Source organism: Heterocephalus glaber, unplaced genomic scaffold, assembly GCF_053883595.1.
Source record: "Heterocephalus glaber isolate CG9 unplaced genomic scaffold, H.glaber_assembly_v1.0 deba00001465, whole genome shotgun sequence".
Taxonomy (NCBI): domain Eukaryota; kingdom Metazoa; phylum Chordata; class Mammalia; order Rodentia; family Bathyergidae; genus Heterocephalus; species Heterocephalus glaber.
This window is the reverse complement of record NW_028258312.1, coordinates 17,703,229-17,775,317: the sequence shown is the minus strand read 5'-3', so window position 1 is coordinate 17,775,317 and position 72,089 is coordinate 17,703,229. Positions and strand designations below refer to the sequence as shown.

Genomic DNA, 72,089 nt, shown 5'->3' with positions numbered 1-72,089 from the left:
GAAGGAAATACTATAAAGTTGGTAACTATAACATAAGGCTTGGTATAAATTAAAAATATGCAGACATGATCAGTATATTAGATTTCTAAGCCTACCATACCAAATTACTACCAAGTGAACAGAATATAAAACAATATTAATATATACTGTCCTGGCTCTTGAAGCTAGAAGTCTAAAATTAAGGCCTTAGCAGTACCACATTCCCTCTGAAGGCTCTAGAAGATGCTTCCTTGCAGTGTATAAAGAACCCAAGTGTTCTTGGTTTTGTAGCAACATAGCTCCAACTTCTGCTTCTGTGGTCATATGGCTTTCTTTCTTATGGGTCTCTGTGTCTAAGTCTCCTTATCCTTCTTCTTACACCACAGATCATTATCCAGTACGGCTTCATCTTACCTGATAACATCTGTAAGATCCCTATTTTTAAATAAGGTTATGTGTTCACAGGAAGCAAAGGTTGAAATTGGAGCATATGTGTTTTTAAGGACACACTCCAGTCACTGTCCTTGTGGATCTTAAAACTGAGAGTGAAGCCATAGATGAGTAAACAGGAAATGACAACTAGATGATAATTTGTTTTCACAGGGAAAGAATGCTGTGAGAAAAACTAAAAGGAGTACTTAATAAGATTGCCTAAGAAGCTAGAATTTTACTCAAGGGAAAATAGAAGTCTGACAATAAATCATATCAGAAAATAAGAAATAGGGGGTAAACAGGTTGTCAGGTACAACTGCTCCAGAAAGTCATTGAGAACTCAGATTTTCTTGTCTTCCATTGTGGTTGTTGTTCTTGTAGCCATAGAATGTCTGCTTCAACATCAGACTTGGGTCTGCATTATAGTGAGAAAGAGAAAAGAGACTTGTAAACAGTCTGGCTTTACATGCAGAAACTGACAGTGTCTTAGATGTCCCACCTGGTTGACTTCTACTTGCAGTTCATAAGACTGAGTTGCACTTACAGATTTGGAGACTCAGGAGGTGCATATTACTGAGTGGGCATTAAAAAGTCTCTAAAAAGTTGAAGTGTTATTAGTAAAGCAGTGAAAGAAGAGGGAATTTGGATACACAACTAGCCAATTCCAAGACAGACACTGTCTGCATGATTGTGATGACAAAACTGGGACTCAGATGGTAAGAGTCATCCTGGTACAGAGACTGGGAGAGAAGACTTCCAGAGAACAAAGCAGGAAGATTCAAAGATAAGAAAGAGCCATGTAAGAAATTATGACTTTCCATATGTCTGAGTTACAGTGTGTGAGGTGGGGAAGAAAATAGAGAGGAAACTATAAAAGGCTCCATAAACTGTATATATTGCTTACTGCTTTTTTGGTATACAATATATCCCACTGAGAAGTCACAGTTCAGAGTTTTCTGCCTCAATTGTTAACAGATTTTTACTTACAACCTAGCTAATAATTGTTCACAGAAATCCCCCAAATTTTGGAAAACCCAAAATATCTTCTGAAATTGTTTTTTGGCATCTCTGACAGATGCACGTGCATTTCCTCATCGTAACAGGTTGCTCTACTACATGTAACTATCTCCAGTGATCTAGGTTTTGTTCTTTTTTTTTTTTTATTTTTTTCCCTTAAATTCTTTTATTGGTACATTTTAGGTATACAATACATTTACATTCTCATTGGGAACTTGTACCTTTACATGATATATCTTGGTTCTTATTTTTTCCCCCTTCCCCTGCCCTCTCTTCACCCCCTCCAACCCTCCCTATTTACAAAGACTTTGTTTCCATTTTTTCATTTTCTCATAATTTTTCCTTTCCCTTCTTTCCTTTCCCCTACCCCTCCCACTTCCTCTACCCCTTTGGACCTTTTCTTCCTATTTCACAGTATGAATTATTCATTTTAATAATTTTAATCCTTATTTACACTTTCAGTTTCTCACACCAGAGAAGCTATTCGGTATTTACACATGTGTGTCCTATTTATTTCACTTAAGAGTATGACCTCGATATGCATCCATTTAGCTATAAATGTCTCTAGTTTGTCATTATTTACGGCTGAGTAGTATTTCATTTTATTAAAAAACCACATCTTTTTTATCCAGTTACCATTTGATGGGCGCTTGGGCTGTTTCCAAGCTTTAGAAAACTGTGCCGCTATAAACATGGGTGCACATATATCACAATAAATGGTGTTGGAAAAACTGGATTTCAACCTGCCAAAGATTAAAACTAGACCCATATCTATCACCATACACTAAACTAAAATGGAAGTTGATTAAAGATCTAAATATTAAAACAGAAACACTAAACTTGCTGGGAGATAAGTTAGGTAGAACTCTGAAAACATCGGCATAGGAAAAGACTTTATGGACAAAACCTCAGTAGCACCGAAACTAGCATAAAGAATCAACAACTGGGATCTCATCTTATTAAAAAGCTTCTGCACTGAAAGAGAAACCACCAACAGAGCTAAGAGGCAACCTACAATGTGGGAAAAAAAATTTAGCAGCTGTACCTTACACAAAGGACTACTATCTAGAATATATAAAGAACTGAAAAAAACAGACCTCCCAAAATTCAAAGACCCAATTCAAAAATGGGCACCTGAAATGAACAGACATTTCTCAGACAAAGAAGTAAAAGCAGCAAATAAACATATGAAAAAAAGTTCAACATCACTGCTCATTCGAGAGATGCAGATGAAAACAACACTGAGATTCCACCTCACCCCAGAAAGAATGGCTGCTATCAAGAAATCAACCAATAACAAATGTTGGTGGGGGTGTGGGGAGAAAAGAACCCTTCTTCACTGTTGGTGGGAGTGCAGACTGGTGCAACCACTGTGGAAATCCGTATGGAAATACCTCAAACAACTAGGATTGGAGGTCCCATTTGACCCAGCTATTCCTCTGCCAGGTATCTTCCCAAAGGTTTTATTCTTCTTAAAGCCCTAAAACCCCTAAGATGCGGCTCAAATACCCTGCACCTACTAAGGCTTTATTAATACAGTATTTTATTAAATTAAATTAAATAACTGCTGGAGACATAGTGTATTTAGGGTTAAAACTATAAAAATAGTCATGTGTAAGCATTTTTCTGACCATATCTGAAATTTGCAGTTTTTCACAATTCGCAGATCCTCTAAGAACATAACCCTCGCAAATTTGAGGGGTCCACTGTAATTAGAAACAAACTTCGGCTGTTTTAAGCAGAAAACATAAATATTAAAATGTTCTTGGTCAGTTCACAGGATTTTCTAGGACTGAAAGACCACATAAGGCTGTACTGCCAGGAGCAAGGGGCAGATTCTACTGCAGAACTGTTGCCACAGGCTGCACTGCCTCCAAGGCCAAGCACTGACCTGACTTGCACTGTCATCACGCGGGTCTGAGGAGTCCCTGAGGCTCAAATAAGGAAGCTAACTTATTCTTTTGAAGAATAAGTTTGCAAGTTCACTGACTCTTGTTGCAGGGAATTTTCAGAACATGTCACTAAGAGGCCTGGGAAGGGTTTGTTAGGTAGAGATTTTAAGACACACTCAAGAGTGAAGTGTATGCACTCAAAGAAATGAGATGCAGTAAGTTTGGAACTAGGAATCAGTCTATGTGTTTTTGGTGTTAGGGTCGGGGAGTGTCTGTGGAATCTGATAACCTAGAGACTTGGTCCTGGTCTGGTGGGTGGGGGAGGATGGCCCACCCATAATAAGATAATCTTTATGTGTTTTGGTTGCTGGCCTAACTTATAGGTGAAAAGATGATCTGTGCTGGAAATCTATGGTCTTGGTTGGGTGGGTAGGGGAGGAAGGCCCAACCACAGTAAGATGGTGGTCCTAAGTACTGGAGAAAACATTGTCTATTCACAGGTGAAAAAGGACCATTCTCAAGTAGAAAAGGGAATGACCAAGCCCTTTTGCAGGCTTCTTGTGTTCTGGGAGAGGAGAAAACAATAAAAATAAACTGGGCCTATGACCTGAAGCTGCAGTTGTCATTTTTTAAATTATAATTTTCCTTATCTCCTTTCTGCCTAGTTTTTATTCCTTCTATCCTACCTCACTCGTACCAAGAAGCTTCTTCAGACCTGGTAAGAAGCTTCAGATCCTAGGCAGCCAGAGATGATCACAATGGCAGGTTCAGTCTGAGGACAAAGGGTGTGGAGGGAAGCCTTTGATTTGGAAAGTGTTATGGTTTATATATGGTTTATATACCCGGTACCTTCAAAGCCTCATGTGCTCATAGGTGGGGTTTTGGGGAGATGATTGGGTCATGAGAGCACAATACTCATCAATAGATTAATCCTTAATGAGCTTATAGCTAATTATGATGTTGGTAGGTAAACCCTGGTCAGAGGAGGTAGGTCACTGGGGGTATGGCCTGGAAGGGTTTATATTCTCATCCACTCTCCATGTCCTGTCACCATGCCAAGAACTGTTTCTCCTGTGCCATGCTGCCCTGCCTTGGAGCCAGTAGACTATGGACTGAAACCTCTATAATCTTTTAGCCAAAATAAACCTCTGCTTCTTTAATTTGTGGGTGTCAGATATTGTATTGTTTCTCAGCAACAAACCAAGTAACTAAGACAGAAAGATAGTGTTATGGTTTCAATGTAATTGCCAAAACTCAGGTTGAAATTTAATTCTCATTTTAAGTCATTAGGATGTGACCTTAAGAGGTGATCATCATGAATAAACTGTTCATAGATTAATGGGTGATGGGTTACCTAAAGTGCTTCTTTTACAAAAGCCAGTTTGTCTCTGTCTCTTCTACTATACCCCAAATTCCCATGTCATGATCCGAGTCGTGTCTAGACACTGCAGAGTCCCTACCAGGCAGTATAAAGGCTCTCATACATGTGACCCTTTGACCTTGGGCTTAGTCTCCAGAAATGAGAGAAATAAATTTAATTTCTTTATAGATTATCCAGTCTTAAGTATTCTGGTTTGGTAGATGCATTTGGTTATAAGGTGTGGTAGCTAATTGTGATGTCAACTTGAATAAGAAAGGCCAGCAGATTGGTTTCGCACAGTACAGATGTGTCTGGATGATGTGCTCACTGGGGACAGAAGACCCACTCTGGGTGTGGATGGCACCAACCAATCAGTTTGTAGACTGAATGGGGTGAAAAAGAAAAGAAGAAGGAAGTCTCATTTCTGTTTCTAGCTCCTACCTTTGCTATAACCTTTGGACATCTGTCTCCAGGCTTCCACTGTAAAGCCTTCAGCTTCCTGACACAGCTTTGGACAGGACTCTACAGTAAGCTTGAGGTCTTCAACTTTTGACAAGATCCTTTGGATCTTCAGGGTACAGATGGCCCTTTTGCATTCTTTCACACCTGATTCTGCAGGCAGCCATTGTAATGCTACCTTGTAAATCCTTATTGTATAAATCTTATTATAATCTGTTCCTCTAGTGAACCCTGACATTCCTGGGGAGCACCTTTGAATAAGGAGATAATAGTAGCATTGAGACAAAAACTGTCCTTTGGGTTATACTCAACTGACTGGGGGAGTAAGACAGATAATTATAATATTTAGCCTTTCTGGGATGAACTTTAAAAATAAATTAATAAAGCTATTGTTGAATGAGAAGGGAAGGCAGGGTGTGTTCTCTTGGGCTTTGGCTGGTACCACTGGTCCAAAGCAGAAAGCATATAACCTAGACCAGGTGGTCAGTACTCAGTCGTCTGTCTTTGTGCTGAGAGTGAGGCTGGAGTACAGGCTGGCCAGGGACAGTTCTGTCAGAGTGTCCCTGTGCATCTTTCTGGGGAGGAATGAAGCACCAGAATGAGTGTGCTCTGGGTGCACACAGCTGGGATCTGGCTTCCCTGCTTCTCCTGTGGTAACATCCTCATCTAGAAGGAATTAATAAGGATTTATTGCCATGGCACTTTCCTCCCTGTGTACCTGAGGAACTGAAGTCTGTAAATCCCACTATGAAGTCTCTAAATCCCATTGAGATTAAGTCTCAGCTCTGGTTTCAGAGAGACATAAATAATAAAAATCTCTGGATAGTCCCATTTTTATCTTACATCAAATCATGAGGAAGTAACCTGGGTGTTGGCTTTTTATCAGTGTTCATACCCAGCAGTGTTTCCTATCAAATAGCAATAGCAAACTGAAGAGCAGGTCAGATGGTCTGGCTGCCCCCAGTGTGGCCCCACAGAAGAGCCCCCATGTTAAAACATTGCAGGAAGGTTGGGTTCCCCTGCTAAGCACACAGACTTCTTTGGTAAATTCACTCTGCCCATGTGTGATAAGCAGGGGACTTGGAAGTTCCTATAAACTTCAGTGAAGACTTAGGGATTGACAAAAGTTTGAGGAAGGAAAAAGAGATTGAAAATGATGGGCCAATGTCTGGGACCATGCCTCTAAGGGTAGGTGGCAGCTCATCCTTTTGAACTGCCAGACTGAGCTGGTTGCAAGAGTCAATAGAGCAGGGGAAAAAATAGACCAGCTACACAACAGAAAGAGGTGAGAAGGCCATGGACAGCAAGAGGAGCCAAGACTCCACTTGTGCTGCTACAGGGGCACAGTTTCCCTTTATGTACTAGAGTTCTATTGACCCCTCTTGAGCAGTAAAAGGGACTTGCCCCAAAGAGGCCATTTAAGGCCCTATGGATTTACCATCACACATTAAGAAGACATAATTTAAATTATAAGAAACAGGATCCAGAAATGAGTGTGGACAATAGCAGCGTGGCTGCGGAGGTCCCAGCCAGGGTCCTGCCCAGATACCAGCAGCTTGGGCCCACAGGACCCAGACAAAGGCCCAACAGTGCAGGGATCCAAAAGGCAACCATTCTGAACCCAGGAAATGGTGCAGTGATGAGCAGCAAAGAGAAGGCCTCTCTGAGGCTTGCTGAGAATTGAAGCCCACTGGGCTAGCAAAGAGTCACATCAACAAAGGCATAGCAGACTGCATCTGTTGAAATGAGAAGAAATGTAAACAAGACTCAAAACCAGACTTCCAGATCACCTAAGGAAACCCCAAGGGGCAACCAGATGGAACAATCTGATACTCAACCACCTGGACTTCTTGAACTGCCAATGAAAGAGAATCTGGAAAAAATGAAAACAGAAATAATTTCTCAGATAAAAACAGAGATTGTGTCCATAGTGTAAGACATGATTAATAACTCTAGAGCAGGCACAGATTAAAAAAAAATAGAGGAGCTGGGGAACATGATAGAATCCCAGCATAGGAAAAACATAGAATCCATAAAACAGATGCGAATAAATATCCAGGAGATTAAAAACTCCATTGAGGATGGGGATTTACCTCAATGGTGAAACCACCTGCCTCACAAGCACAAGGTCCCAAGTTCAATCCCCTGGTACCAAAAAGACCCCCAAAAACTCCATTGAAAGTTTACACAGCAGAATGAGCCAATGTGAGAATTACAGAATATCAGATATAGAAGACAGGATTGTGATTAGTGACCAGAGAAAGATTTCTTAAAAATAGCAAAGAACCATGAGAAATCAATCCAGCACTTGCTAGATGATGCAAAGAACAATATAAGACTGATCAGAGTCAATGAAGAAACAGGAGAGAGTGTAGATTACATTAAAAAAAACTGTTCACAGAAGTAATGGCAGAAAACTTACCAAGCAGGGGAAAAGAACATGACATACAGATAAGTGAGGTATATAAGACTCCAATTAGCTATGATAAAAAAAAAAAAACTACACCTAAGCATATAATAGTTAAGAGTCCAGCAACCTGACTAGGGATTTAGCTCAGTGGTTCCTCTGCCTGACTCGAAAGTCCAAGGTGCAGAGTTTGATCCCTAGTACCAAAAAAAAAAAAAAAAGATTCCAGAAACCTAACAGAAAAACAAAATTCTACAAGCAGTTAGAGAAAAGAAATAAATCACATATAAAGAATGCCCTTCAGAATCATAGCAGACTTCTCAAACAAACCCTCAAGGGAAGAAGAGCTTAGAATGACATATTTCAAGGCCTAAAGAAAAATAACCTACAACCCAGATTGATGTACCCTGAAAAAACTACCTTTCAAAGAGAAAAGGTCATGACAAGGGATAAGTCAATATATATTAGGTATAAACATCAATATTAATGGTCTCAATTCACCAGTCAAAAGAAATAGACTGGCAGAATGGGTCAAGAAGCAAGATCCAAAAATATGCTGCATACAAGAAACACACTTAATTCAAAAAGAAATTCATAGACTGAAAGTTAAAGGGTGGAAAACAATACTCCATGTGACAAGAACCCCCCAAAAAGCAGGAGTAGCTATCCTCTTGGCAGAACAAGTGGATTTCAAACCAACACTGATTAAGAGGGACAAAGAAGGACACTACATCCTTGTAAAGAGAATGAACCAAGAGGAAGAGATAACAATCATAAATATATATGCACCAAATACTAGTGTACCCAACTATATAAAACAAATACTAACGGACATGAAAAATCAAATAAGCACTAATACAAGAGTAGTGGGGGTCCTCAATACCCCACTGTCACAAATAGATAGATCAACTAGACAAAAAATAAACAAAGAAAAACTAGAACTCAATCAAACTCTTGAACAAATGGACTTAACTGATGTTTACAGAGTGTTCCAGCCCACAAAATCAGAGTACACATCCTTTTCAGCTGCACATGGACTGTTCTCCAAAATAGATCACATACTTGCTCATAGAACATGTTTACATAAGTGCAAAGGAATTGAAGTTATCCCTTGTATATTATCAGACCATAGCGCTATGAAATTAGCAAAAGAAAGGGCAAGAATTTCATAAACACATGGAAATTGAACAACACACTTCTGAATAACCAATGGGTCACAGAGGAAATTAAAGAAGAAATCAGACAGTGTCTATAATTAAATGACAATGCCAATACAACATACTGGAATCTATGGAAAACAAAGAAATCAGTCTTACAAGGGAAATTCATAGCAGTGAATACTCATATTAGGAAAACAGAGTGAGCTAGAATAAATAACATAATGCTGACCCTCAAGCTTCTAGAAAAAGAAGAGCAGAACAAACCCAAAGCTCATACAAGGGTGGAAATTGAAGGATCAGAGCAAAAATCAATGCAATGGAGACTAAGAGAATGACATAAAAAAAATCAATGAAGCCAAGAGTTGGTTCTTTGAAAGAATAAACAAAATTAACAAACCCTTAGCCAACCTTATCAGAAAAAGGAAAGAAAAGGCCCAAATCCATGCATTTAGGAATGAAAAGGATGAAATTACAACAGACCCAGCAGAAATCCAGAGGATCATCAATACCTACTTTGAGAACCTATATGCCAATAAGATGGAAAACACAGAAGAAATGGACAGTTTTCTAGATACATATGAATTAGCAAAGTTGAATGAAGAAGACCTAAAAATTCTAAACAACCCAATATCAATCAATGAAATTGAAAACGTAATTAAAAACTTAGCAACTAAGAAAAGTCTGGGTCCTGACGGCTTCACTGCAGAATTCTACAAGACATTTAGAGAGGAGCTACTGCCACTACTGTTTAAACTCCTCAGTGAAATTGAAAGGGAAGCAAACTCCTGAATTCATTCCTGGGAGCAAAGAATCACCTAGATTCCAAGAGCAGAAAAAGACCCAACCAAAAAAGAGAAGTATAGGCCAATCTCATTAATGAACATAGTTGCAAAAATCTTCAGTAAGATACTGTCAAAAAGAATGCAGAAGATCATATTCCCTGACCAAGTGGGAATCATCCCAGGGATGCAGGGATCCTTCAACATATGCAAATCAATAAATGTAATACACTGTATCAATAGAGCTAAGGACAAAAGCCATATGATCATCTCAATAGATGGAGAAAAAGCGTTTGACAAAATCCAACATGCATTCCTGATAAAAACCCTACAGAAAATTGGAATAGATGGTCTCTATCTCAAACTGATAAAAGCCATCTATGAAAAACCAACAGCCAATATCTTACTAAATGGTCAAAAACTGAAATCCATGCTAAAATCAGGTACAAGACAAGGATGTCTACTATCACCACTCAATATAGTTTTGGAAACATTAGCCACAGCAATTAGACAAGAGAAAGAAAAGGAATAAAGATATGAAACGAAGTTAAATTTTCACTATTTGCAGATGGCATGATACTCTATATAGAAGACCCCAAAAACTTCACCAAAAATCTTCTAGACCTAATAACCAAATTCAGTTGTGTAGCAGGACACAAGGTCAACACAATCAAAAAAAATCAATAGCCTTCCTGTACACAAATGGCAGACTCACTGAGAGGGGAACTGTAGAAACAACTTCTTTCACAATGGCATTCAAAAAAATGAAACAACTAGGAATCAACCTAACAAAAGAAATCAAAGACCTCTACTCTGACAATTATAGCACTCTGAAAAAAAGTGATTGAAGAGGTTATCAAAAAATAGAAAGACATTCCTTGCTCCTGGGTAGAAAGAATCAATATAGAGAAAATGGGCATACTTCCAAAACTGCTATATAGATTCAAGGCAATCCCAATTAAAATTCCAATAGCATACTTCACAGACCTTGAGAAAACAATCCAAAAATTAATTTGGAACCAGATGAGACCCAGAATAGCAAAAGCAATTCTAGGTAACAGAGACATGGAAGGGGTTATCACAATCCCCAACTTGAAACTATACTACAAAGCTACTGTGATTAAAAAAAAAAAAAAGCATGATACTGGCAAAGAAACAGACCTGAGGACCAGTGGAACAGATTAGAAGATGCAGTAACAACTCTGGACACACTCAGCCACCCCATCTTCGACAAAGGAGCCAAACATCCTTACTGGAGGAAAGATAGCCTCTTTAATAAATGGTGCTGGAAAAATTGAGTTTCAACTTGCCAAAGTTTAAAACTAGACCTATATCTCTCACTATGCACTAAACTAAGATTGAAATGGATTAAAGATCTAAATATTAAAACAGAAACACTAAACCAGCTGAAGAGAGGTTAGGTAGAACTCTTGAACACATTGGTGTAGGAAAAGATTTCATGAACAAAACCTCAGTTGCATGTGAACTAGCACAAACAATCAACAAGTGGGATCTCTTCTTATTAAAAACCTTCTGCACAGCAAGAGAAACCACCAGCAGTGTGAAGAGACAACCCAAAAAGCAAGAGAAAATTTTCATATGTAGGGTTTTCTAATTATTTTTGCATGGCCTCAAATCCCCCCTCACTAAGGCTTGTTTGCATGAATTTAGTATTTATTGACAACATTAACTTGAAAAAGCATCATGCTTCTGTTGATGCCAAGTTCACTACTTATCAGCTCCCCTAGTAATACTACTAACATGATACTGGGAATTATCCAGGAAAATATTTAGCCAGAACTGTGGTGACGAAGTACTTTTGAACAGTGAGGACAGAATAGGATCACTCTACCTCCTCATTTCTTACCCTGTGATTTTGAACCCAAACACATGAAACATTTACATACATAAACTCCAAAGAAAATCATATACACAGTTTGAAAATACCCAGTTATTTGGCCAACCCCTTCTTGATGCTCAGCCGGAGTGGGTGGCCATCTGAGTATCCCTTGCAATAATCCTCACACTCTTGCCAAAATATTTTAACTCTCAGTAGAAAAAAAGATAATTATGAAATATGAGAACATTCCTCATATTCATATTCTCTCTCTGTCTCTCTCTCTCAATATAAGGTGACAGCTCTTGTCTTGATGTATTAGGAAATACTTTTAATATGTACTGATATGAATGGCTGAAAGAAATGGCTATTCCCAGTCCTTTTTAAGTTCTAAGATCTCAGCTGAACATCAATTCTCTATTTCTTCCAGAGTTGTTGATCTAACAATGGTAGATCAATATACCAAAAATCTACAAGTTTTCAGTCTTAGCAAGCCCAAAATACTTTTCACTGCATTTCATAAGGAAAAGATGAATCAAATCTGCTCATAGTTTACATCCTTTGATGTAGGTAGGGTGTTTCTTTTACCAGTTTAATGAAATTTGATCAGGAAATATATGGGTGGACAACGAGCATGGTGTGGAGGCACACATCTATAATCTCAGTTGCTTGGGAGGCTGAGGCAGCAGAATCACAAGTTCAAGTCCTGCCTGAGCATTTAGTGATTTAGAACTAGCCTCAAAAAAATAAAAAATTTTAAAAAGGGCTGGGGATGTAGCTCAATGTGAAAGCTGTGGGCTTAATCCTTATGTTGTGGTCTGGATTTGCAATGTCTCCCTGAGGTAGGATAGAAGAAATAAAACTAGGTAGAAAAGAGACCAGGAAATTGAGAATTTAAAATTGTACTTTTAAAGAAAAATTGCAGCTTCAGAACGCAAGCTGAGTTTATTTACTCCCCAAATGGCAAACCTGGGCAAGTCTGTCCCAGCTGCACATGGATCTGCTATTTGCTTTTGACCTGCAAATTGCCTTTTCCTTCAGCTTCCTCCATCCCAGAAAGCAGCTGAAGTGTGGACAGCATGTCTAATCAAAGCTCCACTTCAAACCCTTGTGGCTGGCTTGCAGTGTAACCAGGCAGACAGTGAGAATACATATCTGAGATCACCCATGCTGATAACAGCCTTTAAATGTGAGCCACACCCCAACTGTATCTTGTCTCAATTCTTTGAGCACCTGCACTCCACTCTTGAGTGTGTCCTATATTTTTCCTATAGTAAGTCCTTCTCAAGCTTTTTTTACGGATGTGTCCTGAAAATTCTTTTTCTGCGATGGGCATCAGTGAACCTGCATACTTATTTTTTAAAGGGGTGGGTTAAGTTCCTTAATTCAGCCTCTGGAACCCTCAGGCCCAGCTGGTGACACCCCCAAAGCCTCAATAAGCACAGAGGCGGGGCTTGTGGAAGATGATTACATCTTGGGAGAACTACAGCTGACTTGCTGCTAGGAGGTGGGGCCTGTTTAGAGGCAGGGGGGCGGGGGACGGGGGGGGGCATGAGCAGGAAGGGCACATTTCCCTTCCAGTTCCTCCTTTCTCTGTCTGCTTCCTGGCCACCATGTGGTGAGCAACTTTCCTCAGCAGCAGGCCCTTCCACTAGGCCATTTCTGCCTTGAAGCTGGCCAACTATGCAAGGACTGAGACTTTTGGAACTTTCAGCCAAAATAAACCTCCCCTCCTTTAAATTGCAGGTGTTGGGTATTGTTTTTCAGTGATAAGAAAATAACAAGGACACCCCAGGACTGAAAAACAAACCCAAAAGAGGGGAAGTAGTTCAATGTAGAGCACTAGCATGCATGAAGCTTTGTGTTCAATATTCAGTGCAGGATAAAAAAAAGAGCTAGAGATGGGTAGAGAGAAATAAAAACAGAGAATTAGGCACAAAAAGGATGTTCATTCTTTGTGTGTAGCCCACTCATTTATTCTTTTTTGTTTTCCTAATTGGTCCATCAACCTAGGTTAACTACCGCCTTTGTTAAGCTTTCCTAACAAAATAGTTACTTCTTAGGCTAATTCGGCAACCACTTTCACAATTTGTTTTTGTAGGTATTATTTTCAGCAATTACTCTTACAAAGTCACCATTCTATTTTAACTCATTTTGATTCAACATCCAGTCATGGTGTCCAGGGCTCCTGGGTCAGTGGCACAGGTCACCTCTGCTCTCAGTGCCGTACCTGGGCTATTTTATGAGTTGTTAACACAAAAATCTGCACACTCCTTTCTTCCTGGTCATCATTATCCTATCATTTCTTTTGCAGATGAGAATAATTATTTGTTTCTCATCAATTTGACTCAATTATCCAGGTTACAAGTGCCAGGTTGGAACATATAATCAAGGATTCTAAAATGAAGATCAAGGGCATCAGAAAAGATCAGAAAGTGGGGGCAGGGGTAGAAAGGATTGCTGATTTTCCTCATCAAGCAAACCTTGGTAAGGAGACACCTCCTTATATGGAGGCTGGGAGATGATAACCAGTCCAGAAATAAGAGACACAAAACTCACAGTACCCACAGACACGAGCCAAATGTTCAGATACCTATTTTCATGGCCCTCCTTTGCCCCAATAATTTGAGCATTTAATCAGAGATGTAACTATATTTTCCATATAATTTATTACTTAAGGCAAATATCGCTCTTCTTAATAAAATTGATTCATTAATATTTTCTAAAAGTTCACATTCTTATGATTTGTAATTTGCTTTATCAAAACCTAACACTAATCACCAGGTGTCTTTATCTTGAAATAAGTGAGTATATTATCAATAATAAAAATATTTAATTTTTGCTGTTTAAACCTAAGATAATTAGAAGAAATACATTTTATGCTTCATTTTACCTGACAGCAAAGTCTTTTTGTTTGTTTGTTTTTGTGGTACTGGAGATTAAATCCATGGGGCACCAAGCTACACCCTCAGCACCCTCAACCTCAAGCATTTTTTAAAATTTTGAGAAAGAGTCTCACTGAGTTGCTGCTGTCCTCGAATTTATAATCTTCCTGCCTCAGCAGCCAGGGTAGCTGGAATTACAGGTGTGCACCACCATGCCTGTCTACATTCATGTATCCTGAATATTCCACATTGAGGTAATGCACATTTGATCCACAGTGTACACTGGCCAATTTGTAGGTTTCAGATATAAAACAAAAATTGTGTGATTATTTGCTTTGAATCTTCTTATCTCAGTTCATTCATAGCTTTCTGAGGTATCACTTTTTTGGAAAGTCAAGAATCTTTACTGTTGGTGAAGTAAATCTTCCTACCTTTTTACTCTTTGAGCTTCATTGTTTTACTATTAATTATTTAACTATTTACAAGGGGTGTTTAATATACCTACACAGTCTTTAGTAAACCACATTAAGACAGATTAACATGGTGTAAAAAACAATAGTCTATTTTGTTTCCAACACTATATACCTTTACTAGGATTTATCTCATGAAAGGTACTTATGCTCACCTAGTACTTACCATAAGTTCTGAGCCTAATGATGATACTGGTGCATAGGAAGCCTTTATATCCTCCAGAAATGATAAAATGAGAGCTATCATTGGAGTCAAAACTCACCTCAGCCAGTGAATTTCTACATGATCATAGATTAGCCTGTCTCTTCCCTATTAAATAGGGAGAGAAAGGCTGCTTCACATCAATCGAACACATAAAGTGATGCACAATTGACGACAGGAATAAAGGAAGTGAGAAGTGAAATAAGGTGATAATTGGGGGTAACTGATGGAGGAAATCAGTAGTAGAAATCAAAGGAGTAGGATGTGAGGACTTAGGGGTAGCCACACAATGTAGGATAGGGGCCGGCAGACTGCAAACCAGGTCTCCAAGTCAGCCAGGAGGAGGGAGCATTAAAAGCCACGTGCCTTCCTTGTACCGTCTCCTCCCAGATGACGTGAAGACTCTTCTATTGGTATGTAATTGTTATGGTTCAGATCTAAAATGTACTCTAGTCTCATGTGTTCAGAGGTGGAGCTTTTGGGAGGTGATTGGATCTAACTTCATAAGTGGATTAATTAATGAGATTATAATATCATGGCATTATTGGGAAGTAATGGAAACTCAGGAGGTGAGGCCTAGTTGAAGGGAGTGTGATGGGAAAGTAAACCTGGGGACTATATCTAGTCCCTGACCCCTTCATCTTTGGCTCTTTCTCTCACCCTCTGCTTCCTTGATGCCATGAAGTAAGCAGCTTTCCTGTACCATGTTCTTCTACCATGATATTTCTGCCTTCCACAGGCCTAAAAGCGATGGAACCAGCTAGTTATGGTCTGAACCTTTTGAAACCATGAGCTTCAATGAATCTTTCTTTAAATTGTTTTTCTCAGATATTTGGTCACAGTGAGGAAAAGCTGACTAATATAGTAGCCCATTGAAAGCTCAGAGGTTAATGTTGACAGAAGGACTCAACACTGGTGGCTGCTTCTGGATTTGATTATTTGATTAAATTTAATGGACAGTTTACTTGGGAACAGTAGTTCAACAAGGCTCTTTAAAAGTAGAAGTATGCATAGTGAGGGCCTTCTTAGAGAACATTGCTTTGAAGATAGCCTTTGAAATATATTCAATCATTTAAAAATTTAATTAGTGAATATGTTATAGTTAGAGTGTGTCCCATAAATTTCATGTGTTACAAACTTACTCCCCAGTGCAACAGTGTGAAGAGGCTGGACTCTTTAGGGCTGATTAAATCATAAGGACTCTGCCCTCATGAATGGACTAGAGCCATTATTATAAGAATGGGTTCCTTATAAAAGGTTAAGAAAGGGATAAGTTTGGCTTTTATTTATCTGTGAGCTTCTCTGTCTCTCTTTCTCTCTCATGCTCTCTTGGCCCTTTACCTCATGCCATAGGATGACATAGAGAGAAGATCCTTACCAAACTCTAGCACCTTAATACTAGACTTTCCTGGCTCCAGGTAGTGAGAAATAAATTTATTTCTTTATAAATTACCCAGTACATGTCCATGCAAAACATATTAAGAGAGAGAAGTGGACTGGTTGCTATGATAAATATCTGAAAATATGGAAGTTGCTTTGGAACTTTAATAAAGTTTAGAACAATTTGGAGGAACAGGCTAGGAAAAAATCTAGATTGTTATGAATGGACCATTTAGGGTAAGGGCTCAAATAGAAAGAACTATAGAGAAAATCTTCAACTTCTTAGAGATTACTTAAGTAGTCATAATCAGAAAGTTGGTAGAAATATAGATGTTAAAAGACATTCTGATGAGGTCTTACAACTGAGGCGTTAGGTATTAGAAACTAAAGTAAATGCCATCCTTGTTACTCAGTTGTAAAGAACTTGATGGAATTAGATCCATTTTCCAGGACTGTGCAGAAGGCAGAACTTCAGACTAATAAACTAAGATATTGGCAGAAGAAATATCTAAGCACAAAAGCATTCAGTGTGCTCTACGACTTATTTTTTAACCCATTTACAGCAAAGTAAGAGAAGAGATAAATTATTTAAAGATGAAATTTATAATTAAATAGAAGCACAGTGGAAAAATTTGGAAAACTTGCAGGCTGGCCTTGTAAAGATTGAAAAAATATCTTTACGAGAGCAAACAAGGGTGTAGCTAAGCAACCATGTACTAAAGCACAGAGAAAAAGGAAAGGTTCCATGCATCAGGGCAATGGGACAATGATCCTGAAAAAATTTCAGAGACTGAGATGAGTTAGGACCTTGAAGGCAAGGTTTCCAGGAAGAGCAGCACCAGTGGAACCTGTGCATTCACTGGCCTGCACTTCCTCAAGTCTCTTTCTCTGTACTACAGTGAGGAGCTCCTCAGTCACCCTCTTATTGGGTCATTTGGACTCAAGTTCAGCTCCTGCTGCCTCCCTGGAGGGCACAAGCTGTAAACCTTGGGAGTGTCCATGTGGTTCTGAGGCTGTTGATACACAGAATTCGGGAGCTGTGGGGCCATTGCTGTCTCCACCTAAATTTAAAGGGTGTCACAGACTGCCTAGGGGCTCAAGCAGAGATTTGTCATCAGGACAGAGCCACCTCAGAGAGTCCCAGTAGGGCTATGTATACAGTGACAGCTCCTGAGACCCCAGAGCTATACGGGTACTAGCTTGTGACTTCAGCCTTCAAGCAACAAGCATGAGACTTCAACCCCAAAGAGCTTCCCAGGGGACTGAGCCTAGCAAATCCCTAAAAGTGGGGCCCCCTGTGGCATTGGGACACTAACTCCCACCCTAGTGGGCCCACAATGCAGGACCAGGAGTTGAAGGAAATTATTCTGGTGCCATAAGATTTAACACTATTTTCCATGTTTTGGACTTATTTGGGACTAGTCACCCCTTTGTTCTTTTCTGTTTCTGCCTTTTTGAATAAAAATGGCTACTACACTATTGTCTTTTGGAATAGATAATAGATAAGTCATACAGGTTAAGGCTGGCGGGAAATTTGCCTCAGGATTAATCATGCTTCAAGTCTTACTTCTGATTTAGATAAGTTTCTGAACTTTGGGTTCTTCAGTTGATGCTGGAACAAATTAAGAGGTTCCTGAGATGGAATACATGTATTTTGCATGTCAGAAGGACATCAATCTAGGGAGCAGATGTGAATTTTGTGATTTGAATGTATCCTCCAATGTACATGTGATAGAAACTTAACTACTGATGCACCAGTGTGGAGAGGTGGAACTTTTAAAAGGTGATGAACTGATGAATGCCAATATCATGGGAGTGCATTAGTTATCCTGAGAATAGGTTCTTGACTAAAGGATGATTTGCCTCCTACTACTCTCATGCTTTCTTGCCTTTCGACCTTTTCCTGTGGGATGATAGAGCTAAAACACTCTCAGCAGATGTCAGCACTTTGATAGTAGACTTCTTAGCCTCCATAATTGTGAGAAATACATTCCTTTTCATTATAAATTACCCAATGTATACTGTTCTCTTACAATTCAAAATGGACTAAGATAATCTACAAGTTTCCCAGAATCTTTAAAGTATAAATATGCTCCCTGCCTTTGTGGCCTGATAGTCTATTGAAGGGGAGGAGAATTCTCATAAATTATGAAAAGGAAAATACAGCATAGGCCTAAGGAAAGAGTAATAGTTTACCAGGATGGAAAGAGCACTCCAGGCAGCAGAAGCAGTACATGCAGATCTTTCAAGCTGAGGGAAATAGAGCTCTTTGTGGAAATAAGGGGTTCTCATTTTATCAAGAGAATAGGCTGGAAAAGGAAAAAAAATCATCAAAACAAGTAAGTGATTTAAAGTCATGTTACAGAGTTTACATTCTAGCTGATGAGCTACAGGAAACATTAAGGGTTTTAGTGGGGTCAGAATCACAGAAGGAATTTGCAGTAAAGAAAGATGATTCTGCTTGTAGGTTGGAGCACAGGTTGCAGCAAAGAAGGGCAGGTGTTAGAGCAATTTGGAAGTACTGGTAGGGGAATTCCACTATGATAGTGGAAATGAAATGGGGGAAAAGGAATTACATACAGAAATTTCAGTATAGAAGAGTGAAAATTGAAATATAATCACTTTTGAATCATTGTAGATAAAGAATATATGAAGAGTATGTTTCCAGGGCTGGGATTGGGAGAGAGAAGATGAATTTGGTTCTGGACAAGTTATCTCTTTAGTCCTTGCAACATATCTAAATAGATTTCTTGTAGGTCATATCAATGAGTCTAGTACTCCAGTGAATAGGCTGAACTGGAGATATAGAAATGGAAATTATTGACATTTAATAGGAATTGAAGTTGTGGGTGGAACATTAAATCACTCAGAGAAAGTGAGAAGAAAACCTAGGAATAAATCAGAGCAACAACTAGATGCAAGAAATAGGATTTTATGAAGATGAAGAGTGGTTGAAGAGATAGGAGGGAAACCAGATATTGTGGTCTTAACAGAAACCAAAAGCAAGAGGTATCTTAGAAAGGACAGTATATTAGTTAGCTCTTTGTTGTTTGACCAAATACTGAAGAAAAACAACTTAAAGGAGGAAAGTCTTATTTTGGATCATAATTTGAAAGGATTCAGTCCACTGGTTAACCAGCTCCAAAGCAGAAACATCATGGTGGAAAGGCATGGCAGGAAAAAGCTCTCCACTCCATGGCAGCCAGGAAGCAGAGGAAGAAGAAGTAGAGAAGGGGCATTCCCATAAGAGGGCCACCACAGTGATCTACTTCCTCCAGCCAGACTCCATGTCAGCATATTCAGCAGTGAACTCACTGATGGATTAATCTATTGATGATCTATTTATCATCCCACAGTCCCTCCTCTGAACACATGAACCTTCTGGGGGACAGTTTTGATCCAAACTATAACAGAAAGTTGATACACACTGTCAAGTTCTGAAGAGCAGTGATCAGTGGCCATCTGAAAACAGCTTCAGTGAAATTGAACAGGTATAAGCCAAACTGGAGAGCAAATTTGAGATAATGGTAAGTTAATAGCAGTAGAGGAAATAACTCGAGAATTTTAACCATGAGAAGGAAGAAATAATTAGAGCAGTAGGTAAAGGGGAGCCAGATCTAATCACAAACAGCTACTCAAAGAGCAAGATTGCCACTAAAGTTGAAGTCACTGGAGCTAATGGATATCTCTCATGGTCTTCTCAGGAGGAAGGCTTACAACTACATTGGCATGTGGAGAGAAAAGCACAACTCAGACAGAAAGGAATGTGTACGCAAGAAGTAGTTCAGGGATGTTGGGATCGTTCTCAACGTTTTTACAAACAGAAAAAATACAAGTGCACTTCTCTGTCTGTCTCTCCCTCTTCCTTCTTCTCCTTTTCTACCTCCAATTCTTTTCCTCTCATATATTTTAAGGAGATTCTCTATTCTAACAAAAAAGGAACTTTGTATCTGAAGAAAAAACCCACTAACAGTCTCTAGCCAGAGCACTGTCCTATATTCACAAAAGTATACAATGATACCTCAGTTATCAAACTTACTTCATTCCAAATTCATTTTCAAACACTGAAAAGTTTGAGAACTGGATGTATTTTTCCATAAGAAATAATGGAAAACCAAATAACCGATTCTGAGACCCCACAACTACACTTGTACATTCCTTTTTCCAAGACTTAAACAAATTTCACAGTGATTTCTTTTTTTAACTGTATTGTAGTTCTCATAGTTTTCTTCTTAGCTTTATTGGTGGTATCACTAACTTTCTTTGGAGCCATGGTTACAATATTTTATGCAAATAAAGCAAAAGAAAACCACAATGATGAATGTTTTAACCCACTCACACAAGCACTATATATTGTCTACACAAGAGCAGGGCTTGGACTGTGTGTTCAGCAAGAACACAAGGGACATGTGATTCATTCTCAGCCAATGCAGGTTTTTTTCAAGTCAGATTTTAGGTTTGACTATTGAGCAAAGTTTCACACATCCAGCAGATTTTTATCAAAATTTGTTGTTCAAGTAGTGAAAAGCTCGATCTTAGAGTCATTCGACAACTGAGGTATCATTGTAATATCATTCTTTATCTATCACATTTGGCACAACATTTGTCTTTACTTAATAAATCACACTTATTGTAAATCTACAAAAAACAAATAGCCATGTAACAGGTTTTCTGAAATAAGAGCAGGGTTGGTTTTTTTTTGAACCCTTAAAAATCAGTTTTGAGAAGATTTTCTAGTATTTCAAATACTTTGATATCTAACTTGTAATACAAAAAATCCAATTTAAAAATTCATTTTGCCCACTCACTTAGTCTGAGAGCCAGGTTGAGCTGAATCATCTGGGAAGCTAGGTTGTTGCTTGCATGCTGTTCAATTAGAAAGAGATGTATCATAAGTGGGAATGTTTGTCCTCATTTACAAAGCAGCAATATTTCAGCCTAGTCATAGCCATAACATTTCATGAGCAGTCTTTAACATTATTTCTCTCCGGGAACAAAGCACTTTTTCTCTTGAGGTTTGTCTAAGATATTTGGTTTCAAATTGGACTCACACAATTTTGTCCTCTGGAGAATGCATACAAAGGTGAATAAGTACAAAAATGCTTTTGGAAACTTCCAGTGGAGACATGTCCTTTCTGCAAGTCACAAAAAGGATTTCAGCTAGAGATGTGAAATGACTAATGACAACACTCCACTGGTTCAAAATCACCTACTCGTTCTGAAGGGGAAGAAATGAAATATGATATTAATAAAAAGTAAAAATTATAATCACCGTGGATCTGCACAACACTAAATATCCCTTGACAACTGTGAGAAAACTCGTGAGTAATTATCAAGGCTCATTTAAAATTAAACGTGGCCTTGTGCCCCCGCCCACTCTTGTGCAGGCATGGCTATGAAAGAGACTTATGATGCCTTTGTGCAGATTGCTGCCGTTATTTGGCTGGCCACTCTTAGGATATAATCTTTTTCCACTGCGATTTAATTAAAACAGTGAAAGATCTGACCTTTGCTGAAGATTTTCTTATCCAAAGGACTAAAAATATCCCCTGGAAGCAGTCTATCAATATGATCTTTCAAATACAATGCTGATAGCCCTAGAGAAGAAGAGAAAGGAAATGAGACACAACAGAATCTACAAAGGTGATTAGCACATAGTTAGTTGTCATAAAACCATAGTCATAAGGTTGTTTACAAGGAGGATGCAAATGTAAGCCACCTAATTACATAAAGCAATGGATGAAAGTCCCCCATCTAGTATCCAGCATATAAAAAGTATGATCAATCAGAACTTCGCAATTTCCCTTCCCTCTTCCAGGAATTATTTTTGTGTCTCTTCTGGTTTAGATGCCATTTAAAGGCCTTAATACCTGATTTGTGGAGATCCACAGGAGGATTTCCTGTCCTTGTGCCCCTATAAATCTATGCAATCTGTAGCAAAAGAGTTTGACGAAGAAGGCGCTTCTCTTTATTGATGAAAACAGAGGCTCACTACGTGCTCTGTTCTGATAAGCTGAAGTGTTCCTGTCCAGCAGTAGGATAAATGCCTTTTATCTTCCTGCTATGATAGGAGAGAAAGTTTCCGCCTTTTTACTGCATAAACATAGGCTTCTAGTCTGAAATACGATCTGATGGATAGAGAATGCAAGTAGCTTAAGGAGAAATGGAGCCCATGATGAGGACGAAGTCCTGCTAATTCTGCCAATAATCTTATAGGGAATAGTTAAAAAATTCCACATTTGAAGAGATCAGATAGACCTGGGGTCAACTCCTTCACTATTTCCTAGTTATCACTGCTTAGGAAATACACAAATCACTTCTGACTTGGTTTATAAATGAGAATAATATGATTTTGCAAACTTTTCAAGATAATAGAGATAAATATAGCATATCACCTGACACATACTTTTGTTAAATAGTAAGTAGAAGTTATTATCAATAGTCAAGAATGTTAAACCAGCCTTTGTGGGTCAAATTAAGAAGCTACAAACTCTCCCAACAAAATATAAACTCAAGATTCCACTGGCCAAACTGATTCTGTTGACTGACTGAATCAAACAGTAAGCACAGTTTAGTCAATACAGTATGGTTAGTTCACTAAATTAGCACTAATTTCAAATTTTATTCAACTCATTCACAGTACACATATGTATTTTCAGTTCTTGCTGTGCTTTTTTTTTCTTTTTTTTTCTTGCTGTGCTTTAACAAATGTTATAACTGTCTGAGTTTTAACTAGTGCCCCACAGTGCCCAGACCAGTTGAACACTGGAAAAACTGAGATCAAACAAAGACGAGCAAAGGCAAAGAAAAACTATATTTTATTCATCCTTTTCTATAGAGATGATCCTCAAAGTCCTTAACAACCAGTATGGAATAAGCATCAACCAAGAAGAAGGGATGTTGACTATAGACAAATGAAATGGCAGCCAAGTGAGAGTGGATGCTAGGTGGGTATCAGTCCTGCACTTCTCTACAATGCCTACCATTGAACTTTGCAATAATATGTTCTATTAATATTATTTAAATGAATCATACCATATTAACCTGGCCATCTCAAAAAAATGAAGTTAGGAAAAAATTGAATAATTAGCAACTTAAAGATTTATAAAACAATTATTTTTTCTTCCTATGAGCTTTTCAGTTTTTGTGTATGAGCTTGAGTACATGTTGTCTGGGTTAATTATAGTCTTTCATTATTTATATCTTGACATTTGGGATGCTTAAAGTGACAGATATTTTAATGATTAATAATTATAATCCATTTGTAACTTGACTCATTCGAAAAAAGCTCTATCTTTATAGTGTATAAGGAGCTTTATAGGAATTCCTGTGGCAATCCTTCAAAACTGAAAAGATAGGTTCAGAGAGGTCAAGTGAATTTTCAAAATCAGAGAACTAGTGAAGTGCAGAGTGAAGCCTTCTGCCTAAAGCATGTAGTTTCAAGTCCAGTGTTATATTCCCGCCACACCATGCAGCCTCTTAGCGTCCTGTAAATCCACACTAGGCTTTATCTATGGCAGATGCAAGTCTTACTAACAAGCAGTTTTCCATGGTGTTCCTTGTGCTCTAAGCTTCAGCACCTAGGACAGCGCCTGCATGGTCAATGTCAGTCAGTAGGTGTGATTATGAGTGTGATTGTGGGACTCCCGTCAGTATTTTTATATTTCCACAACTTTATCATTCTGAGGACAGCACTAAATTCCTCTAATCCTCCCTCCTCTTCTCTCTTGTGCCTGATTACTATGGCCAATGATGGCCTCACCACCAGAACTGCTGTTTTCCCAACACAGTCCAGTTGTCACTTTTAAGCACACCTTCAGCCCAGCTAATGATTTCATATGGATAAGTCAGGGAGTTATGAGAAAAGTGATAGCATCACAATTTTAATTGTTATTAAACACATACATTTTGCCCTTTTACATCTGTTTTTAAACCAAATACAGACTTTAATAATTATACTCAGCAGAGGCATCTGGAAGATGTTTTGATACTAGTTGAAAGCAGACACCAGATGGGTTAGTCAATCTGGAACAGACGGTAAGTTGGCATTAATTAATTATAAGCCTGGACCTTTCCACCATTCATGATTCTCAGTGTCTATGAATAAATTCACCATTTTTGGTTTATTTCAGTTTTCTAAATTCATCTTTCTAAACTGTGTGGTTTTAGGAGGAAAAAGCAGGGAGGAACTTTTCTCTTTGATTGAAGAATATTTTGAGCCCTCCAGATACTCTAGGGTTGAAAAATGAACTCTGGTGACTTCATGATATTATTAGTAAAGCCGTGAGACTCATCATTGTTATAATCACCACAGACTTAGGATTTCTCTACTTCTATTCTGACAATTAGTGCTACCCTCTTCCCACTGTCTTCCTCCTCTGTTCTGTACTGGCAGTGACATTACTTGTGGGAACTTCACCCAAAGGACAACAGTCAAATGCAGCAAAGCATACTTTTACAAAAAGATGCACACATGTCTATAATCAAATGCAGAGCTCTCTGGAAGGGAAAGGTTGAGGTGAGCCAATGAGAGCTAAATTAGGAGCAAGACTTCTTCTAATTCATACCCTGACATCTTGGATGAAGTGCATGGAGGAAAGAAATTGAGAGAAGGAAAAAGTAAGTTTTTTGGTTCCATGGAGCACCATCTGCCTCAGATTGAAAGAAACAATCACAAGGCCACCAAGAATGTGGCATGGATCCACATAGTCTTATTGATAAAGGAGTAAGAGTTGGATTGATGAGTGATATTTTGCACATGGGGATAACATAAGCACTCACTAGTCAGTGTTGCCCAAGTTTACCAATCAGATCATCAGTCCTCTTCCTTGAAGTATAGGAACAAAGATAAGGACCCACATGGAGTGATGTCCAGAGTGCAAAAAAGTTACTGTTGTGTTCACCATTCTTACTCAACTTCTTAATGCCTGAGATTCTGCTCATAGAATCACCTCACAATTTAACTTTAAATATTTTATAGAAATTTTTTAAAAATTAAAAAGTGAAACAAAGTGAGAAGTCACTAGAGAACTGATCTGGAGGCTTAAAGAAGAGAGTAATGAGGCAGCAGATTCCAAAGTGGGAGTGCAGGAAGAGGGGAAAAAAGAGACACCCCAATCCGAATGGTTCAAAACTGGGGCTATTGAGGAAAATCATGTTTTGTCTCAAGCTAACCTTAGAGGCCACATAAGACAGAGAAAACTCTTCTTTGTATAGTCTTATCAGCTGTCTAACTTCCTAGCTGACTATCCAGTGGATAGTGAGCCATCTGTGAACCTGACATAGAGGAACAGAGCTCAGAGAGAGTGTATATTTCCAGTCCCACCACACTCAAAAGTTTTCCTTTCAGAATTTAGACCACTCATACAGATGGGAAGCATCTTCATTATGAACTACTCATCTTACCAGATACCAAGAGTATACACAGAGCATACTTCAACTAAAGATTAAGATTTCCTCCTCATAGCTTAGGTATTGTTGCATTTTCTCTCAAATTTTACCTAGAGACATCTGCAGAAGTTAGGTAGGTGGTTACTGGGGCCAGAGCAGATTGTTTCTGGACTTGTACAGAAGTCTAAATAAAATAGATTGCTCTTGCAAAGTAAACAAGAAAATGGCACAAAAGGAGACAAAGTTGAGAAGCAAGGAAAGTTCAGAAACCTATAATGGCATTACATAGTCACAGAAGCATAGTTCTAGGAGTGGAGGTGCATCTCTCTCCAATGTAGGAGGAACCCATGCCTCTGAACATAAGGTAGCCTTATCTCAGCTTCCAAATCCAGGTGCCATTGTCATTTTCCATTGCAGATTCCTTGTGAGCACTGTCTAGACAAAGGTACACTATAATACTAGTGTGTAACCATTATCTCCTTAGTGAACGTGACCACACTATGAATGACTTTTGACAAGTAGAAATTTTCAGATTGTATTCCTCTGAACCCTACAGTTTCACACAATTGTCCCATGGGATGTCTTAGAGAATGCCAAGGAAGACAAGAAACTGGAGGTTTTACCTCAACCCCTCAAACCCTCTACTCTGCTGCCATTTCCCACACAGTAGTTCACTTCTATTTGCATATTACACCGGAGTTCTGTGTAGTATCTCCAGACAGATTCTGTGTAGTGTCTCTTTGGGGTCAGACTATGCCACTGTAAAATTATACAAACTCATTGGCATTAACAGTGCAGACCCATAGATCCTGTTTCCTCAGAAAATTTCCTAGAGATGCATGACATGGAAACACAGGGCCAACTAATCTCAGAAAGATGCCAACCAAAATGTGGGCATGTCTTTCAGAAAGAAGAGATTTTTAAAACTTCTGCCAATGTCAAAGCATACAGAAATTTAACATAAAATGACTGTATATCACCATTTCCTAAGTCCATATTTCTGAGTATCATTTGGTTACCCATGTGGATCTGCTGATGAATTTTCCATTCCCCACATCAGCTATAGTCTCATTATAAATTAGTACATTAGTCATCTGTTTTCTTCACATTTCTTTCTTAGGAGCTTGCATTAATATGAGTTGGTCTATGAAACATCTATTATCAAACACTAATTGGATCACAGCAAAGATTTCTAGATCAAGGAAAAAGATAACTTTCCAAATTTCACCCTCTTTAGGAGCTTCTAGAGAGCCTGCTGGCTCCTTCTCATCAGATTTCTGCCCTAATTTGAAACATCTTTCAAATCTTACCCTAAAAATTCCTGTTGAATAAAGTACTTAGACAAGAGCAGATTTGAAATATGATTACGAGCCATGACTTTTGAAACATGTGAATGAAACTCAATTTATATTCTTTCATTGCTGTAAATTAAGATGGCATTAGGAAATGGCAGAAACACATAATGTTAAGCAGAAGGCGATATTATACATTAACAATGGATAATACAAACACTTTTATGTAAGACTTTTCTCTAGTAGTCCATTAACCATTAATAACTGCCTTTCACATTTATGTAACTTTACTCATGGAAATTTTATACACTATGACTAACTCATAACTTTTTTAAAAATTAGATACATGGCTAAAAATATCACCTGTTAATGTAGTTATTAAGCAACTTTATGTTTCATAACAGAACCAATCTGGGCTAGGAGAAACAATTCCTTAGAGGAAAATTATTTGCTTGCTATTTCAATGTGTTATGGAGAGGGTTGTCTTTAACTCAGTAGTCTAACACAAAGTTGAAGTGAGAATTAAAGATTTAGAGGATTTCTATATCTTTTCCTGGGAATTTAGTGTTGTATGACAAATAAAATTCATATATTACTTTCTGAATGGTAAGAAATCATTACCAGCACTTAATGATAACCAGAATAAAAAAGCAACAACTAATAAATAGTATTTTCAAAATATACATTGATGAACTTTCACTTCCCTCTTTTTAAAATTTCTGTTGCATATTGTGATATATGTTAAATGTCGGGGAAAAGGCAGGACCCCAAAATAATGGCCTAATAACAACCAGCATTTTTGAATGCTGTGTGTAGGTGAGGCACTCTATCAAATGCTTCATATATTGCAGTGCGCCTTGTGAGACATAATTTCTTCTCAATATAGAGAATCTCTCAGACAGTTTTGTCCAGGTGAGAGCAACAAGTGCCTTAGGGTAGGTCTCTATTGAGGAATATTCCATTTACTGGATTATTAAAACCATGTAAATGGATAATGAGTAAGTAGCAACCATTTTTTTGGAGGGAAGATGTAACAGAACTTTTTATGACCCAACAAAGGCCTTTCCTCTCAACCTCTTGGCACTAAGAAATGTTTGGTAAATTTGTTTACACAATAAATTACGCTCCTTTGGAGAGAAAGAAGAACAAGGCTCTCAACTTTCTCCTTTCAGGATTCAGCTCTATTAAAACTTTCGTGGTGCAGGGAAATGAGACAAACTGAAGACTTGTCCTAAGAAGGCATTAAAGACTCCAAGAGGGAACTTGGCTTTAAGGAAGGAACATAGAATGGAGACTCAGATTGAACACAAGATCCTACTGCCTTTGTACAGTTAGGTCAGAAGAACCTAAACTGGAAAATCCCTGGAATATCCTGGAATAGCCCTTTACTCCTGGAATAGCACTTTAGTTCCCTGGCACATGCTCAGCTATCCAAAATCTCTGGATAGTCTGAGTTAACAAAGTGAGATGTTCTGAGAGGTTAATAACAAATGATAGCCTTGCTTTTGCAACTGTAGGTCTAGGTCTCAACAGAGACTGGCATAATTATTTCTGTTCAGATTTTCATGCTAGATTTAGGTAGAAAAGAAAATGACTGGGGAGTGACTTGGTTATGTTCTTCTGGGGTTGAAAAAGATACTTTCATAGATAAAGCAGTTTGTTATGGCAGCAAAATCACTGTATACAAATGTGCAGATTGGGTAGTTCACAACTACAAAGAGTGCATCTTTATTGATTCAAAAGAAAAGGCTCTGGTGGATAATGGTCATGCATACCTGCACACACATACACACACATGCTACACAAATCCACAAAAAGGAGAGGGTAGGGGACTCAGAGACCCCTGAATGTCCCTGTGTCCTCGCACCATGTGTTAGGGCAGTGTGCACACATATGAGTGAGTCATGGCTGCTATGGTTTCCACACGTCAATTTCAATTTGCGTGCTGCCTTTCCCCCTTCCTGCGCTTTCCAGCCTGATGCCATCCCATCCGATTCTAAGAGTATCAATGACAACAGCTGTCCAGGGGAGTGTGGCTCTTCCTGTTTGCTAATAGGCTGTAGAGACACCATCTTGATAATGGCCCCGGTAGCCCCATGGAGATGCTCTTCTTTCTCCCCACAGCTGGGCTTTGCGGTGGCATCCTGTCCAGACAAAGGTGATTAGTCAAATGGTGGCTTATTAATGGCACAGAGTTAGGAGCAATGAACTTCAGGCTCTGGATAAGAAAGAATCTATGTCTTGAGACAGACTTATAACTAAAAGTGACTTCTGTGTCACGTAGGTGATAATGAAGAAGGAAATACAGCTATAGATGGGACTTCATTAAAGTTGACATCTGGAGGTTGGTGCTTTCAGCTTCTGCACAGCACAACTGTACTCACACAGTGCTGACCACAATTACTGCCCTGAAATGGCTTCTTCTTCTTCTTGGAACAAAGCTTAAAATGCCTAACACATTCTATTGTGCTCTGCTGTGTTTAGGTCCACTTATACAGCCTCCTCTCTTCCCATTCTCACACCTGCTATCCATAAAGAACTTAACTGGCCACTACCCAAATGGTCCAAATATTCAATGTAATTCCAGTAAGAATTTTGGCAGTTGTGTAAACTGATAAATTGCCATGCTGATCCAAAATACATGTGGACATGCGAAGGACTAGGAATAGCAATGCACAGACAGTCTGGAAGAATAGCTAACCTGGAAGATATTCTACTGGCATTCAAGGCATATAATACAGCTATACAAACAGTGTGGTGTTGGCATAATCATATATGGATAGGTTAAGGGAAATGAGTAGGGACCCCAGAAGCATGGACATATATGTATATAGATACAAATGATAACGAGAATCATGCTGCAGTGCAGTGGGTGTAAGAGAGTCATTACAACAAAGCAGACTGAACTGCATATCCATACAGGAAAGAAAATGAATCTGAACTCTACCTTTTACTACATACAAAACCCAACTCCAGATAAATTTAAATCTAAATATGAAGTTGTATACTCTTAGAAGAAACCATGCAAGATGATTTCGTAGTAAACAAAGATTTCTTAAATAAGTACAAAAAGTATCAAAAATTTAAAATGAAAATTAAAATATTTTTTAATGCAGTGCTGGTAATTATACCCAGGGCTCTGTGCATGCTAGGCAAGCTTTCTGCCACTGTAAAAATATTTCCTTTTATCAAAAACCACAATTAAGATAGTGAAAAGGGAAGCCACTCAACGTGAGATATTTGCAGCACAAATGTCTGAAAAAAGACTCATATATCAAGAAAATATAATTCTTATAATCTAATAAGGAAAAGACACAAACCTATAGAAAAATATATATGAAGTGGTAATTTAAAGAAGAGAATATCAAAACATAGAAATGTACTTAACCTCATTAGTCATCAGAGACATGCAAATTAAAATTATAGTATGAATCTATGTACCCTCATTAGTATGGTCTAATTCAAAAGACTAACAATATCAAATCATGGTGAAGATGTGGTATAACTCAAACTTTTATGTACATATTGTAGGTGGTAAGATAAATACAAACAGACACATTAAAAAACTGGCATATATTTATTTAAACTAATTATAGCCAGAAACTTTGACACAGTGATTTAATTTCTAAGTATATACCCAACAGGAATAGATATATAGAAAAATGTGCATAGGAATATTTATGGTTGTGGTATTTATAATAACCTCAAAATGGAAACAGCTCATGTGTCCATCAACAGTAGAATGGACAAATAAATGGTAGTATGTATATTCCTAAGAGTATAATATATGCAATGAAGGTGAATAAGCCAAAATTACACTATAAGAGTAGGTGACTATCTCAGACACAGTGTTGAAAGAAAGGAGCCAGACACAAAATAATGCACATTATGCAATTCAACCAAAGTTCTAAGACAGGAAAAGTCAATGTATTGGGACAGTCAGTGGCTCTTCTCCAAAGGAGCTAATATTTAAGGAAATGTAGGTTCTTCTGAGATGCTGGTAATATTCCCTTTTTGACCTAGTGTTAGTTACACTGCACAGCCAGTTTATAAAAGATCATTTAGCTATACAGTTTATTTGTGCACTTTTCTTTAGGTAAGTCATACTTCAGTAAAATAATCCACTTTTTAAAAAGCATTTTGGGAAGGCAGCCACTTATTCTTGTTTGAGAGAGGATTTTGACTCTACAGTCATGGTTAATGCAAGTTCCGGAGAAGACTTAAGTTAGTAAAAGACAAAAAGAGAAGGAAGGAGGGAAGGAAGGAAAGGAGGGAGAGAGGGAGGGGAAAGGGAAAAGAAATCAATTCCTGGAGACTGACAATTGTTTAAGTTGGGTCATGAGGACTTTCATTAGTTTTTATTATATTTCATTATAATCTTCTCTCTAACTTTGTAAATGATTTCAATTTTCCATAATAAAAGTTTTTCCCCCTAAAAATCGATGAGATGTAAAACCTGATTTGCATCTAAATCAAATCACACTGCTATTTTCTACTCTATTTATGTTAGTTCCCTAAGGAAACAGTGTCATCAAAATTTTTTGCTCATATAGAAAAGCTCTCTTTCTGGCCACTTGAAACTATGGAAAGTTCTTTCTTATGGGTTCCATTTTTCATCTTTTTAGAAATAAAGATATTCACTATTTCCCTTGGATCAAGACTCCCACCAGCCAATTATGCTCTCTCCCTCCCCCATGCCATTATCTAATGAGTGCCCAGATGATGAAAATAAACTTCAAAGGAAAACACAGAGGGAAGTATACAAAACTAAAGAACATTAGCCGGAAAGGAGAGACTGGATGTCATGCTAACGAGTGTCCTGATGCCAAATCAACTGAAAAGGAAATGATTAATTACAAGAGTGTAGCAATAGAGATGCCCCCAAGTGTTTCAGTAAAGTCCAGTGACGCAGGCTGGAGTCCAAAATAACAGGACAATTGATTTGAGAGTGGGAAAAACACTTTTTAAAACTCCATGTGTCACATACAGATGGCCCTATTTTTTAAAAAATATCAAAAACTGCTTTCAAAGATCAATACAACAAAGCTACAGGTAAAAGCTACAGATAATTTTATTTTTTATATACCAAAATGTTCTTATGTTAGAGGATAGAAACAGTGCTGTAAAAAACTGATTTTTTTTAATTAAGCAGAAAATAGTTGCCATAAGAAGCCACAGTTCCCCACAGAAAAATATCCTAAATCTGATTTAGTTTTACTTTGAAATTACCATTTTAATATATTGTTTTACAACATTTTTATATCATTTTCACTTCTTCATAAGGTTGAACTTTTGTCAATTTTTCTCTCCCCTTCAGCCAAGGTGAAGTACTGAGCCTTCCCAGGTATGGAGTGAAGTTTTCCTTTGTCCTCTGATTGAGTTCTACCCGCCAACTTGTCTCTTCACCAGCGAGAAGGGGAAGTGGGATAAATTTACTCACTTTTCAGTTGTATGTTTGACAAGCTGTATAAATACACCCTTCAATGCAGTTTTGTCCTTTGGAAATTTTCAAGCAGTATGTCCTCCCACCTACCCAAGCATCATGCTGAGTACTACGAGACTGCAGGTTTGGAACTTGGTAGAGAGGAGGTTCGAGGATGTTACACAGGACGTAACAGAGTCTGTTTCTTTGCAAAGAGGAATTGCATTAAAATGAACCAAGAAATGAATCAAAATGTAAAATATACTTATCTTCCTCTTCAGCAGTGCCTGAACTCCTTTTAATCACTCATGGTACAAAGGTTGAGCACAGAAAAATTGAAAGAGGAAGTCCAGGGGGCAACCATTGCCTAGATAACAAGAAAGGAACCTCTGGTTTCTTTCAGGATGTTGAGTTACCTTGTAGCAGTACAGTACAAGAGTAAGAGTAGCTTGCATTGAGGCAAGTTTTCAGGATGTGTTAAAAGACCTCTCTCTTCTGACCCATAACTTGAAAAATGTTTAGAACCTTAAAAATGATATGAGTTGTCACTTAAGCTGAGGCTGATATGTTTTCTGGTTTTTTCCTAAGTGGTAGTAATCTTGACTTTAGAACATAGACACAGCAGGGGGAATGGAAATCAAACTAGAAATTGTCCTCTGGACCACACCCTACTAAACCTTTTTAGTTTCCTACTGTGGAGGAATTGAGCAAAATTCATTTCAAAATGAACCCTTTTATAGATGTTTTGCTTTTATTTAATTAAGTATATAGTCACATGAATATATATAATTTAAATCTATAGTGGGTATTCACATATTCTAAGCTACTTTATTTTAGTGCTGTACATAGAGGAATACTTATCTAAAACTCGCATAAACAATATCTCGCTCTGGATGTACTTATCCCAGGGTTGACATCATCAGTAACTTATGCTTTTCCCACTTTCCTGCTCCTCAGAATATTGATTTTGATCTTCAAGCTTCTCTGCAAATGATCACAGGATAGTGATTTCAGTCTCTGTACACAGTATAATAAAAAACAAAAAATTGAGAAGGGCCAATATTTCCTAATGTGTCCCTTTTACTCAGAGTTAATTTTTTCTAAGAATCTTTCAGATTTTGTCTTCTATTGCATTGGTTAGAACAAAGTGATTTAAAGACAAAACTGGGGTTCTATAATATGGGGGAAAGAGCAGTTGATGGAATGGTAACAAGCTCTATATGCCACAAATACTTTTATAAAGTTCTGCATTAAGAAGCCCGTCATCTGTTATTATTCTTAAATATTAGAACTTAATAATAAACATGGGCTGGTGTTTAAACAGGACAACAGTGATCCTGTTTCCCACAGTGAAACCACGAGTGCATGTTTGGGTTTTTTTTATGCATAGTTTGTTTTTCTGTTTTCTGACTAGTTTCCCAATCTTCGTCTAGTGTAGAGTCAGGTGAACTGAGCTGGTCATGGTACCAAGTGCAGATAAAAGCAAATTGAACAAAGTCAGGTAGAGTCCTTGGCTGAGTCATCAACCTGAAAATTTAATCAGAGAAGCCATGACCAGATAAAAGGCAACAGATCAGACAACAGTGACATCAGATAGGGATAGAAGTTGATAAATAAAAGGACTTGGAACAGCTATACAGTATGAAATAATATAGTAAAGAAACTTGAATATGTCAATAACAATAGATATACATGGAATAGACTTTTCACATAAAAGAAGTATAGATTTTTTTAATCTTTTATCTATAATCAGACATATATTTAAAAATTAGACATAAGCTTGTTATAACAGTTAAATATTAGCCAAAAGAGCACTTCGGGAAAGTATTAATATTTGGCAAAATTTAGTTTAAGATAAAAACCATTAATAGAGATGAAATGAGTGGCCATATAATCATAAGATTAATTCAACAAAAATATATACAAATTTTTAGTTTACAGTAGCTTCCAAAATAAAATGCAAATATTGCCCAGAAGATGATTGTTTTGTTTCTATACACAGCAAATGCATGCCACAACTTCCTTTTTCTTTTTAATTCAACTAGTTCTTTATTGTACATAGTGCCGACATCTTCACCAAACAGTGCTCAAGGGTTTGACTGATCCATGTTCGGCACACTCCAGGCAAAAACTGAGATCCACGGTATTTACACCATGCAGAACAGCAGCAACCAGGGGATTGCAGTCAACATGCATTGTTGAGAGTTCTGGCTTAGAAACCAACAACATATCTTTAATAGCCACACACACATTACACATTTAAAACATGTAATTTTAAACTACAATAATAAAATTAACTAAAAATTCATCTATATTTCATGTGTATCCTTTAGTGATTGACAAATCTATACGTGGCTTTTGACTTTTCATTGTAATTGAAGGCACCTGCATTTAGGATAATAACTGCAGATGGGGGACAGCAGAGGAGCTTCGCTGGACAGGCAAAGTCAGACTGTAACAAGTGAAGACATGTCCCCTTTCCTCTTTCTCTTTTCCAGAAGGATCTAGGCCATTTTCATTTATTCATACCCCAACTTGTTCAAAGATGATAACTGGACACTGTTCTCAGCCCAAGTTTGAAAATGTACAAAAATTGGGTGCAACTAAGTTGTGAGTCTGTCCATTTTTCTGTTGTGATCTTTATATCTTATTGAATAGTGTTACAAGGCCATTCCCACTAACATACTGTATCCAAGCTTAATGTCTATGGTTGTTTTTACGTTAGGGCAGAAGTGGGTTTTCAGATTGAGATTTAACTGTATTCTTGGAAAGTAGTCTGGCAGCGTTTACGCCATTCTAGTGTCTGCATGAAATAAATACATATAAAAAAAGCAAAAACAGGCCCATAGACCAAGGTCAGCTCAAAACAGGGAAGCACATTTCTTGTAAAACATTTACAAGACAAACTCAAGGTGAAATTTGCTGGGAGGGCACAAAAACACCAAAAAAATTGTCCCTGAGGTTTTGTTTGGTTCATTACTTCATTTTGGTTTGATGTTTACAATTAGAATTTTTAAATTTTTTGCTGGCTTCCTTTATCTTGTCAGACAGCTCTAAAATACTATTGACTGTCATAAGAATACAAATAAAGACTTCTAGGCAAACCACAAATTTTAAATGTGTAAGGTACAGACAGAGGAGCAGAGGTGCCCCCCGCACAGAGGAGGTGAACCTTCTGGGCACTGTACCACCACCCCCAGCACCAAGGAGGTAAGCCGTGTGGGTGCCAACACCACACATCCCTTCCCCTCAACCCAGTGAAATGAGGAAACATGTAAATGACTCACAAAACCAGACTACCAGATCACCAAACCAATCCTAAAGAGAAATGAGATGGAACAATCTGATACTCAACTCCCTGAACTAGCAACGAAAGAGGATCCGGAAAAAATGAAATCAGAAATAATTTCTCATATATCAGCAGAGATTGTGCACATAGTACAAGACATGATTAGTAAATCTAGAGAGGACACAGATAAAAAAATAGAGGATCTGAGGAACATGATGGAATCCCAACATAGGAAACAAATGGAATCCATAAAACAGATGCAAACAGATTTCCAGGAGATTAAAAACTCCATTGAAAGTTTACACAACAGAATGAGCCAATGTGAGGATAGAATTTCCAATACAGAAGATAAGATTGCAATTAGTGACCAGGAAAAGAAAAATTTCTTTAAAATAGTAAGGGACCAAAAGAAGTCAATCCAGCAGCTGCTAGATCATGCAAAGAAGAATAACATAAGACTGATCAGAGTCAATGAAGAAACAGGAGAGAGTGCTGACAACATAAAAAAAAAAAACTGTTCACAGAACTAATGGCAGAAAACTTCACAAGCAGGGAAAAGAACTTGACATACAGATAAGTGAGGCATATAGGACTCCAACTAGCCTTGATCAAAAAAAAAAATCTACACATAGGCATATAATAGTTAAGATTCCAGAAACAAAACAGAAGAACAAAATTCTACAAGCAGTTAGAGAGAAGAAGCAAATCACGTACACAGGAAAGCCCATTGGAATCACAGCAGACTTCTCAATGCAAACCCTCAAGGCAAGATGAGCTTGGAGTGATGTATTTCAAGCCCTAAAGGAAAACAGCCTCCAACCCAGATTGATGTACCTTGCAAACCTATCTGTCAAAATTGATGGAGAAACAAGATACTTTCACAACAAAGAGCACTTTAGGAACTTCATGAATACCAAACCAACACTCCAAAAAATTTCAGACGATATTCTAGGAAAAGACAATGAGGATCAAAATCCCAGGAATCCCAGCAGAATGAATCCATCAGGCATGCAAAGAAATTAAATACAAATGGGGAGAATCCAACAAAAGAAAAAGTCACGACAATGATAAGTAAATACATATCAGTTATAACCATCAATATTAATGGTCTCAATTCACCAGTCAAAAGAAATAGACTGGCAGAATGGGTCAAGAAGCAAGATCCAAAAATATGCTGCATACAAGAAACACACTTAATTCAAAAAGAAATTCATAGACTGAAAGTTAAAGGGTGGAAAACAATACTCCATGTGACAAGAACCCCCCAAAAAGCAGGAGTAGCTATCCTCTTGGCAGAACAAGTGGATTTCAAACCAACACTGATTAAGAGAGACAAAGAAGGACACTGCATCCTTGTAAAGGGAACAATCCAAGAGGAAGAGATGACGATCATAAATATCTATGCATCAAACACTAGTGCACCCAACTATATAAAACAAATACTAATGGACATGAAAAATCAAATAAGCACAAATATAATAGTAGTGGGGGATGTCAATACCCTACTCTCACAAATAGATAGATCAACTAGACAAAACATAAGCAACGAAATACTGGAACTCAATCAAACTCTTGAACAAATGAACTTAACAGATGTTTACAGAGTGTTCCACCCACAAAATCAGAATACACATTCTTTTCAGCTGCACATGAGTCATTCTCCAAAATAGGCCACATACTCACTCACAGAACATGTTTAAGTAATTGCAAAGGAATTGAAGTTATCTCCTATATATTATCAGACTATAGTGCAATGAAATGAAGATCAATAGCAAAAGAAAGGACAAGAATTTCATAAACACATGGAAATTGAACAACACACTTCTGAATAACCGATGGGTCACAGAGGAAATTAAAGAAGAAATCAGACAGTTCCTACAATTAAATGACAATGACAATACAACATATCAGGATCTATGGGACACAATGAAAGCTGTCTTACAAGGGAAATTCATAGCAGTGAATACTCATATTATGAAAACAGAGTGAGCCCAATTAAACAACCTGATGCTAAACCTCAAGCTTCTAGAAAAAGAAGAGCAGTACAATCCCAAAGCTCAAAAAAGGGAGGAAATTTTATGGATCAGAGCAGAAATCAATGCAATGGAGACTAAGAGAATGATACAAAAAATCAGTGAAGCCAAGAGTTGGTTCTTTGAAAGAATAAACAAAATTGACAAATCTTTAGCCAATCTTATCAGAAAAAGGAAAGAAAAGGCCCAAATCCATCCAATTAGGAATGAAAAGGACAAAATGACAACAGACCCAGCAGAAATCCAGAGGATCATCAATACCTACTTTGAGAACCTATATGCCAATAAGATGGAAAACACAGAAGAAATGGACAGATTCCTAGATATGTATGAATTACCAAAGTTTAATGAAGAAGACCTAAAAATTCTAAACAACCCAATATCAATCAATGAAATTGAAAATGTAGTTAAAAACTTACCAAATAAGAAAAGCCCCAGTCCTCATGGTTTCAGTGCTGAATTCTACAAGACATTTAGAGAGGAACTACTGCTACTACTCTTTAAACTCTTCAATGAAATTGAAAGGGAAGCAATACTCCTGAATTCATTCCTGGAAGCAAGTGTCACCTTGATCCCCGAAGCAGAGAAAAACCCAACCGAAAAAGAGAACTACAAGCCAATCTCACTAATGAACATAGATGCAAAAATACTTAATAAGATACTGCCAAATAGAATGCAGAAGATCATCAAGAAGATCATACGCCCTGACCAAGTGGGATTCACCCCAGGGATGCAGGGATGGTTCAACATATGCAAATCAATCAATGTAATACACCACATCAATAGAGCCAAGTACAAAAACCATATGATCCTCTCAATACATGCAGAAAAAGCATTTGACAAAATCCAACATGCATTTATGATAAAAACCCTACAAAAAATTGGAAGAGACAGTCTCTACTTCAATCTGATAAAAGCCATCTATGAAAAACCAACAGCCAATAACATACTAAATGGTCAAAGACTGAAATCCTTCACACTAAAATCAGGAACAAGGCATATCCACTATCACCACTCCTGTTCAATGTAGTCTTGGAAACATTAGCCACAGCAATTAGACAAGAGAAAGAAATTAATGGAATAAAGATAGGAAATGAAGAAGTCAAATTGTCATTGTTTGCAGATGACATGATACTCTATATAGAAGACCCCAAGAACTCCACCAAAAGTCTTCTAGACTTAATAACCAAATTCAGTAAAGTAGCTGGATACAAGGTCAACACACAAAAAATCAATAGCTTTCCTCTACATGAACAACACACTCACTGAGAGAGAAATAGGACAAACAATTCCTTTCACAATAGTATCCAAAAAACTGAAATACCTAGGAATCAACTTAACAAAAGAAATCAAAGACTTTTTCTCTAGAAACTATAGTGCTCTGAAAAGAGAGATTGAAGAGGATATCAGAAAATAGAAAGACATCACTTGCTCTTGGGTAGGAAGGATCAACATAGTGAAAATGGCCATACTTCCAAAACTGTTATATAGATTCAATGCAATCCCAATTGAAATCCTAGCAGCATACTTCACGGGCCTTGAGAAAACAATCCCAAAATTCATTTGGAATAAGAAAAGACCTAAAATAGCAAAAGCAATTCTAGGCAACAGAGAGACGGCAGGGGATAACACAATCCCCAACTTGAAACTATACTAGAAAGCCACCATGATAAAAACAGCATGGTACTGGCAAAGAAACAGACCTGAGGACCAGTGAAACAGATTAGAAGATGCAGAAACAACTCCAGACACACTCAGCCACCTCATCTTTCACAAAGGTGTCAAACACCCTCACTGGAGGAAAGATAGCCTCTTTAATAAATGGTGCTGGAAAAATTGGGTTTCAACTTGCCAAAGATTAAAACTAGCTCTATATCTCTCATCATGCACTAAACTAAAATAGAAATGAATTAAAGATATAAATATTAAAACAGAAACCCTGAACCAGCTGGAACAGAGGTTAGGTAGAACTCTTGAAGACATTGGTATAGGAAAAGATTTTATGAACAAAACCTCAGTTGCCTGTGAACTAGCACAAACAATCAACAAGTGGCATCTCTTCTTATTAAAAAGCTTCTGCGCAGCAAGAGAAACCACCTCTGTGAAGAGACAACCCACAATGTGGGAAAAAATTTTCACCTGCTGTTCCTCAGACAAAGGTCTACTATCTAGAATCTAAAAAGAACTTTAAAAAATCAATCTTCCCAAATTTAGAAACCCAATACAAAAATAGGCATCTGAAATGAACAGACATTTCTCAGACAAAGAAGCAGAAATAGCAAATAAACATATGAAAAAATGTTAAACATCACTGGTTATTTGAGAGATGCAAATGAAAACAATGCTGAGATTTCACCTCACCCCAGAAAGAATGGCTGCTATCATGAAGTCAACTAGTAACAAATGCTGGCAGGGCTGTGGGGAAAGAGAAACACAGCTCCACTGCTGGTGGGAGTGTAGACTGGTGGAACCACTGTGGAAATCTCTTGGTATGGAGATACCTCAAAGAACTAGGTCTGGAAGTCCCATTTGGCCCAGCTATTTCCCTGCTAGGTATCTTCCCCAAAGAATTAAAAGAATCATATCACAGTGATATATGTGCACCCATGTTCATAGCAGCACAATTTGTAATTGCCAAATCTTGGAAGCAGCCCAATTGCCCATCAACTAGAGACTGGATAAAGAAAACGTGGGGGTTTTTTTGTTTTTTTGTTTTTTTAATAAAATGGAGTTCTACTCAGCCATAAAAAAATGAGAAATTAGAGACATTTATAGCTAAATGGATGCACACTGAGGAGATACTCTTAAGTGAAATAAATAGGACACACGTGTGCAAATACAGAAGTTTCTCTAGTGTGAGAAACTGAAAGTGTAAATAAGGACTAAAAGGTATACTAGATAATGTGAAATAGGAAGAAAAGAGGCAAAGGGGAGGGGGAAATGGGAGTGTTAGGGGAAAGGAAAGAAGGAAATGGAATTAATATGAGAAAATGAAAAAATAGAAACAAAGTCTTTGTAAATAGGGAAGGATGGAGTGGTTGAAGGGAGGGCAGGGGAATGGGGAAAAAATAAGAACCAAGAGAAATTATGAAAAGGTGCAAATTTCCAACGATGAATGTCATTATATTGTACACCTAAAATGTACCAATAGATTTAATTAAAAAATAAAAATAAACATGTAAAATACAGAGGTCAATAATACAATTAAGCCACTCGTGAACCCACTGCTGAAGTTAATATTCAAAAAGAAGTTGACAAATCTACCACCAGAGTAGGAAATTTTAATCTCTTTCAGATACAAATATTGAGTAGCAATTTCAAATACTTGAAAAAAATAATTACCAAGATTGACCTAATAGCTTCAGCTGTCTGTTTAATGTTTTTTCTTCCATGGTACTCCTCACACAAACCCTCTACTTAAGTTCGACTTTGTCACCTCTTCATCAAGTACAAACGAAGCATAATTATGCCCTTTTTCCTTGGCCCACTCAGCTGCCCAGACTCCAAATGCACAGAATATCTCGACATGTGTTTTTCTCCAGTTGCTTTTGTGCATGCTATTATTTGGATTGTGTTGTGAGTTGTTGGATGGCAGAAACACGTTCTAAGTTTTGCATGATCTCAGCACAGGAATGAGTTCACTGCAGTATTTCTTGTTCTTTTTAGTTAGAGAAATGTAATTTTGCAAATTCCTTAACTCTTCACAGATCAAAGAAATTTTAATTAATAAGTAATATATGTTCATTGTTGCACTTAAATAATCCAAAGATAGATAAAGAAAAAATATTGTGCCAACTCTCCCACTCCCATGAGACGATCAAAATTATGTAGTTACCCCTGCCCCTGCTCTTTCACTCTTACTCTTTCTTCTCAGCATTTGTCTAAATAAACATTTATACAATTTTATTTTGGGGGATGAAAGTTTATGCTTTTTACCATTTAATTTATTATATACATCCCTTAGAAACTTTTGCCCACTTAACAGACCATAGATGTTTTCCTCAAATTAATAAATATGGCTACAACCCATTCCTTTTAATATCAGCAGGACATTATGATACAAATGCAGCATGATTCGTCATCCTCCCTTGACTCATGGTTTGGGGTTGTTTCCAGTTTTTCTGCCATCCAGCATGCGAATGCTTCTCACTTCTGTGAGGCACATTACTAAAAGGGAGTTTGGGAGCTCTTTCATTTTTAACTTTAAGAGCTAGCTCTCATCATTTTACCAAAAGGCTGCTGTAATTCACAGTCCCACAAGCAGTATACTGAAGAGCCCATTCCCTGCCTTCTGAGTTCTGTAATACCTTTTGATTTTTTCAATTTTTATTTTTATTGGCACATGTTTTCAGTACACAATGATTATATTCCACATGGGAAGCTGGCACATGTACATAACACACCTTAACTTTCTTTCAACCTTTCCCCTCCCCTTTTTACTCCTGTCCTTCCATTTCTTGATCCCAGAAATATAAAACCTAATAAGCTATTATTGCTTTGGTTTACATCCCCTAGTTACTAGGAATTTCTGGCTTTTTCATATTTTGACTCTCAGTTATAAGCCCTTGACAGTGAGTAGTCTGCTTATATCCTTTCCTCTCTTCTCTTTTTCTTTTTTCATTCTGGTCTCAGAAACACCTGTTTACAGTTTGCTATTCCATTTCTGGTGGAGGTGAGGGTGTGCAAAGCATCAATCTTCTTTGGCCTAAATCATTAGTGTTCTTCCTCAAACCTCCTTTTTATCTTAGGCTGTGAAGACATTGGCTCCATTTCTCTGAGAAGTTGAATGCCTCCATTAAAAAAGAAAAAAGAAGGGGAAAAAAGCACTTCCCCAGCTCACATAATCCTCTTTGCTGTCCACAAAGCCTGCTGCTACTGCACAATTCTTGCGGGATTTATATTGCAGCAACCAAAGAGAACAGCACAAAACCCACCTGCAGAGACCCTGCAGTCTGGAGTGCCAGTGTTCAGGAACCATCAGCTTAATGTCCTGCTGCTCTATTGAAAACTGTGGACTCCTTCTGATAGTCTCACTTGAGGGAATAGAAGCCCCAAGCAAGGCAGCTCAAATGACAAGGCTCACACCTTCCCCTACACCATGGTGTTATCCCACCTTTTCGAAGAAGACTTCCACAACACTTGACTTACCTTTCCCTGCCCTACACCCCACCTTTCGCATTTCGTAAGAGCACCTCACTCACATTCCTGACATTAATGAGCTTCAAGCTGTTTTCAAAAGGAGAATAAGAAGAAAATAGAAAAAGAAACCTCATCTTGTCAACTAATACACTTCTAGCAAGCTTCCCCACAGAGAAAGGAGTGAGTCTCAAGGCTGTGGCTGCAGGGAGGCTGACGTGTGGGGCAAGAGGCAGCTGTCTGCTTTTATTAAAAGGCCACCTTGACCACAGTCTAATTTCTTTGAGGGTCAGTTGATGATCATTCAATGCGCAAGCCATGACATATGCCCTGTTGCTTCCATCCCTAAGCCTCTCAGCATTTCAGTTGCGGCAATCAGAATTAAAGCCTTGCTGCAGCCCCTGCCATTGCTCTCCATCCTCTCCTCCACTCCATCTGGCCCCATCAGCTTCTCACAAGGCCTTCACTGGCACATCCAGTTCAGCAGTTATTGTTTGTCTCGTTCTCATTTTCCATGCATGAAAGCAATTTATCCTCTGATCTTGTCAAAAAAGTCCTCAGATGTGCTGCATATTTCAACCCACACAGGAACTAGCTCGAAATGTCAGATGAGAACTATGTTTAAGCAAATATTAATTTCTTCACTAGCAGATTTCAAATTTTCAGTCTTATCTCAAGAATGGTTTGTCCCTAGACTACTTAATTTTCTTGATCCCCAAACATACCTTTTATCTTTAAAAAGATCATTGCCTAAATATGTTTCCTCTTTCTCCTCTTAATAACCTTATTAATATGTAATTTATCCAAAACAGTGACCCATTAAGTGTCCAGTTTGACAAGATTCAGTAACCAGCACCACACTGCAGTTTCAGAATTCCGGCCCTTCACTTCTGCTAATCATAGTCACTCCCCACTCCTAGATCCACCCAACCTTTGTCTCTGTGAGTTTGCCTTTTCTAGACGTTTCATATAAATAAAACATCACAACACATAGTCTTTTTTTTCCAGCATTTTTCATCTAGCATGCTTTTGAGGTTCACCCGACAACATTTTGTCCTTTTTTAAAATGGCCGACTAGTATTTAGGCCATTGTTAACGTATCAGATTTTTTTCAAAAATTTGATGAATCATTGATTTGTCTCCAGTTTTTGACTCTATCTTTGCTATTGACATTTGAATATAAGACTTTTTATGGACATATGTTTTCATTTCTCTCAATTAAATGCCAGGGAGTAAAATCCTTGGATCCTGTGGTAAATATATGCTCCATCTTCTAAAAAACAAAATCTACCAAACTTTAAATTGTGAAGGAAAGCATTTATTTCTTACTTTCAAGGCTGTATTTGCATGAAATCACCCAGTCTAAATGAATAAATACAAATTCTAAGCATCATTTAGCAAAGGTTTTAGAAATAGAATAATGGGCAATAAAAGTAATAGAACCAAAGAAATATTCTTAAATCCTATTCCATTTCAGCAAAAGCCCAAGGGGAGGGGTTTTCCTCAGGACTATGCTGACAGAGGAAAAGTACAGAATCACCACTGGCTCTCAGTTCCTTTTCTCCCCTCCTTATCTCTTGCTCCTGTGGTCTGGGGCAGCAGGTGCCTCTTTCAGATGTCTTAGGCAAAGGATGCAGCTTTGGCTTCTCCAGAAGATATGGGGATGGAGAGATCCTGGATGCACAGGCCTTGCTAGTCTCATTCCCACAAGGTGGGTGGATGCTGCTATAGATGCTTCATCTGTAGGGTACATTGTGGGCTTCCTCAGGCTCTTCCAGCAGCCTTCCAAATACCTGAAAGTGACAGACCAGGCTTCCCCTGACATTGTAGTAACTGTGGATTCTTGATGTCTGGGATCAGAAAAGCAGCGCATCTCTTCCCTGGTAGTTTGAAATGATAAGGCCATGGCTCCAGAGAAAGAAGAGATTTAAAAAAATTTTTTCTCCTACCATCCAGTTTTAGGATCGTAATTAAAATTTTAGCGTTTAAATTCAAGACTTAAAACCTTTAATTTTCTATTTTTGTCTGACAGGATCACTGTGAGGATGAATTGGAATGATGATAGAGTGCACACAACATAAACCCTTAGATGGCAGAGACCTCTGTGTGGATCCCAAAAGCCTAGAACTGTGCCTGTCATATAGTACACAGTCAATGAATATTTAGAGACTAAGTAAAGCATTTATATAATGCCTGGAGATAACACTCATGCATTCCATCTTTTACTTACTCTTTAGTAAGCACTCAATATATATCTATCCAGAGCTGAGTAGAGCTACCAGGTATCAGAGTAGCGGTTTAAGACAATAAGCCAAAATGACCTAAGCAACCAAGACTTTAATCCCTTGCTGTGATAGCATAAACAATAGGTTACATGGGACAAAATACTGACTTCAGGCTTCCATTTTCCATAAGGAATGACACCAGTGAAGATCAAATGGATCAGCACAGACATGGGGAACTGTCTAGCAAAGGATGGAGTCCCAAACAAAAGACTCCTGCCTTCTTATGGAAGTAGGATATCATGGTTCAGATCTAAAATACATATGATCCCAGTGTCTCATGTGTTCAGAAGTGGGACTTTTGAAAGGAGATTGGATCATGAGGGCACTGTACTCATCAGTGGAATGTGTTGTTAAGAGGTGGGCCCTGATTGGAGGTGAGTCATTGAGGTGTGGCTTAGAAGACTGCATTCCTGTCCCTAGCTCCTCTCTCTCTCTCTCTCTCTCTCTCTCTCTCTCTCTCTCTCTCTCTCTCTCTCTCTCCTGGCTACCATGGATTGAGCAGCTTTTGTCTTCAAGGCCCTTCCACCCCATCCTTTCTGCTTTCAAGGCAGCCAGCCATGGACTGAACTCAGGGAACAAAATAAACTTCTCCTTTTTTAAGTTTTGGATGTTGGGTATTTTGTCCCAGGGATGGAAAAGTGACCAATACATAGGGGGCAGGCACTGGATAGAGTCAGAGTGCGAACAGCACTTTTTAAGGTCCTTGTTCCCCTCCCATTGGAAGCTCCCAGAAGAGGCACTGGAGGAGGCATCCACTGGCAACCTCAGTAAGTTGCCAGTGTTCAGGTCACACACATGTTTTTGACTAGGAACCAAACTCCTCCATGTTGCCACTAAAGTGTAGATGTGGCCTCTTCCATCACAAAAGCATTGAGTAGGCAGACCAGAAACAAGTAAATGAATAAATGCACAGTTGCAGCTTACAATGAACACCCTGAAGGTGGTGGTGGTGAGGGGGACCGGTGCCCAGGGAAAGATAAGGATAAGGTGTTTTACAGTGGTTTGAGCATTTCAGCAAGTATCCTCAGAGGGGAAGTCTGAGCTGAAAACCAAGGATGAGAAGTAGCTAGCTGCACAAAGAGCAGAGGGAAGAGGGTGGGAGAGGAAGAACACATACACTAAGTGAAGGTCAGTTCATTCCACCCTATGCAAGATCAGACTTTAATTCTACATGCCATGCTTGAGGGCCAATGTGACTTACACCGTGGTTCATCCAAATCTGTGTAATCACCACTTTATAAGAATTTTTCCTTTGATGTACAACACTGGTGCATCCAATTGAATCTTATCTGTGGTTATGCAGATCTCATATACATATGAGTCAGATGTTCCCAGGATCTCAAAACTCTTGTTAAATTGGAATGAACTCACATCACATAGCTATATGAGGAATACTAAAAGGAAAAGTTGAGCTGAATCCCCTTAGGGTTCTCAATCCCTCTCTCACTTCTAGAAATTGGACCGGGTATAGACATCATGATTACTATGGACGTAAGGGAAAAAAGGTGGGTGGGTGGCTGTTTTCCTCACCTGTGGAAGTCAGTGGAAGTTTTTCAAGTTCCCTGTCCTCCTCAGGCCATCTCTGTGAGCCTTTGATACAGAGATCATTGTGGAGAATCAGCTGGACCTTCCAGTATTCCTGGAAAGCCATCAACACCTGGGAAAGAAAAACTAGCAGTTATTATAAGTCTGATTTTCACCCAAGATTATTTATCTTGTTTCAAAACTCCATTCCACTTCATGATTATTGTAAATGGTCAGTTCAATAAAGCAAATCTATTTCATAAAGTCTTAGTATTTTGCACCCAAATTTTCAAAATGTTTTCCAGAGCTCTGCTTGAACAAGGTTGAACTGAGATATAGAACTGTCTATATTTTTGAATTATTTGCTTTTACAAAATAAAAAGAAAATAATGCTGAGAAAGGAGAATAAATTTTGAAACAAGACAGACATGAGTTCTAATCCTGAGTCCGCACCTTCCTTGCTCTGATAATTCAGGCAATTTCCCTGCCACCCTGACCTTCAGATCTGCATTAACTGGACTGGTTACCTCTCACAGGAATATTGTGAAGAAGTATGTATGTGTTTAATGCATGATAGCTATTTTTATAAATGAAGTAGTTCACTTGGGACTCAAACTATACTGAATTCATCACTCTTCAAAAGTTGAGGCACCAAGTTGAATTTTGGGAAGCCCAGATGACAGTTTTCTGGAATTTCATTCAACTCTCTTCTTCTCCGAGGTACGTGGTTGGGAGATTGAAGTTTAGAAAAGGAAAAGCAACGTAAAAGTCCACAGACGGCCCCTTATTAGGCCCCTTATTAGGCCCCTTATTAGGCAGTGCAGGGTGAAGTGCCATTTGGGGAGCTGAAGGGTCCAAGATAAGCACAGCACTTTTCTCTCCCCCTGAGAAGCCACCTTAGGGCCTTTCCATGTCTTGCCTGGGGCCATGAGGTCAGAGGAATCACAGCAGAGTGCCCACTTAGTACCTGAACTGTTCTGATCAAATTCTACCTTTGCCATGTATTTCATGTGAGCTTGACCAGGTTGCTGAAGCAACCTGTGTCTCACCTTCCAGTTTTTTAAACAAGGATTTGAGATAATTAACATTTTCTACCCTCAAGGGTTGTTTTGAGAAATAATTAAATTAGTTAATATATATGCCTCTAATATTATCAGGCCATGGGTAAGTGCTATTATTGTTGCAAGCATAAAATTTTCCTCCAGTGTGAATCTGGAGTATCCCCCATTATAGTTTTTAACTTTCTAAATCTAAAATTTACAGAAAAAAGCATTTTAGTAGCAATCTTTATCACACGTCCCAAGAAACCGAAATTTCAATTATGGTTGACAAACAGCAGACACAGATGGAGGCAAGAGGTGCACAGCAAGGAGCAGATCTGCCAGCAGTGGGGAACTGACTGACCCACGTTTCCATGCAGCACAGCCAAGGAGATGTCAGGGTTAATTATTGTAAACCAGCTGGTGGTTTAAATCCAATTTTAAATGGTCTGGATGTTTATGAAACCTGGATTTTTAATTTGTCTTTGAAAAAGTGCTATCTCAATTTTAAAAATCCCCCTGAGCTCTGTGACTCATATCATCAGAAATCTGACCTTTCAGTGCAAAAGGGAAAAACATCTACATTGTTACCGTGACAACAAAAGGTAAGCAGGATGCTTTGAGCTCTAGTGCTTCTGCTATAAATAATCCATCTTTGGCCAGAGAAATATAATGTGAGCATGAAGGGGAGTAAGCTGGGCTGGCTATGAGGAGAGTCTGCACTTTGGGAGCTCATTTTAATCACCGTTTTTAGAAGTCATTCCCAGAGACGCTTTGGCCGCAATTAACCAATAAAGGAGTAAGAGGGAATTAATTCAATTTCTAAAAATTGGAATTTATACAAATGAATAATGTTGTTTTTTTATGTGAGAAATTTCTTTATACTTATTTGTACCATTTTCTAAACTCTGCTGTTTTTCTTTGCAATATTGATTATCTGGTTTCCCAACAACCTCTAAGATAGAACAAGGGAAGCCAGCAATGAACTTTGGTCCCTCAGCCATGATCTAGGTGAGTTACCATGTACAGCAGCAGCAAAGGACCGGCAATAAAGTAAGATGACTTTTAAGACATTCTGGATTATTTTTTTAAAATCCAAGTCCTCTTTTGGTTGAAGGTAACAAAATATTACTGAATTTATTTTTTTTAAGCCAGCCATACTCATGGATAGGGTTAAGATTTATGACTGTGATTATCTCTTTGCTTGCTGACGTAAATTAGTCTTCTGGGAAGTCCAAGTTATTTCTCAATAAGCTTTAATGGTCTGTGAGTCAGAGTAGGTGCTGCTGATAATGAATCTAGCAGGATTTATAGGAAGGCAACTGATAAATTGGAGGACATATCCATCCAATGGCCTTTGGAAATAGTTCATAAAAATATTTCCTGAGTAAGAAACTTTGCTCTGGTAAATTCGAGCTGCTTTTCAGTAAATACAATTCACCCAGGAAAGTTTCCTAAAGTAACCTTCCAGTTCAATTGGATTCTCCATGATTATGAATGATTCTTATTGTGGCACTGGGGTTAGAAGGTGCATGATCAGACCTAAGTGAGAAAAGAAGGGTTACTTGATTAATTTTTTCCGAATGATTATGTTTCTTTCTTAAATTCCTACTGTAGATGATTATAGGGAAACTGCTCTAGAATGGAACACACTTGAGAGCCATAACAATCAAGTGCAGCATTTTAATGAAAACCTCCAAACAAGCCAATTGCAAAAAGGCAGTTTGAGACAGAGATATTGAAAATGGACTGTATATTAACTAATGCATGGCATGATTATTAATTGTGATAATAGCATTGTGGTGGGATACAGCATTGTGACAATGGTTGAGATTGCCTAAACTTTTTTGACATGCATACTAAAATCTATAGGAGGAAAATGAAATTATGTCTGAGATTTGCTATGAAATATTTTACCACAAAAAGAGGTTTGGGTTATACAGGAAACAAGAATGACAAAAATCCAGAGTGTGAGTGATAAATATTTAGGGATTCCTTATACCATTTCATTCTGTGTATGTTTGAAAATATTCATAATTTTAAAGATGTATCTTTCAGCCTAAAGCAGTCCGTCTCTCCTCTTTTCCAGGACAGTGCTTTGGGAGGAATAACCAATGTATCTTCTTGGAGCAGTGGCGGTATAGAGTCTGAGCCTTATGGAGTTCTCTGGGTCCTTGCTGGGTATGCTTCTGAAGGGTCTGAAACGTATGCAATTGAAATAGGTTGGCCCATCATGACTGAAGCACCATGGTTTCTTCTTATCCCATTGTCTGTTATCTCTGTTTTTGTTAATGCTGCTGTTGCTTTGAGACAGCAACATTTCCTGATAGTTTCCTGGTCTGGGTGATCTAGTTAAGTCACATTTTGCCTTCCACAGTGACCTGTCCTGTCTTCCAGGTTCATCAGCTGGTATGCTTGGCTATTTTTGGATGCCATCCATGGAGAATCGATGAATAGAGAGGACAGTGTATAATATTTCCAGTATGTACTTTTATCAGCCAAATGTTCACTCCTCTTAAGGCCCTCATAGAATATATTGACTCAGAGCCAAACACTGGGCTTCTGAGAGAAGCAAATAGTCTTTCCAGAATGAGCCTAAAGGAAGACAGGTCAAGACTTTTGGTCTAAAATGATCCTAGATTTAGCTGCATACTTCTCTCTCAGCCCCAGAATCTTAGGCTCTGGAGTGAGAGGAAAGCAAAGACTTTCATGTCTAACCTCTTGCTCTCCTCTTCCTTTTCTGCCCAGCCTGGTCACTTGGCACAAACAAAACCTTCCCAAAAGAGCGTGGCACCTAAAGCCCTATGAGACGATCTCATCTGAGTCTGTGTTCATTGTCTGAATTTCACAAAAAGAAAAGCACCGAAGTGAGAACAGAGGTCTAAGTTCATTTTGTTTACTGTTGTGTCCCTTGCTCCTGGAACAGAATTTGGCACCATTAGATGCTCAGTATATAAAAGTGAAAGTCAATAAACAGTATTGTGCACCATTTTCCATAGTACTTACTTTGAAGATTCACCTGGTTAACTGAAAATATTAATGTCAGTCTTTCCCACTAAAGCTATTTCTGAAACTTGCCTAATAAAATGAACTTGAATGCTAGGTAAACCTAAAACTCCCAATTCTTACCTTGAACTTCTGATTCTATATGTACAAGATGGGAATTACATTCATGCTTGACTCTTCTCAGGAGGAGTCTGCTATCATTAAACAATTTTGGAAAACACAGCTCTAAAACATAAGATCTAAAAGGATAGCTACCCAATCTGACTTTTAACATCAGAGAAACGTGGCACATAGTAGGACATCAATACATTTTTATTGAATAAAGGAACACATGCTAGTCTCTTTTTGGTTTTGTATTCTCTTTTCAATAACAAGACAGAAGAATGTTTCTAAAAGACTGGATGGATTAACTAATGAAAAACCACCACTTTACTGTCCACGGTCATATTATATTTCAAACTTTGTGGGTGCAGTGTAGTTTTTTCCCCTACCTCATTAACAAGAGACACAGGATATGGCTATCAAGAAATCAGTCATGTTCTATCCCAGATCTGAAGTAAAAAATATATTTACTAAACCATAACAATTAAATATTAATATGAATAGGAAGCAGAAAATCTGACATGTTTAGATATCAAGAACATAAACTAAGACTTTTTTCAGTCTTATTCTGAAAACATTCAGTGGATAAGTAGATGGAATACATAAAAGCCATCATCTCCGTTACCATTGTGCTACTTTTGAACTTCAGATCTAAACACTGGGCTCCATATGCAGGGAGAAAACCTGAAACCACAGAACAATCATCAGACTAGGACAGAAAATCTGGGTCCTGACCCTGACTTGCTTGGCTCCTGATGAGTTCTGTGGCTGTATCAAGTTATGCCTCCTCTTTCAGCCTGGTGAGTTTCCTCAAGGGTTAAAAAAAAGAGATAAAATTAGTTTGTTTCTGGGATTTATTGAAGTTTTCACATCACATAGTTTTTATTCATGGGTGAAGCACTGCTCCAGAAATTGGGTCTGTGGTCAACAAGGAACAAAACAGACAAACGCCTTTGTAGAATCTGTAATATAACAGGAGAAGACAATGAAAAATAAAGAAATTTAGATAGATTAAAAAGATCAATCATATGGATAGGTAGATAGATAGATAGATGAGATAGATGTTATAGAGAAAAATAAGGCAGAGAAAAGAACATGGGATAGCAATGTTAAATAAGACAAGCAAAGAAATCTCCTTTGAGGTTTGAGTAAAGAGCTTTTGCATAGGAAAACACAGAATTCCCTCATCAAGTCCATAGGGCAAGGCTGTAACGAAATGAACAAAATTAAAGCTGAAAGCAGTGGAGAAAATATAAACTCTACTTTTCTGACGAGCCACAGAAAAGCAAACTGGTCAACTGATAAGGCTGGAGAATATAAAAGTTACTGGACTCCACCATCTCTAGCATGTAAGAATGGTGTCCAGTGTTGCACATCTCTCCCTTCCAAGTCAAACTGAAAATCTGGTTTTTATGTAAAAAGTCCTGAGTTTTAAAAACTGTTAGATTCTTAAGGCTGCCATAACAAAATATCACAAACCAGGTAGTTTAAAAACAACAGAGCTTACTCTCAGAGTTCCAGAGGCTAGAAGCCCCGAGTCCAGATGTTAGTAGGACCATACTTTCTCTGAGACCCTGGATAAAATTCTTCCTCCCCCGTCTCTGGCTTCTGGTGATGATGGCCAGCCATCCCTGCTGCTCCTCACTTCTTAGAAGCATGAATCCAATCTACTCTTCAGTCCTCACAGAGCATTCTCACTGAGTGGAGCTGATTGTGTCTCTTCTCCTCTTCTTATAAGGACCCCAAGGGACACCCTGCCCACTATGCGATCATCTTCACTAAGTACAACTGCGCCAACCTTGTTTCCACCCAGGTCACATTCTGAGGTATGGAGGACTGGAAAATTATACATATACATAAAACTTATACACAACACAATCCAACCCATAATAACTATCAATTAATTTGTACTTTTTCGTTCTGCCCTTGAAAACATTTTGTAGGGCAAAGAAATCATGCATGTGGCTCACAGATTCTTTGATTGTGAGTTCTGGGCCAGGGGTTGAGGGGTCTGAAAAAGCTTGATGAGAGTAGGCATGGCTCTAGCTGTTCATACCTTCATCCAGAGTGTTTACTGAAACAAGTCAATGAGTCAGTGGACAGTGATATCTCATTATGTCCCCAGGTATCTGGAAGGGGATTCTATTACTAAAGAGAAACAACTCCAGGTTGCTTGTAATTGATCGAACTATATTCAAAGTTCCATATTTTCGGCAGGCTTCTACTCAGAATTGAACATAACCATGTAAAATCATAACCAGTCTACTTCTCCCCAACACACACACAGACACACAGACACACACACACACACACACCCCTAACCTTGTATTTCCCATCCCCTTTCCTCTGTCCTTGATCTCCCTGTATCATGAGAATTATGCTCATGTTTGAGGCACTGCCCAGCCAGTTTGTTCTGTTTGAGCTGATTCTTGAATGTCAATCCTTCTCTTTTTTTGTGATAGCAATTACCTGTGGCTTATCCATTACCCAATGTTCCCTTTCCTTAAAGACAGAAACCCAGGGTAATATAGCTGGCAGAAAAATAACACTTGGAAGCTTAGGTTGTCAACAGGAATAGCTAATTAGGTATAGGTAGTAGTCAGGGGGCAAGGCTTCTGGAGAGCTTTTTGTCCTGACCCCTAGCCTGTTTCCTGCTGGATAGGTGTGAGAACTGGAACAGCAGCAGATATTTGGACCATAAAGTGATTCTTAGAGTGGAATCTACACACTAAGAATGGTAGGATAGAAAGACCAATGTTTAGCTTCCTAGTAATGCCTTAGAGCCACAGTATAGTGTCAGTATAAGAGTTACTTCCAGATTTCTTTTACGAGAGAGAAAAAGCAACCCCTTAATTTGTTGAAGTCATAGTACAGGTAATGTTTGCTTTCTCCTAGACCACTCCTGCTCTTTTAAATTCCACTCTATATTTTAAGGAATGAAATTTCCCATGCTCCCAGCAAGATTCAGCTAATGGGCTGAATATTGAAGGGAATCTGGAGTGTTTCTCCCCATTGTCTGTTTCAGGAGGATCTGGCAGTGAATGACTGAGCAGTGCCCAGTGGACACCCTCCCCTCTCCATGGCCTATCTTGCTATCAGTTAGTTAGAACCTGCCTCGGTCCAGTCTGTATGTCAGTCTCACATAGTACTCTCCCTCTGTGGGTCTGAGGCTCTATGTCTCTTCTCTTTCATAGAGGTATCAGTCATACTGGATCAAGGGTCCATCCTACTCCAGTATGACTGCATCTTAACTACAGCTTCAACAACATTGTTTCCCAAGCAAACCAAGTACTTCTGTCAAGTAGTTTCAGCACCACTGTCTCCTCCCATCATCTCCCTGCCTAGTGGTCATGGGGCTTTCTCCAGTGGCTAATCATCAGATTTCCTCACTAAGCCAAGTAAAACTTGTCAACTCTTTCATTATCTGTAAAACAACTTCCTGTATATAATGCCCTGTGTTTGAAATATACAGCCTAGTTTCTGTTTTCTGCCTGCACCCTGAATGTCAGTCACTGTATTTACCCAGAGGAGGCATCTCGGTTTCTTCAGCTGAACAATGTCTGACTATTACATCTTCTTTCACAATTTATGAAGACAGAAGAGAGAAGCTTCTGGGAAGTCAAGGCTTTCAACAACTTGGTGAGATCCACAGGTCCTGGCCATTTATGGCTTCTACTCAACAGATTTAAAACTTCAGCACATTTTATTTCAGAAAACAAAACTGACAGATCTCTTATTTTGTCTTTGCTGACCAGGTGTTTATTGTATGCTTCCTTGACAATTATATCTCTGTCAACTCACTTTGTGGGGGTCAAACCACACAATGAACATCTTCTCGCTCAACTCTTGCCCCGTGAACAAAGTGGAAGGTGAGACTTTCTAGTTTCAGCACAACTGCACTTTCTGCTGTAGAGGCAGTCCATTCCTGCAGCATTTACTAAGTGTCTTCAACTTAACAGTTTAAATTCTTCCTCGGGCATCTGATCTACAGACTCCACAAATATCATCAGCTTATGCTCTTCAAGACCGGTTGCTCCAGAGAACAAGCTTCACTGATGTCCTTTTTCCTAAAATGGGATCCTGCCGTGTGTGTGCTAGAGATGAGAGATGAGATTTGGTGATGACAGGGTCCTCTCACCAGTTTCAGCATTGCACATCAACACTTTCCAACGTGTCCTAGAACCACTATGACCTTTTTTGAACTCTGCATTGAACAATACAAGGGTTTACAATACCCAGTCCTCACTTGTCTTCTGTAGGAAATCTCTCATGGAGTCACCGACAAGCTTTCACTTTGTAACAGTGTTCCAGACTTCTACTCAGATATTCTCTCATCTTCTAGCCCCACACCACAAATCCAGTGTTTGGCCACCTCTTTATATGTTTCTCTCTTCATAAGAAGATACACCAAGTGCCTCAATAGCTCAGGCTAAATATACTTTTCCTACAGTAGTAGGGTTAGAGTTAGGGTTATTTCATTTGGTATGGCTACTTCCTGTATTCTAGTTTACTAATGCCTATACTTAATACTTGCATGGTTTAATCCATTGCAAAAATAAACTCAACTTTATTTATAAGTGCATATAAGCATGCAGAGAGTTCAGAGAATTGTTTATAGTATTTGTTATCTGTAGGAAGATTTCTCTTCAAGATATGCAGAACTGACCAGGGATGTACACTGGAAAGTTCTTTTTTTCTTTGTCTCTGGTATGGTCTAGGTCTAGAATGTCACCCCAAAGGCTTACTGTTCAAAGAGGAGTGTTTGGAAGGTGATTGGCTCATGAAGGTGCTGCAGCTGACTTGCTCTTAGAAGGTGGGGTTGGTTGAAGAGGTAACTGGGGTGTGACCTGGAAGGTTGTATCTCCCTCCCAAGCCCCTCCCTTTCCCCTCTGCTTTCTGACTGCTATGATGTGAACAGCTTTCCTCCCCCAGCTTTCCTTCCACTATGTAGTTTCTTCCCTGGAACCAGCTGACCATGTGACCCCTGAAACCCTGAGATTAAATAAACCACTCCTCCTTCAAGTTGAGGCTGTTGGGTATTGTGTCCCAGAGACAAGGAAAGCAACTAAGGCAGCCTCTCTCTACTCTTTACTCTGAGCCGCCCTTAGTGATTAAGCCAGCAAAACCTGATCCTGGTTCTAGGCCAAGAAAACAAAGCTGTTTCCTTATATTTTTCTGTATGTCTATTTGTAAGACAAACAAACCTCTTGTTAATAATGATCACTTTTTACATAGCATAGCTACAATGTATGATTGTTCTAGAGGACATTCCAAAAATAAAGAAATTGAAGCAAACAGATGATTCCATTCTGTTATAGAAAATAATAAACAGTGGATTAATTTTATAACAATGAAGAAAACCAGTAACATCAAATTTTTAAGCATTAGGGAAAGTAAAATTGGAATAAACAAAGATGAGTAAGTTCAAAGAATTTCTAACAAAGATCCTTGTAATTAAAGGTTTTCTTCCTTTAATCTCTCTTTTTCTTACTTTTAGAGACAAGGTCTTCCTATGCAGTTCATGCTGGCCTTGAACTCACTATATAACCAAGGATGACCTTGACTTCATGGCCATCCTCCTGCCTCAGCCTCCCAAGTTCTGGGATTACAGGTGTGGACCACCATGCCCAGCTCATTTACTCTTTCTTTATATAAATATTTTTGTGCATAATAGTTTCCACATCTATTGTGCCACAGTGTGTGCATGTGTGTGTGTGTGTGTGCAATTCTGGGATCAAAGCCAGGTCCTCTTGAATACTAGGCAAATGCTCTTCCACTGAGCCACATCCTCAGCCCACCACAATATTTTTAAAAGAATTTCTACAGAGATGGGTGTAGCTAGGCAGATAAATAATAATACATAAACAGATAGATAAATCAGCAATATACACCCAAGAATATCAGTGATGACTTTGCATCAGAATCATTAAGCTACAAAAGAATTATCTACAAGAAGAAAACATGTTGTTCGTGCATTTCAAGGCACAAAAATAATTGTGTGCGTGCGTGCATATGTATGTACATATTCTTTCTACAAAAGCGATTATTTTTCTTTAACAAGAAATTTTTACAAGGGGAAATGCTGTGAACTGAAATGGAAAAACCAATATGTTCAAAATAGCTGTTCAAAAATATCTCACTCAGCTCAGTGATCTCCCACAGTCCTGAATAAATGGTGAACTGGCTATGGAAAAATAAATAAATAAAATACTTGCTTGGAATAATTCTTTATATTTTGGCATGTTGCGGTTTTTTTCCTTGCTATGGAACAAAGATGCATCTTTTAATATTCATTCTCATTTCTCATTTGGAATTGGGACAGTGCAAAAATTTGCACATCAGTGAGTTTCTTAATTGTGCTCAGAGATGGCTGGCAATGTCATTACGATGTGTTCTAAACAATACAGTCTTTTGTTTTTCTTTTTGAACACGCCCCCCTCCCCCCCACCACCACACACACAGTTTTCTTTACTGGATTGACGTATCGGGGGAAACAATAAATAAGAATGTGTATGATTAAATCAGCTGGCCAGTGTTCATGACCAAGTTACTTGATTCATTCACATCAAAGCACAGTTAGCAATGTGCTTTTGTTTCCAGAATACTTTTCTATTTGGGAAGTAAGACAGACCATGTTTCTACTGTGGTCTAGGATGCTCCAGGAGAAAATAGCCCAGCTCCACTTCTGAGATTCACCAAGCATTTGATCTGGAAGGGACTACAGAAATGAGTTTCCTCCATCACTCAGTGACACATGATTTAGGACAGAGCCATCAGTTGACTGCTTCAAGTTTGCACGGTGAGGCGGTCAACCATCTCTGTTTCCCCACCCTATCTTAGTTTTAGCATTGAAGGTTTCAAGTACTAGGAAATCCCTTTGTCCTGTGATGGCTGAGTTTCCTGAAACTAGGTCTAGATTTCAGATCTCATGATTACTAATCTGGTGACTGTGGTCCACACATCTTTGGTTTTTGTTTTACTTCTCCCCCCACCCCCCAAAATCTAGTTGTTTTTCTTCTAAAATTTCATTTGTACATATGTGTAAGTACTAATTACATCTTCCTTATGTGTGTGAGGTATGAAACAGAAATATTTGGATTTCATTTAGATTTCCCAGTAAATTTGTAGAAGATTATTCCTATATAAAGCATGCTTTAAATATTATTTTACTTTCTTCTGTCCCCTGTCTCTCCTTTCTTTTTATTCTTGGAAAGAAGTAGGTTTGTGTTGTTATGCATGGATTAGGCTGATAAATCAAATCAGTAGACATTTCAAATAAACAAACAAAATGAATTTGAAAGGTTATAAGTGTTTGCAAGTGTCACCGTGGAGACCAGAGAATGGTTTGTCACTATGGAAACTCGCATAAACACTCTGCTTGTGATTACTTCATGTGAAATCAGATATGGAGGAGATTCAGGAGAAAGATATATAAATGGAGCTGGCAGTGTGTGGCTGGAAATGAGTTGTCTGAGAAACCTGGGGGAATGCTAAAACAAGTTGATTGTATGAAATATGCCCTTGCTTACCATTGCTCCATCGATAAGCAAGAATAAATCTTCAGAGAAATCCCCAAATTTCATAGGATTGAGTGATGTTCCTCATCTGCTACTAAAATGTTACAGGCTTTGAAGTGATTCCCATCCACTTTTCTATCCCTTTGTTGACACTGGCTGTTTGTCACTGTTGTTTCAGCAAGTTCTGTGTTGTAATGAGTATATTAACTACGGTGTTAGTCTTTATTAGGCACATATTGCAGAGGCTGGGATAAAACTATTAAAAATATTGAGTCAGTGAAGCTGAACAACACTTAAAAAGCAATGTAAATATTATTCCCATTCTACCAGTAGAGAGACTGAGGCTCAGAGAAATTAAATATCTTGCCCAAGGTCATGCAGAAAATGGTGAAGCCAGGCTCCAAATCAGGCAATGTAGTGGCAGACCTGCATTCTTTTCTTTTTTTTTTTTCTTTTGTTTTGTTTTTCACTTTCTGAGGCAGGGTTTCACAGTGTTACAGATCAGGCTGGCCTTAAAATTCTGCATAGCCCAGGCTGGCCTGGAACTTGTGATCCTTCTGACTTAGCCTCCCAAGAGCTAGGATTACAAGTATGTGCCATCATGCCCAGTGCAGAACCTACATTCTTACATTCTATGTTCTTATGAGAAAATGAAGTTCCTGTCTCAGCGGTTCTGCAAATTTAAATAAGGAAGTAAACATAGTGATGAATGATAGCACTATACATTTTAGCTAGTACTTATTTAATTATAGTAATGTCAGTGTGAACTTCCCACCTTACCTCTTTCTCACCTACATTTATCATTGTGATTCCTAGCTGCAGAGAACAGATTTTATACTACCTAACTGAAAAAGGAAGGGCAAGTATTAAAGGGTACCAGATTATAGAGTATCTGAGAGGATCAGAATCACAATTGAAAGGTACAGAACCCAAAGCACACTACTTTTCTTCTTCAGTCGAACTACTGATAAGCATTTCAATACCATTTACCCTAAAGTGTACATTCAGACTTTCCAGTGAATTGACTCAAGTGCTAGACTAATTTGAAATAATTTCAGCTTCTCCCTCTAAACTGTATCTCCTCACAGAACACCTGTAGACAGTGTGCAATGGCTGAGCTCTTCTAATGAGTACAAAGCTGCAGGTGAGAGACTCCTAGGATCCCAGGAAGTTTTGTGCTGGACCAAACAACATTGCCTGGGAGGAAACAATATCAAGGCTTGCCTGGTAATAAGAATCAACAAAACCCATTGCTATCTTTAAGAATGGTTGTATCAATAATCTTGGATAAAGTATTTTGATTCAATCTTGTGGAAAATTCCTTTACAAATTATTGATACACAGAAAGTCAACTTTCATTTTGCACTGAAGGGTACTCAGAAGACAGCAAGGTATATAGGACCATCTTTCCTGAGACATAGAAGATGGCATAAATCCCAGTGATTTGGGCCAAGGCAGGACTAAGCTGTTGTGACTATGAGTTAGAAAATAGAAGTGTGGTGCTTGGCACTGAGCAGATGTGATGTACCTGGTGGTTCACTTCCTCCACCACATCTCTCCTGCAGCTCCTCTGAATATAAACAGAGTTCCAGGCCAGGCTGGTCTCAGCTAGAATGGAAGCAGCTAATTTGTTTTTACCCCTGTGAATTCTGTCCGTTATATAAAGCTGTTATGTTCCTTTTCTCCTTTGATTGAAAGTTTACAGCACAATGTGTAACCCACCTCTATGTAGCAACTATACAGAATTTTATGGCATGATTTTTAATGTATTGTACACCTAGCTTTATCATATCTTCTAATTGTTATATTTTATTTCTCTTTTAAAGACATTTTAAATTTTATTCTCACTGTGTTATATGAATCTTTTGTGCTGAAGTCATTTTTCTGGGAAAAAAGTGGCTATTTTTGTGATAGCCTGATGATCACTCTGACACACAGGATCCTCCTCCAGTCTTCAAATTTGCAAGTTCTATGTTGAGACACCCTCAAAATTATTCCTACTTTCCCCTAAATTTTAGGATAGCTGTGCTTTTTTTCTTCAATTCAATCCATCTGCCTTTATCTTTCAGAGATTCCTTATAATTTCTAGTTCCTAAGAGTCTCCCATCTTGTTTCCCACCACTGAGTTAGATTTATTTTACATTCTATTCCGTGCTGCTGTTTCTGAAAGTGAGAATATGCTCATTCTCTCTTCCCATGGTTTTCCCTGTTCCCTGCCTCAGTAAAGATTTGTTTCTAACTTTCCTCTGAACGTGTACCTCCATGCAAACCTCAAATAATATCTAAAGAAACTCTTCACCTTAATCACGCTTTGCTTTGTGTATATGTGTGTTCCCTGTAAGACCCGAGAAGAAAATCTCCTGTATCCTGTGCCCTTATCCCTCCTACTAAATCATTGTCCAAACATCTAGTTATTCTACATCCTAAATCATTAGTTATGGTTTAGGTCTAAAACGTCCCCCAAAACTCTTCTGTGTGTGCGAGGTCATTGGATCATGGGGGAAAATACTCATTAGTGGATTTATCCATTGATGAGTACAGTGGCTGAATCTGTCATTAGAAGGTGTGGCCAGGTTGAAGTTAGGTCACTGGGGAGGGGTGACCTGGAAGGATATATTCTTGTCCCTCTATACTCCCGCCCATTCCTCCTCCAGTCTAATGCTCTCCCAAATGAGCTATTTTGGCCTTCTCTCTGCTTCCTGCCTGCCATGGGTTGAACATCTTTTCATCTGCCATGCCCCCTGATATCCTGTTTCTCCATTGGAGCCAGCTGACCATGGACTGAAATTATAAGCCAAAACCTCTCCCCATTTAAATTGTTGGTATCTCATAATTTTTTCTAACAGTGGCAAAGCGACTGAGATTTGTTGGTGCTAAAGAGTAGGATCACTGTTGTAATTGAACCTGATCACATGGTTTAGAAGCTTTTGGAACTTAGTTGCAGTTGGAGTTTGGAAATGTTTGGAGAAGCAGGCTAGAGAAACTCTAGAATACTACAAGCCAACCTTGATAGAAAATTCTGGTTGGACATCAAAAGACCACAATGCTGATAGAAATGCAGACAGTAAAATCCAGGATCAGGAGGTTTTAATTGGGAACATGGACTCCACTGGCAGTTGGACTAGAGGTCCTGTGTGTTACCTTCATATTTTGCTCATACCCTGAGACTTTTTGGGAGACTGAGAATGAGGGTGGCAGACTAACTTTATGGAGGCAATTTTAAGGCAGAGCTATGTGCAGGTTATGGCATGGGTGTTTCTAGCTGTTTTTAGGGAGACCTGCAATGAAAATATGAGCAAATGGCAGAACGGAATAATCTGAAAAGTTTGCAATTCCTCCAAAAAGAAAGGACCTGCAAAGTTAGGGCAGAAGAGAACATGGTTGCTGAAAAGGATAGCGTTAAAAAGAAGCCAGTAGAAAATAGGGCAATAGAAAATATGGTTTGAGGGAATCTTGGAATCAGCAAGACCCCATCTTCCAGAGGCTCAAAGGTGCAAAACTAAATTTTTCCTTTGAGAAGAGAGTCCCTGCTCAAAAAGGGCGCTTAGGCAATTGGTTCCCTGGGATTTGTTTCACAGTGCTCAGCCCTCAGAGACCTCTGCAGCCACATCCAAGAAGGCTCCAGGAGTTGGAGAAGCCAGAAACATGGGATGTCTGTTAAGGACAGTTGCAGGCAGTGAGCGGAGCCACCTCAAGAAAGAGGCCATGGGGTCTACAACTGAAATGCTCTATGGGAAGGGCTGCCCAAGTCCTTTGGAGCTCACATTTTGCCACAACTGGCCTCACATGCTGGAATGAAACTACAAGATATAATGTTTGATCCACTGGGTTTTGTTTTTTCTCTGGTCCCCATTTCTTTCTATCCTGTTATTTCTTCTTTTTGGAATGAGAAATTTTAACCTGTTCCATTGTATATCAACAGTATTTAACTTTTGTTCTGATTTTTATAGGGAATCTCAGCTAAGAGTTTGCCTAAAGTCTCAGAGGAGACTTTGGACTTAGACTTTTCAACAGTGCTGGAACTGTTAATACTTTGGTGACTCTTACATATGGACAAAATGTATTTTGTATGAAGAGATGGACATGAGTCTTTTGGGGGACAGGGGTGAAATGTTATGGATTACATAAAAAATGTTCCTCATGTGCATGGAAGGTGATTGGGCATTATGCTCATCAGTGGATCACCCATGGATGAGTTGAGCAGGTAAATGGGCTGTTAGGAAGTGGGGAATGATTGGAGTGTCACTGGGGGTGTGGCTTGGAAGGGTATATTCTTGTCCCTGGCTCCTTCCCACCTCCTGCCTCCTGGATGTCATGGTTTAAGTGCCTTTTGTTTTGCCTCACCCCTCTGCTATCCTGTTTTCCTGTTGCAGCCAGCAAACCATGAACTGAAACTGAGCCAAAATAAACCTCTCCTCTTTTAAAATATAATTGCCAAGTATTTTGTCCCAGCAATGACAAAGTGACTAAGACAGCATTCAAATTCATCCATTTTGTCATATTTTTCATTGCTTTAGTATGAAGGAATTCACCTACTATATGCAAGTCCTGTTCCAGGTGCTTAAAAAGCAGATTAAGTTGCTGCTGTCATTTTTTAAATGCACTTAACAAATATTGCAATGTTTACATTGTATCAGGATCCCTTCCAAGAGTCTATGAGATTCAACTCTAGTAGAAAACCCAAATCCATTAGGTGAGTCCTGCAAGACTCAATTTAGATCACCCTGGAACCTCCTCTGAATCATCCAGGCTGAGATAAGCTCCATACATCCTGTATAGAGCAGCACTCTAGCACAGAGCATGGTGTTCTGAGTCCCTAATTTATTAAAAGTAAAAAAACTGAGTGCCTATAATCCCAGCACTTTGGGAGACTGAGGCAGGAGGATAGAAAGTTTGAACCCAACCTGGAAAATTTGGCGAGATTCTGTCTCAAATTTTTAAAAATGTGATGGGGGTGTCACTTGGTGTGAAGGCTGTGGGCTCAATTTTCAGCTGTGAAAATAAAAACTAGCTGAATAGGGCACCCAGGCATTGGAAAATCATAAAGAAATATGGTTGATTCTGTCATGGAACTCTAAGCTTCTTGAAGTATGCTCTTTCTTCTATCCAGTAACAATATTTGACACCAAATAGGAACTCAGTATATGTTGATTGAACTGTTAGATCAAGCCAAGTTGATCGTGTTCCCCTGCTGTTTATAATCTTTTGATGAGTCACCACCTAAAAAAGTCTAAGTCCATATTCCTCAACATGCCACATATTACCTTTCAGGATGGCCTCACTTTCCCCAGTTCCCAATTGTGTTTCATTTGCTAGTGCCATATTAAACAATTTCTTATGCTCCCAAAACAATGCTGTCTATAACTTCTCAAGGACTGCTATGAAGTGTTCTATCTGTCCTGTCATATTTGATTAAGTTTTATTCACTTTCTATGATGCGGAGACTCAGAAAACCCCATCCCAAAGTGTGTCGCTTTGGCATGCTGAGTACTTTTACCTAAAGAGATTGGAAGTCCTCAGAAGCAAGATCTCTATTGACTTCTGTCCTATCTCCAGCCAGTCTTTCTTCCCCTGAAGGTATTCACAGAAATCAAGATTTCCCTTCCTTAAAACAGGTCTTAAAAACTAAGACTGCTCTTGCTCCAAAGCAGAGTGTAAAACTTAGAAAGGCCATGCTTTCCCTTCTCATTTCTCTCTTAAGAACCTTCATTTGAGAGTGGACTTGTCCCATATCCAAGAGGAAGAAGGACTGCTTTACAGAAAGGCCAAGAAAAATCTAAGTAGAAGATCTTTCTAGGCTTCCACCTCCCTGCTCCATTCTCACTCAGTATATTTGACAATGGGTCCTTTCATCCAACCACACTTCTACGTGATGGCTAGCCATTTCTTATCAAGCCTAAACATAAAAAAAGCTTTCCCTGGGTTTTCATTTATGAAGTCTCCTGTATCACATAAAACTTTGATTAAGAAAATACGTTGTGCTCTTCTCTTGCTTATCTCTCCTTTTTATAGGAGAGTTGGTCATGAACCTTATGATAGGTGAGGAAAGGTATCATACCTTTCTGCCCTTCCATTGACCAAATTCAGTGATCACAGGTCCTCACATATCATGTATTCCTCATAAAACGTGCTACTCTTGTACCAATATAGTCAGATTCATTTATCAGATTGTATTACAATAATTTATTTATATTCACCTTTTTCCTTACTCATTTCATGGGCTTTGAATTTTTCAATAGCAAACTATATTTTACTCACCCTTGAATTCTCTCTACCTTCAAATAGCACATATCTCAGCTCCTAGAATATAGGAGCTGACCAAGTAATGTTTGATGCAATGCATGTATGAATGAATGAATAGATATATGTAGCTCTTCACTGTACTATGTAGAATCACGACAGAAAAATAAAAGCTCTGTTTTTTTGAAGTTTCTGAAGAAGGTAGGATTCAAGTATTATTCTAAAACCAAATTAGGAGGTTTTATTTTCCAAGTGGCTCTTTTAAATTAATACACTTGCTTTATTGCTTTATTCCTTATTCACCAAATCTGGCACTGTGTGACTTGTGGCTCTTCTCCAAAGTCAAAAAAAGCCAACATTTTGAATTGATTTAGGACATTGAGACAGCTACAAGAGTGCAACTAAAGACAAAACAGGATTTCCAGAATTGCTTTAGAAAGTGGAGAGAATGATGTGATAAATGTATTCTAAGCAAGGGGAATTAATAGGAATGTATCTTTTACTATAGTAAATTTTTAAAAATTTAAATATCCACTGTATTTTTAGATAATGTCTCATATATGTTACTACTAAAAACATGAGAAAGCTCAAAACATGTTTTCTCTGAAATTGTGGAATTATTGCATCTCTCTCTGGCATTGCGGAATTTTTTTGAAAGGATAAAACCTACGTTTATCTAATGTAGTTGAGGAATATCAGCCAAGATAGCTCAAATAATAACTATTATTTTAGATAGGAGATAATTTCTTGAATGAAAGAAGCCTGAAGGTACACAGTACAGGACTGGTTGTGACATTTAGTGAGATCTCTAGGGCCTTGCTTCCTTTCCATCCTCAATATGCACTGTCTACCTCATGGGTCCGGATTACTCTGAAGCTCCAAGCACTGAAACTGTATTTCAGCTAAAAGGAAAGAAGAAGGTCAAATAAGGGTGTGTCTTTCACTGTGAGGACATCTTATATACGTAGCATATACATTTCTGTTTGCTTCCCATTGGCCAGAACTTGGCCACAATGCCACATTTAGCTGCAGGAGAGGTTGAGAAATTCAGACTTTATCACAAGTGTCCAGGTGTCCAATTAAATCTGCAGTTCTACTACCAAGGAAGAAATCAAGAATATATATCTAAGGATGGCTGAGTCTGTGCAACAAAATTGGTTTTATGCTCCACCATTTTATGGATATGTGGAATAGAAACAGATCATTGAATTGCTTGTGCCATTCACACCAATAGTAGACTGGACAATGTGTGTAGAATTTAATTCATGTTTCACTCTCACCATGGTTGATATGTTTCCCTTCCTCTTACTGGAAAGGAGCTAAGCTTTTGTTTCTCTGTGTAACAGTGACTAGTGTTTGGGGGCTAAAAGCAGAAATTGCCATATGCCCAACAGGTAAATTGAGCCACAACTTTTGTTTTGGAGGCATATGTTCATGTAAGTATTGACAAGAAAGTATCTGAAGGGGGAAGGGAATCCAAAGTTTAGGAAAAGCAGAATGATATCAATTTGAAGAAGAGAGAAGCCTTAAGGCTTTTAGTAGGCTGAAGGGGCTAGGACTTTGGTCATCCAGCAGGGAGTGAGAATAAATGCCATGTTCATTCACAACACTAATGGACACACACATGCCCTGTGGGAGTGGCTATGTTTTGTGGCTCTGGCAGCTAGATATGGGCCCTGAAGAACCTCCTAACCTATACCAAAGGTGCCTATTTTTCAGAGCATGGTAAAGCCAAAACTGTGATGACCTTCCTCTGTATTCTGCATTTAGTGATTAGCAGAGACTATAATTTACCCTACAGAAGTAGAGAGGGCTTCCCCAAGTGAGACCAAGGATGCATCTCTCACCACAACAGGTAGATAAAAGCTTATGGAGAATGTTATTTTTTTTCAAACACAGTGTTTATTGAACCAATGTGTTTTGATTAATAATTATTCTTGCTCTGAAGGGTAGAGCTGAAAGTAGAGCTCAGGCTTCCTGTGTATTTACCTTGTGTGTTTTTGCTAACTCTGAGGGTCAAGAATAGAAGTAAGTGGGAACGAGATTTATTGTTAAAGAGTAATTCATCTTAAGTCTTCATTTACTTCCTTGGTTCATCATTTTTTCTGTTTTCTCACATGGATTTAATATAACATAGTCACTTTTTGAGCTATAAAATCCTTAAGGGCATGTACCCACTGTACTCTGTGATGTGGACCATATCTTAGAATGGTATATTATGTTGCTTATGGAACTGATCATTTCATAGACACTTTGTCAGATCATCATGGCTGCTGAAATTCATTGGCAAGGATCTTTCTATTTGGGCTGAATTACTCAGCGATCAGATGCAGGGAAGAGTTCTCTCCTTGTAAAAATGGAGTGTATGGGGGAAGGGTTATTTCCTATTGGCACAAACCATGGTTTTTCTCCGTCTGAGGCTTATTACAGTTTTGTACAGCAGAATCAAGTCTCCAAGGGAAATCCAAAGTGTTACAGCCAGTGATATTGATGATTTAATAGATAATGTTCTTTCTTTATGAACTTAAACGAAACTAGTGGGTTATGAAGAATCATCCTTCAGCTGAGTCATAAAGGCAAGTTCTTGCCTTCTTGCAGTTAAAAATTCATGAACCATTTTCAAAAATGTTGTTGAGAATAAGGCTTGGCTATGCTGTCTGTCTTTACTTAAGTGTTATTTATATGCTTAGATACATTTAGATGTATTTATTTTTGTCAGTGAACTGTTATCTGATGTTTCTGGTTAATAAAATAAATATTGGGCCTGGTTATCACTGAATTAAGCTAAAAATATAAGTATCACAGAGAACCAAACATCAGAACAGACTATAACTTTCAGTTAGCTTTTCTGTGCTTTGCTACAAAGTTTGGCAGTCTGAAAATTGGCACATCAAGGTTTACACCAAAGTTGGATAAATCTAGCACCAACATAATGCTGGAGACCTGTCAGCCACTGCCATGGTAGTTCTTCCAAAGAGGGGGATTTTCGGTCTGAGAAAGAAAGAGAAAGAAGGGTGGCAATTGATTGCCCTGACAATGACAGCCGGCCTCTGTCTCATAATTAGCCCACAAGCCACAGATTGCTGATGCTTGCATTAGTGCCCTCACAACCTCATAACTAGGTTTCAGATATTGCAAGTATTGCAACTATGGTAGCTTCACAGATGCAACTGCTTTTGCTATTAGAATCTTGTCTAAAGTCATTAGAATATTTCCATCTATATAGACTATATTGTTGGAAGAAAGAGGGATCGATCTTCAAGAACTTGGTCTTTCAGAACTGTTAACGTCATATAAGGAAGGATCGATGTTTCCTTCTACCCTTCTAGGTTATTTGGCTGGCCTAAGAATCAAATTGACATAAAACACATTAACAGAAGAAAAACAATTTTAATCACATAGGTACTCACAGGAACACTCAAACATACGAGACTCCAGGAAGAAACCGGGTGGTTGAGACACATGTCACCCTGAGGTACAGACAGGAATAGGGACTTGGGACTTGGAGGGGAAAGATGAAGACAAATTATGGGAAGGGAGAGGAAATACATGGTGAATAAAGGTTGCTTTGTTATATAGATAAAACCCTCTCAGGTAATAAAAGTTGTCTCCTGTTACCGATGTTATTACTAATAAACATTTCCTTATAAAAATGTGAAAATTCATACTTCACTTTAGGTAATGGAGGGGGACGTGAGGCACTTTCCCTGCACTGGAAATTTCTCAGTCTCTTTTAGTTCCAAGTCATCCCTGTGGCAAAGTGGCCTATTTCCAAGTGACATGGTCTGAACCCCTTCGATCATAAATTACTGCCCTCTTGCAATTAATGACTTATAAAGTGTCTTCGAAAGGCTCCTGAGACCCAACACGAGACCCCAAGTTGCTCAGCATCCCGATGCTTATCTCAGGGGGTCCACCTGAGGGGTCCTGGGGAGACTCGAACTATGGAGGAGGTCAGTGAACTTATTTGGTCTATTTTTGTGAGCAGCTCTGACTCTTCCCTCATACAGCAGGCCCTCGGGTGGTGAAAAGCAAATATCTGGATGCTTAAGGAAGTATATTAGTTACACACAATAATAATAATAATAATAATAATGATGATGATGATGATGATGATGATAATAATACCAATGCCACCTCTCTGTGAAAGTGAGGAGTCTTCTCTTGCAGAAGTCCCTATGGGCCAGGGATTTAGCTCAGTGGCACTGCTCCTGCTTCGCAAGCACAGCTCCTGGGTTCGAACCCCAGTACCACAAAAAAAAAAAAGAAAGAAAAAGAAAAAGAAAAAAGAAGTTCCTAACCATCACTTCAAGTCTCCATGAAATACACTTGATCACAAACCTTTCCTAAACTACTAAGTTCAGGAAAAGGGACTGTGTTAAGCCAGGTGCCCATGCCTAAAGGGAGAGGTATGTCAGCCAAAGGTTTGTAGAGTTTTGTGCAAAGTACAAAGGCTTCCTGGAGATCGGTATGCAAACTCAACAACAGTGAAGTAGAGTACAAGAGAAGAGGGGATGGATGTGGTAAGATACCTACAATGTACATAGCAAATAAAATATGTATTAATATAAATAAATATATAAAAAATATATATTTGGCATTCATTTTATATTGCCACTGTTTTTTAAGACTATACAAGGCCTTTATTTGTCACAGTTTCTGTCTTTCCTTGACTTTATGACATTGCTGCTTTTTTATTTAAAAATTTAATTTAATTTTTTTTTATTTTTGCCATTATTTTATAAGACCTTTTTCATTCAATTGTCACCAAACACATACAGGGAGAGAGAGAGAGAGAGAGAGAGAAAGAGAGAGAGAGACAGAGTTTCCAATTTTATGTACTTTTAGATGAGAAAGTTGAAATTCAGAGAGATAGATAATATTAAAACCACAACAGAGCTGATACTGAAGTCTAGGTGGTCTGACCTCAAAGCTCATGCTTATTCAGCCTCACTCCTACCAAATCATTTTTAAGTTTAGTCAGAGCACGGTGATGGAGGCAAGTGGCATCCTGGGCTTAGACGCCAAAGACACTGTGGAGTCAAATCCAATTAATTAGGGCGATGTCCTCCCACCATGGTTCTGTCAATAGTCTCCCTTCCTCTCCAGGCAACCACTGACCACCTCCCCACACACTGGGCCCCCCTCCTTTATTTGTGCCACTCTGGAGACCACAGGAAGACATTACAAGGGAGTACAATTTCCTGTGTACAGCATCCTCCGGATAGAAGCAGCCTGCAGGAGAGTAGTAAATATGTTTCAAGTGTCTTACAAGATGTAGGCGACAAAGACAGATGCTTTCTCTCCCTTGGCAGCTGGTTTCTCTTCGTTGTTAGAAGACAAGGTCTTATTACCACACAGAAATAGCTAGTATTACTAGATCAAATATATACTTTGTTTTCCAAAATTGGGTAAAATAATAATTTCTAAGATTTTTTTCCCCATGAAAACAAAGAATGATAGCATATAAGGCATGAGCTAAAAACATTTGTAGGTTTGGCCCAAGGGATTATTTCCAGTACCAGGAGATAAGAGGAGGCACTTTTATGTGACTATGCTGGGCAAATACCACATCCATAGTCATTAATAACATCTCATTCTGCCTGTCAATTCTCGAGTCTTATTTCTCTGCATAGCCCAGTTGTGTGTCTATTTTTTTCCCTGAAGAAGTAGGTGTTGGGAATTCAGCCAAGAATCTGAAGCAGGACAAATGACATCCACCTGATGAATGTAGCTTCTCCTGACAGTGAGATCCTTTTGATCCATCTGATCTATTTGGTGACATTTTATTTGGCAGGTTTACAGAAATGAAAGAGAGGGCTGCCTGGGTTTAGCGGGAGAGTCTTGCCTCTTTATTATTTCTGTGTTCTCAGGTAGTGTCATGATTCTTTTGGAACTGAGTACTTGTGGCCATCATCAAGCAAACCATGTTAATTTCTTAAAAGTGGGTCAAGCAAGGATAAAAGGAAAAAAGTGAGAAAATTTATTTAGAGCAATAGGCCTGTAGATAGTCAAGATTCCTTCAAGAAATAGTGTATGCCAGTTAAAAGGTACCATTAGTGCTCTCTGGACTAATGTGTGTTTGTAAGCAACACAGTAGTAAGGTTTTTTGTTTTGCATGTTTTCCAGTTTTATTGAGGTATAATTGGCAATTAAAATGTAGATTTTTATTGAGCCAAATTTTCAGATTTCAATTAAGTTTTAAAAATCAAATAAGCAAATGATCATTTGTTACAGTATTTTAAAGTCTGTTTAAGGCAATTTTCAGCTGCATATAAAGAAAGCTTTGTGAAGTTTCAGCATTCATTTAAGCCACATTGATCCATTCTGCATGTATTTACTCAGTTCCACCTGTGCCCTAAGTGCGTGCTTTTAGAACAGCATGACAAATACAATGGCACCTCACTACATGTGTTGGGCCTCTATCTAATAAGAAGGTGCAAGTAAAAGCAAATAGAATGCTTTCAAATTTTAAAAGTTCTGTGAGGATTAATAATAGAATGCTAGAGCATGGGAGGGAAGAACAAGGGAGCAACTTGATGTAGGATGATCATGAAATGCTTCTTTGAAGAGGAGAATTGCAAACAGAGTTCAAAAAATGAGAAGGCACACAAAAAGAAGAGAAAACAGTACTCCAGAAGAGAAAACAGGAAGTGAAAGAGAGAAAGAGTCTTCACTGACAGAAGGAAGTATGAGTAAGGCAAATAAACTGAAGAGGGAATGCTGGAAGCAAACATTTGAAGGATCTGTGAAACAAGGAAGTAGGGATTTCAAGTAGACAATTTGATAAAGTGTTTTGAGTCTAGAAGGTCAAGAAGGGAGATACATACAAAGGAGCTTCCAGGGTGTTGATAAACGTTTTTAAACTATATGTGGATAGAATTGCTCAGGAAGAGAGTATAGCAAAGAGAGAACTAACATTCAGTATAGAAGAAGGAATCCAAAGGGCCATCACAGGAAGAGGAAGGCTGCTGGAATAACTTATCGGAGAAGGGAGAGAATTACTGGCAAAGAATGTGAACTGGTGCACTCATGTATGTCTCCATTTCTGTGCCAAGATGATAATAAATAATAGCAGGTAAAATTTCTAAAAAGGCATAAACCCACAGCAAAGGGACCAGGACAAGAGCCACCACCATCAAGTTTGTGTCAATGATTTCTGGGAGATGGGAAGCAGATGGAAATGATTGAGTGCTACAGAAAAAAAAAACACACCTCAGAGAACCTGCAAGTGCCTCCTTGAAAAGTTCAAGAACCACCCAGGTTATGCTAGTTGTGAGAGAAAGAGACTTGGTGCTGAAAACAGGGTAACTGGTTGAAAGGAAGTGTTCATACTGCACCACATTTACCCTTGCATTCCAAGTTTCTTGCAGACACGCACATAGAGACACTCATGGTCTCTTCTATAGAAACTGAAGCTTTACATTTCTCCAGCCTCTAGAGATTTCCAAGTACAAATAATATCTACATTTCTAACAAGCATCTTAATGTAAAATTTGTGAATTGACAAAGAGTTTGTGAGGTCAAAACTGCTTTCAGAATAATAACAACCTA

General features: G+C 38.5%; 1 long non-coding RNA gene across 2 annotated transcripts; it reads left to right on the top strand.

Annotated features, from left to right (window-relative positions):
* Positions 1-48,331: 48,331 nt before the first annotated feature.
* Positions 48,332-50,659, top strand: LOC110348481 (uncharacterized). 2 transcript variants are annotated; one of them, XR_015438914.1, is made up of 4 exons: positions 48,332-48,681; positions 49,760-49,851; positions 50,068-50,151; positions 50,419-50,659. It is a non-coding gene; the product is annotated as an uncharacterized LOC110348481 (long non-coding RNA). The 2 variants fall into 2 exon arrangements; XR_015438913.1 differs by having other exon boundaries at positions 48,353-48,787.
* The last annotated feature ends 21,430 nt before the right edge of the window (positions 50,660-72,089 follow it).